This window comes from Ostrea edulis, chromosome 1 (genome assembly GCF_947568905.1).
Source record: "Ostrea edulis chromosome 1, xbOstEdul1.1, whole genome shotgun sequence".
Taxonomy (NCBI): Eukaryota; Metazoa; Mollusca; class Bivalvia; order Ostreida; family Ostreidae; genus Ostrea; species Ostrea edulis.
The window spans coordinates 52,665,897-52,737,985 of record NC_079164.1 but is presented as its reverse complement, the minus strand read 5'-3'; the positions used below and the strand labels follow the sequence as shown (position 1 = coordinate 52,737,985).

General features: G+C 34.9%; 2 protein-coding genes and 1 long non-coding RNA gene across 4 annotated transcripts in view; 1 reads left to right on the top strand and 2 right to left on the bottom strand.

The window, feature by feature from the left end:
* The window catches only part of LOC125650227 (N-acetylated-alpha-linked acidic dipeptidase 2-like), a 64,803-nt gene extending 43,916 nt beyond the window's left edge, over positions 1-20,887 (top strand). Inside the window, exons 15-19 of the mRNA XM_056153827.1 lie at positions 9,337-9,430; positions 10,048-10,291; positions 11,896-11,983; positions 12,696-12,788; positions 15,808-20,887. Coding sequence (XP_056009802.1) covers positions 9,337-9,430; positions 10,048-10,291; positions 11,896-11,983; positions 12,696-12,788; positions 15,808-16,006 — 718 coding nt within the window. The 3' untranslated portion in view covers positions 16,007-20,887. The remainder of the gene's footprint in view (positions 1-9,336; positions 9,431-10,047; positions 10,292-11,895; positions 11,984-12,695; positions 12,789-15,807) is intronic.
* Positions 20,888-31,147: 10,260 nt separating this feature from the next.
* Positions 31,148-39,388, bottom strand: LOC130051635 (uncharacterized). Its single transcript, XR_008799902.1, has 2 exons — positions 39,293-39,388; positions 31,148-31,394 (listed from the first exon to the last, which is right to left on the bottom strand). It is a non-coding gene; the product is annotated as an uncharacterized LOC130051635 (long non-coding RNA).
* A 15,112-nt stretch (positions 39,389-54,500) lies between these two features.
* LOC125650437 (placenta-specific gene 8 protein-like) lies at positions 54,501-68,399 on the bottom strand. Of its 2 annotated transcripts, XM_048878758.2 has the most exons (5): positions 68,095-68,374; positions 62,515-62,730; positions 61,253-61,389; positions 55,807-55,938; positions 54,501-54,742 (listed from the first exon to the last, which is right to left on the bottom strand). In XM_048878758.2, the coding sequence occupies exons 1-4, from the start codon at positions 68,105-68,107 to the stop codon at positions 55,846-55,848; spliced, it is 459 nt and encodes a 152-aa protein (XP_048734715.1). In that variant the 5' UTR covers positions 68,108-68,374; the 3' UTR covers positions 54,501-54,742; positions 55,807-55,845. The 2 variants fall into 2 exon arrangements, with proteins under 2 accessions (XP_048734715.1, XP_048734705.1); XM_048878748.2 differs by having other exon boundaries at positions 54,501-55,938; positions 68,095-68,399.
* Between the last annotated feature and the right edge of the window lie 3,690 nt (positions 68,400-72,089).

Here is a 72,089-nt window from a genome sequence, read left to right as displayed (position 1 = left end):
AAAATTAAATGCATGATTATGGATTTCTAGTCAACTCGTACCCTGACCGACTCCTACCCAGGTCAACTCGTACCAAATAGGTCAACTCGTACCCAAAAGGCAAAAGTCAACTCGTACCCAAGAATCTGCCCAAAATGCAATATACCTATGCGCATATAAGTGACATATCGCTTAGGTACGAGTTGTCATCAATTGAAGAGGAGGAGTCAACTCGTAACCAGATTCTTGGGTACGAGTTGACTTTTGCCTTTTGGGTACGAGTTGACCTATCTGGTACGAGTTGACCTGGGTACGAGTCAGTCAGGGTACGAGTTGACTTGACTCCTGATTATGATGTCCATGAAGCCCTCTATCAAAATTGTGAAATTAATGGCCCCTGGGTCAGGGGTTCAGGCCCTAGGGTGGGACTAATATGGCCATATAGTGAAAATGTATTAAATTTTAGAAAATCTTCTCAATTCCCATATATATTTGAGAAAAACTAAATACATGATTAGGGTGTCCTTGAAGCTTTCTATCTAAATTGTAAAATTCATGGCTCCTGTGTCAGAGGTTCAGGCCCTTGGGCAGGGACAGTAGTATGGCCACGTAATGAAAATGTATTTTAAAAAAACCCAATTAGGAAATGTTAAAATGATTTATATGCTTCAAACTTCCATTTTTCCTTCTTCTGTAATTGATTAGGAATTATTGTATTTATTTTGAAAGATCATAAACATGTGCACAAAAGACTTCATATTGAGGCTTATATGCAGATATGAGATTGCTTGAATGGGCTATGATACACAGGTGACGGTTAAGGCTCGTGGGCCTTTTGTTAGTAAATTCATTCATGTTGAATAATGAACATCACAAAACTGGACTGGCAACTTATGAGTATATAGCCACAAGGCTGGCTCTTAATTTCATTGAGTTTCCAACCCTGCAGTGTAAATCCATCACAGCCTCATTAAAAACATGCACTACCTTTAATTAAATGTAGGGAAACTGTTTCTGTGTGTAGTTTATGTTTGGCAACATACTTAATGTTTGTATGGTTTGTTTATCACAGTACAGTTTGGATGAATGTATCAGGTAGACACTTCATAATTGGTGTATATTAATGCAAAGTAAAGGTTTCATGTTAGGTCTTATTAAAAGAGGATAGAGGTCAAATTGGGAACTATAGGCATTCTGATTTATGTACCTCATTTTGGTGAAAGGTTTTATGACATTGGTGAAAGGTTTAGGGGTCTTTTTCCAATTTCTTCTTCATAAACATTAACAGCATTTCAGTACCAACAACACTAATTTGATTAGAAAAGAGGTGTTTTATCATTTTGCAAGTCATTGCCCTGGTTTAAAAAAAACCAGATGTTATTTCTTTCTAACATGAGAAATTCTAAATGTTCACTTTGCAAGTCACTGTCCTATTAAAGAAATGGAAATGAGTCATATATTTCTAAATGATAGTGCTTGACATTTCAGCAACTCTGTCTTCTGAGTACTATTATGTACCTAAAGGTGACTGTTCTAAATTTAGGTATTACTGAACAGCAGGGCTACAGTTTGTTGAAATAAAATGAAAAAGCAGCCTTCTCTTCCAATATTGTAGAGTCAAGTTCACACCCCAGGGCCTATAACTGAGCCACAATATGGATGGATAATTTTACATATAGAGGAATTATGCAATGAAAATCTTTCAATGAACAACTCATGGGCTACAATTTGCAGAAATGATAGAAATTAAGGCATCAACAATTTGTTAATTTTGTAGCCTTAGGACTTGATTGGTTAAGTTTTTTTTATGAGAAATAAAATCACTTTTTGAAGTAATGTATTGTCAGTTTTTGTCCATGTTGTGTATGGGACTGGTGTTCAGGCTACAGTAGGGTTACATAATAGACAATGACAACAATAAATAGAACAAGATATGCACAGGAATATATAGGATAAGTACAAAAATTCTTCCTATCAACAAGGCTATAGAATTTCAGAAAATTATATTCAAGAGTATGATGATATATTGGTTTAGATTTAAACTTGTTCAAATATTTTTACCCCTTGGAACAAAAGTAAGTCTACAGTAGAATATTTTCAATGCTCACAAATTAATCTTCATTCATCTATTCAAAATATAATTGAAGCATCACAAGATAAATAATGTACTGTCCAAGAAAGAGTTTTGTGAAGTCTTAGGATTTTACTAATACACCCAAAATTTTCATGGGTGTTGTACAGGGATGATTATGTGTTTCCCTCCCTATTTACACAGGAGACTCGTGCAGACAAGCTTAACTTCCTGCTGTTTCCCTCCCTATTTACACAGGAGACTTGTGCAGACAAGCTTAACTTCCTGGTGTTTCCCTCCCTATTTACACAGGAGACTCGTGCAGACAAGCTTAACTTCCTGGTGTTTCCCTCCCTATTTACACAGGAGACTCATGCAGACAAGCTTAACTTCCTGGTGTTTCCCTCCCTATTTACACAGGAGACTCGTTCAGACAAGCTTAACTTCCTACTGTTTCCCTCTCTATTTACACAGGAGACTCATACAGACAAGCTTAACTTCCTGCTGTTTCCCTCCCTATTTTCACAGGAGACAAGCTTATATTCTACTGCAGACAAGCTTAACTCCCTGCTAAGCAGGAAACATAAAGTCACACTAATGCATTTTTCTCCCTTTAAATTTCATTCTTCATCAATTTCTTGAATTTAGCCATCATGTTTGTTTACTAATAGAGAGTGCATTCAAAATTATATAAAGCCACTTTTTCATAAATGTGTATTTAATTTATAAAGTCTCTCGAAAGTTATCATCGAACAAATCATAAGGTGACATTTGTAAGTATTATTTACAGATTGCACTGGATAGCTTATGAGTTCAGTGAGTGATGTCTCTGAAATGCTAATTTTTCTAGTCCAGACATTTTGAGAGAGAGAAAAAATCAACCATGATCAAGGTCAATTGACTGATCTCTTATCCGTGGATTCAACCCATCCATTCGGGAAATGGCCTTTATGTGCTACCAACTTTTGAGTTGGATTTGATGGATTGAATGATGTTAAGATCTTATACACATGCAGAAACATGTTTCTTGTTATTGTGTACCTGTCGGAGAGAGATCATCATATTATGATATGACACAGTTCGTCTGTTGTGTCGTCCATTCCTTAGCACCATTTTGGCCAGATAAAAACAGTACTCATGAGGCTTGAAACACATGTTTCCAATTATTAAAGGAAGCAGCCTATTGTCTCTCATTCATATTTCAAAGGTCAATCAATCATCATAGATAGGTTGTATTATGGTATGGTCTGTTCATCCATCAATACTTTGTAGGAAGGATTAGTACAATAAGGCTAAGATAATCAAACCTGGTAAACATGTTCCCCACTGTGAGAGGAAGGTGCTTGTTATATCTCTAGGTCAGTGGTCAAAGTCATACTTTTATGAAGGAGATCTCCCTCTTTCCACTTTCATTTAGAGAGAAAAGTTTTTGCACAACCTTTTTCGACTTCATTTACCCCCTTACTTTCCATTTTCCAGTAAATAGAACGCAGTCACTATAGACAAGTCCTTTTGCACTTAATGCACTGAAAGAGCATCTGTGGTAACTTAATATTTTCAGCATAAGAATATGCAAGTAATGGTAATACGTCAATACACCTTGCAGTTTAGGAGAAAAAACAGGTTGTTTTGTGCAGATGTTTTGAGATGGATCATAGTTCAGAGATGCAATCTGAAATTTCAAAATCTTTTAGATAAGATTCAGTATTCATTCGCTATTAACCTTTAAATATCAATGAGTTAAATATCAGAAATAGTTGTTTTTTTTAAATGAATAAAAATGATAAGATAGTGGACCTTGAATTTTAAAGGTCAAAGGTCTCATCACAAGTTGCCTCATGTTCTTTGGAGGTTAGTTTAAAAGTCATACACATCAATATTATATACTCAGATTTCAAGGAAAAAGAACTTTCATAAGGAGGGGCATCTTCGCTAGCGAAGATGAAGAAGAGGTAAAAATCTTCTGCAATAAAAAGACATCAAAGCAGAGGTAAAAAGTTTTATTCCTTGCAAGGGGCAATAACTCTTGAAGGGGTCTATAGTTTATTAAATCATTACCAAACATTTTTTGTGGAATTATAGAAAAGGATAATTGGAATGATTTGAATGTTTTTTCCTATCAAGATTACTGTGGATTTACAGTAAGTGTGAACGAAACATATCGGCAAGTACATGATGTGCTCCAGATAGTTCATTGGAAAGTCCCCGAGTGATTTTATAGAGGGCTTTTGATTGGTCGGTTAAATTATAGGTAGGCGTTCCCAAGTATTTGGCATTATATTATCTCGTGCTTAACAAGTGTAAGTTTCACTTCTTGATTTCAATGTAAGTTGCACCGTACGTAGCGTGAGATTCAATATCGGTTTTGATTTGACAACGGAGATTTGAGATTACGTTAATAAAATGTCTTGTAAAGTTTATCTTATATATACTAGATATCTACATGTATAAAAGTAATGGGATATTTTATAAAGAAAAAAATATAAGATGTCTTATAAAAGATCAAGATATCTCGTAAACTTTAGAAGATATAACTTTTATCAGATACCTTATAAATTTTATCTTTTAAACAGGAATAAACGTGCCATACTTATAATCCATCGCAGTATCAATAGGTATGGGAGGGGGGATACAGGGTGAAAAAGGCGGGTTCCGATATGTAAAGAAAAGGCAGGATAACAATATCCCAGAATTCAAATAGTGTTGAATATTGAAAAGAAAAAAAAAAGACAGGATCGAAAATGCTGTGGGAAAAGGCAGGATCCGCTGTTGCCTCTATATCCCAATTAAAATTGAAAGGTTACTCCCTTAAATTCCTGTAGATGCTTGTCAGTTTTAAGTGATCAGAAATTTCAGTACATGTCTCTATAGGCGATTTTGTCCGTTTAAGAACAATGCTTTTGTTTTCTTGTCTCTTTCACATTCGCAGTTTCCATATCGTTATTTTTAAATAAATCTCTCAGAGGATATTTTCAAAATCTTACAAAGCATTTGATAAGGGCGATATCAAATCTCTCAGAGGATATTTTCGAAATCTTACAAAGCATTTGATAAGGGCGATATCAAAAGATTGATGTCGGAAAAATTTCTAAATTCAAATAGTTGGGGGGAAGAGGGGGTAAAAACTCGTAAGTTTCTGTCATCCGACATCGATTACACTTTAGTGGGGAAAAAAGACAACTGACTTTAAAACCACATAATAATATATTTTAATAAACATTTAATAGTTTCAAATGTACACTTTTATTTGTTTTACTTGTTAATCGATTAGTTTCAACATACTTCATATTTAGTTTTGTATTGGGGGGGGGGGGGGGGGGGGGGTCTTGGTGAGAACTATGCGAACTCAGTTTTCTCAAACATTGAACATTTGATCTCGCCCCTTAAATAATTTTTCAGATTAAGTAATAAGATCAATAGATATTCTACTTCAAGAAAACATTTATTTTCAACACATGGCAATTGGATGCTTTGATGTCTTTTACTATTATATATATACCCACATTGTCGTAAAAAATTCGGAAGCAACCATCGCTAGATACTGTTAATTGAATGAACAACTGCAAGGTCTGTGAATTCTAGCAAAAACTAAATTCCCCAAACCAACCCTCTCCTGTAACACATTATTAAAGAAATTCAGCATTTCATTAGCATTAGACGCGCCTTCTATAACGTCATAATAAACCACAGCAAAGGTTGATTTTTAATGTTGCGTTACTGACGTACCTTTGAACCTATATCGCTGGTCCACCCCTAACTGCATGTCCATGATTGTGATTACTCGTTGTACGAACAACACTCGCTTCGTCAAAAAAATATATATATATATACATGTATATATAACTGACTCTGCCTAAATTGCAATAAAATCAGTAGCAAAGAAGTTTTCAACACTTCGTTCGTGTTCAGACCACAGGGGCTCGTCACGAATTGACCCTCTCTATTCTATATTTATATTTTTTTGTAAATATAGAATAGACGATGTCAAATTTTAAAAAGACAAAAATTTCGTGTTCAGACGAAATATCCTTCTATTGGATTTTGTTTGCAGTTTCTTGAAAGTCATTTCCCAAAACATTTCTTGCAGCTCTACAAATTAAAGACACTGATGGTACATTGTCAGGGGTACAAATATTTCTTCTTAATAAATTTTGTCTGATTTCTCTATTATATACACTTGATTTCTTTTTAATTTCATATTTGATAAACAGAAGTACATCCGGTGTGAGCTTCGTTGGCAACATTTTCGGTGCAAGAGTTCCCATGATTGACAATTTTATAACGTGGCCTTTGCGACGCCTAATTTCTTACTGATTTTACCATAAAATAAACCCTCGGCATGTAATTTTAAAATCAACGTCATTGTTTTAGTTGGTATTGGTTTTCCCTTTTCACAGAGTCTCTTCCATCGTGCTAAAAGATGTAATGACACGCTAGTGTAAAGACACGTGTGCCCATCTAAAATTATTTTTATTCCCGCCCCTTTAAATATTGGTCCAATCACAGTGATTGTTCTTTCCTTGATGCGTAATCATTGACAGATTTGTTTTGAAATCAACTATCCGGGACGGCGAATTAACTCGAGAAGCTGAGTCATTCACACTTTCTGTAAATTCACAGTAAAAGACCTAATGAAGTTGAACATTCAACCTTAGTTATATATGATGGATACTGGGGTTCCTCGTTGGCAATATCTGCGTGGTCTCTGGTGATTAGGTCTTGCAGCTGTCTGTTGGAGTTCCCATGGGCACGAATTGTGCCTCTTTATTAGCTGACCTGTTTTTATATTCTTATGAGGCAGAATTTATTCAAAAGCTTCTACATAAGAAAAAAAATCTCTAGCTGTGGCCTTTAACTCAACAATTAGATATATTGACAACATTTTATCTATCAACAATACTCATTTCATTAATAAGTGGATTCAATATATCCAAGTGAACTTGAAATAAGACACCTCAAAGTCTTCCACATCTGCTTCATACTTGGATATTTTATTGTATGTCTTGCAAGAAGCTCTTTCTTTTGGAAGACCATGTTTTGAGATATCTCTGACTGTTAGGGGCGTAACAGTACATCAGTGGATCGTGATGTAGAGGTGGTTACTATCAATCTTGCGCAATAATTTCTGGAAATATAAGAATCCTTTAGTTCTAAAGCAAAATGTTGATATGATGGAACTGAAAAAAAACCCCAGAAATCATGAAAAGCAACTGTTTGTAGGACTGCATTATTTTTGTTGGTCATTAGTAAATTCAGTGTAACATACTCAGAACTGCAATATGTATTTTTCTCACGGATTATAAAAGGAAACCATTTCATAACATCATGCAAGGTAGTATATTAATTATGTCTCCCCTTCCCAGAAGGGGGACATATTGTTTTAGTATGAATTCTTCTTCTTCCTTTTCTTCCACTTCTTCTTCTGCCTATCATACAAAGTTTATGCAAGCCAGAACTTTTTTTGTCTTTTTACATAGGCCTTTGATATTTAGTATGTTGGTTTATCATGATAAAACAGTGTGCCACGTGCCATTTTTGATGATCCTTGACCTTGATCTTTTATGTAAAGGTCAAATAATAGTTTGGGCATTTGTTTTGTCCGGACCATAACTTTTTTGTCTTTTGACATAGTCTTTATGTTGGTATAAGTTTAATTTAAAGATGATCCTTAAAAAATGTTTTATAAAATTATGGAAAATGTGAGGGAAGACATCAGTTTTAGTGTGCTAAAACAATTCCTCCTAGTGACTGTTGATGCTCGTCTGTGTAAACCTCATTTTCTTCAGATGACACTGTGTATGTATATTCTTTGACATTGATAATCACAAGAAATTGTACCTCAAAGTTTTAAAAATCTGAAACGGACTGTACAGCTGTTTATACACCGTCTATTGCAACATGCCAGATAATACGGTAACTAAAGGGCACGTCTGTGTTGATTAGTGATGAAATTTTGAATAGTCTAATCTTAGTAAAAAGAGATATGCATTTTAATGAAGAAAAGTATTTGTTGGTATCCAACTTGTATAACAGGTAGTGATGTAATTTCTCTCTATGTTGAGAATACAAATGGCAATGGTGCCAGCCCTCTGTGGTTTCCTTTGTTGGTGGTGACTTCACAGAACAAGGAAGGGAAGGAGAAAATATGAGAAAAATGCCAGCTGGAGGTCTCTATATGACACTGTTCATTATCAGGAAGTGTTTATATCAAATGTACTTTAAGTAGGTAATGAAATGTGTCTCTGATGAAGCACTTTATGAATCGTAACTTGATTCTACATTTAAAACAATGCATGTGTTAGTATACAGAAATGAAAAGCAAGTTGTTGAAGCCAAACATTTGGCCCTAAAAACTCGTTGTGAAACTCCTATGCAGGATTTGTGTGAAAGCTAGAGAATCCTATCACTGTACATGTTAAAATGTTCAAAGATCATGTTCATTACGGTTTATCTTAAATTGTCTTCATATCATATTTACATCTTCAATGTTTTTACCTTTGATATCTTTACTAATTGAAACGATAGCTATTTCCTTATGATTGTGAACAATGTGTGTAGGATTCTTGATAAATATAGTATGAATGTTTTAACAACTGGGAATTCTCTGACAAAAATGAAAATGGAATGTAAATATGAATAATAAATTTTATTTTGAAAATACATGAGGGTATGAACTGCAAGGCTTAACACTGGTGTACTCTTCACGAAGCACTAACACGTTTCATGAAGTATGCCGGCGTGAAGCCTCACAATTCATACACTCACACATTTTCATAGTTGAAATATTTACATTTCCAATGTTTTTGCCTTTTGATATCTCTACAAATTATAATGATAGCCATTTCCTCATGAAAGCTGCATATGAACACAGATAAATGTAGTACATCTGTTGTAATGGCTAATAATTCCAACAGAAATGAAAGTTAAGTTAAACTTAAGTTAAGTTAAACTTAAGTTAAGTTAAACTTCAATTTTGACAATACATGAGGGTATGAACTGCAACACTTCATGCCAGCAGACTTTTCATGAAACACTAATGCACCTGATGAAGTATGCTGACTGAAGCTTCACAATTCATACCCTCAGGTATTTTAATTCATAAGTAAAGGATTTCAATACAATTTACCAACATTTGGTGCTCAGATTATTATAACAACAATTATTTCTTGTTTGATTTGTAGTAGGTGTTCAAATTCTCACGCCTAATATCAATTCAATTCAATTTATTCTCATATTGCACAAAACTCTAATAGTCCAGTCTCAATGATGCCATCTTTATTTTTTAGGATTGAGGGTTTGCAGGGGGACAGTGACCACTCCCCATTTTACTACTACATGGGTGTGCCCTCCATCTCCCCAGCATACACCTATAACCCTAAGGTTGGTAGTTCCTGTTGTGATGTATAGTTAAAGAAAATGAAAAGTAAAGAAAATAAGATGGATATACATGCAATTCAAACTGTTGTTTATTTTCATTCTCCGTCCCTTTAATTTGACATGTGGGTATAGGTAGGTAAATAGGAAAGATAGTTAATTTTTTTAATGTAGTTACTGCATTGATATTCATTGAACACGTTATTTTTCTCAAGGTTTGTTAATGACTGATGTGAGATAATGATAGAATGCAGCCACATGAAAAAAATCTCCCACAAATAAGAAAAAAATTTTTTTTGACAGTATCTGAAATTATAACACAGCTTTTTGAATTGAGGCATTTTTGCCTAGGTTGGTTGAAAAAGGAAACTAAAGAAATTAAATCGATTCTGGCCTTATCCTAGCAGGAAACTAAAGAAAATCAACCAATTCAGGCCTTATCTTAGCAATTATGAACTAGAGGTACTTGTTAGATTATGTCTTGAATCAAATTAGCTTAAACCCCATATTTTATTTCAAATCAATGAGAGAGAGATGATCAAACATATTATGTAAAGAGAGGACAGTTTTTAACTGTTTGACCTGTATAATGAATAGATGATATGTTCATTCCTCTGTTACAGAAATATCCAAACCTTCCAAGCTACCCTGCCTTCAACACCATGGAGGACACCAAAGACTATCTTACAAATTTTACAGACAGAAACAACTACACCCTACATATCAAAGTGACACAGATTGTGGCTGATGTTATTCTCCGGCTGTGTGATTCTGCAGTGATTCCCTTCAATGTGCAAAATATAGCTGATACTCTTATCACTGGCAAAAATAAATTAAAGAAAATCAATTCTACATATGTGGCTTTAGGTGAGAAAGCTTTATCAATTCAGATTTTTACTCTGCATGGAATTTCAAAGAATTTATTTTGGAATTTTAAAGAACATGGCATCATTTATACATAGTTTGCATTTTGACCAATTATTGTGAATCTTTTGCATGCAGTAAGATGCAAAAGGTATATATAAGTGTACATATGCAATGGGTACAAATATTTACAAAAGTAATTTATTGAATATGGAGAATAAAACATCTTAGCATTTTTACATAATGGATTCAATGTCTTTTTATGCCCCCTTAATTCCAGTCCGATTAGGGGGCATATAGTTTTTGGTCTGTTTGTCTGCAAAAACGTTAACCTTGACCATAACTTTTGAACAGTTAGTGTTAGGCCCTTCATATTTCACATGAGTATTCCTTGTGACAAGACCTTTCTTTTGGTACGAAAATGTTTGACCTTGGTGTTTGACCTACTTTTGAAAAACTTTAACCTAGACTGTAACTTTTGAAAGGTTTATTATATCCATCATTTGTTGTATCTGTGATTAGCAATGATTGTGGTGTGGACATGACAACAGATTTCTTTATATCTGATGACATTTTTATACCCCCCTCAACAAGTTGTGGGGGGGTATACTGGAATCGGGTTGTCCGTCTGTCTGTCCGTCCGTCTGTAGACGTAATGGTTTCCGGGCTCTAAAGCATTATCCTTTCCACCTACCATCACCATATCATATATATGGACTACCCATGGGATGAAGATGTTCCCTATCGATTTTGGGGTCAAAAGGTCAAAGGTCAAGCGCACTGGACATTGAAGTAGCAATATGGTTTCCGGGCTCTAAAGCGTTATCCTTTCCACCTACAGTCACCATATCGTACATATGGACTACCCATGGGATGAAGATGTTCCCTATCGATTTTGGGGTCAAAAGGTCAAAAGTCATGCGCACTGGACATCGAAGTAGCAATATGGTTTCCATTTAAATTCTTTAATGGCTTTTTTCATCGCATGGAGATGCTGTGTTCCTAGATACCTTTTGGATCATAATACTGAAGTTTTACCTATTACCAACACCCTTTGGGAGGGGGGGGGGGTATTCTTAGTGAGCATTGCTCACAGTACCTCTTGTTACAATCAGGACATTGCTTACTTTGTTATAAACAGAATTTCATTATAATCAACTTCATTGTAACCATCATTATAATTTGGAAGAAAACAAAAATTAGTCAGCACTTAAAAAATCATTTTATTGTATTCAGCATTTTGTTGTATCTGATTTTGTTGTAAACAGAGGCCAATGTATAAAGAAAAGCCTTTTATATAACTTACATTTTATATCCATGCAATCTTTCCAGGGAATACTAAACTTTCCTCCCTCACTGAAGAGTTTATATATGTATCTCAGATATTGCATATTCAGATGTTATAATTTTCACTACAAACTAGAGAAAACTACCTCTCAGGGAGCTCTCTGTAAACCCAATCATCCAAATATAAAAACGATTTTAATGTCTAGATCAGGAATCGAACCCTGGCCTGAATTTCTAGAAAAAAAACTTAAGTCAAAGCTTGGACAACAAATAAAGATAAAAAAGCAGCAACATTTCATGAAATTTCTTTTTCTTTGCAGATTTTCTATTCACAGAAATTGACAAGTTTTCAGAGAAAGCCAGCCTATTACATGCAAAGTTTAAAAATCAGGATAAATCAAAATTAAAGTAAGTTATGAGAACAGTACATTTTGAATACATCCTGCAAGTTTGTCATCTTGTCTTTTTGTGTTTCACCATAAAATGGTTGTAGCATATAGTGCTGTCTTTCCATCCATCTTTAATTCTGATATGGGTTTTTTCCCTAGGGTTTTGTTGGTTAAGTCAATTCACATTGGGCTTGAAGTGGGTCAGCTTGTTAACCTTGACCAAATGCAGTGTGAACATGAAATGTACGAACTTGGTCCTTTTACCATATAAAGCATATTGTGCATATACTAAACTACAGAGAGGTAGTACAGTTTAAAATACAATTGAACTTTGGTATCTAAAAAATCGATATCTCGAATACCATGAGTATGCAGAAGTGAGTTGGAAGTGCCAACTACATTGTTACTCAGGTGACCTATTGCTATTAGTCTTTGTCTGTCGTTGTGCATTAACAATTGAACATTTAAACTTCTTGATAACTACCATTCCAATTCTTTTTAAATTTGGTATGAAAATTAACATCTTTTGAGACAAAAGGGACATAAATTTTAAATTTCGGCGCTTTTGAAAAGAGGTAGGGTAAACACTGCGAAAAATTTACCAATTTTCAAAAATCTTCTTCTCAACACCCCACATTATGTGCTTAGTGATGTATTTGTTCTGAGGTTTGTTTTTCACATAACCTAATCATGATTCTATGTGTAATTCTGAAACATGCTCTGTATTTCAGTGAAGAGGTTCTATACGATATAAATGACAAACTAATACAACTACCAAGAATATTTATTGTTAATGGAGGTCTTCCAGAATTTCCTCAGTATAGGTAAGTTGCACAACTCAAATCTAGTACATGAACATCTGCGGTCCATTCTAATAAAGGTCAAAAGTATTTTGCAAATCTAAAGAAATAAAGAATTTATACAGATGTATGTAAAATCATATTTTCTCAAACTTTCCTCTAAGGATAGGCATGAAAAAATTATTTGTCAATGAATTTTCCTCATACTTGGTAAAACTGTAGTATAGGAGACCCTCTTACAAATATGTCAAAATCATGTGAGGGTTCTTGTCATTGAAGGGAGTTATGAATTAGCTTTAAGCTCTTGCACTGCTATTACTGCCTTTTATCATCATACATTCTTATAAGGTACTTCCAATGCATATAAATTTTTATATCCCTCACAAATGAAGTTTAGGGGTTCATTAAATACTGAAAATTCCTGTGATCTGCACTTTCAGGATTGCTATCTATCTTGCAATAGTTTTATTGCAGGAGGTCCCCACTATAAGAAGCCCTTGTCACATTCAACATTTTGAAAATACTGTTGTAAATATTTAATTTCGTGTTGAAGTATCTGATGTCTATTTTCCCTCAATCCTGACAATGTGAAGAATTGATTCTTTAGGAAATTATCCCAGTAATGCTATTAATATTCTAAATGACCATTCTGCACTTTCCCAGTCAGCAGATTTCACATGTTCCAGCCATGGGTACATGGACTGTAATAACTTACACTAGCCAATGAGATATGAACCTGTATTCATTCTCAACAGAAAACCTGCATATCATTTTGTTAAGAAAACATCCTTACTGCAATTACTTATTCAATGATTATTGTATCATTTAATTGTCAATCATTTTAAATTAAATTATCAATCATAAAAATCTTGTCGTAAGAGGCGACTAAATGGGGCGGTCCTTCGGATGAGACCGCAAAAACCGAGGTCCCGTGTCACAGCAGGTGTGGCATGATAAAGATCCCTCCCTGCTCAAAGGCAGTAAGCACCGAGCATAAGCCTAAATTTTGCAGCCCTTCACTGGCCATGGTGACGTCTCCATATGAGTGAAACATTCTCAAGTGGGACGTTAAACAATATAAAATCAATCAATCAATCATTTTAGCTGAGTTGGGACAAATTTGAATTTAGCTTGTACTGGTATTATAATCTTTATAGCTCGCTGGGACGACTGTCCGGAGAGTTATTGTCATGACCGGGGTGTCAGTGTTGGCATTGGCGTCACACTTTAAGGGAAAAACTTTAACCTGGGCAATATCTTTTGAACCAAGGGGTATAAGGTTTTGATATTTCACATATAGATACCTCATGAAGAGACCTTTGTTTTGGTGCCAAGACTTTTGACCTAGTGACCTTTACTGTGGGCTTTGACCTACGTTTTAAAAACTTTAACCTGGGCTATATCTTTTAAACCAAGGGGGATAGGGTTTGGATATTTCACATGTTGATTCCTCATGAAGAGACCTTTGTTGTGGTGCCAAGACTTTTGACCTAGTGACCATGACCTTGGACTTTGACCTACTTTTTAAAGCTTTAACCTGGGCTATATCTTTTGAACCAAGGTGGTAGGGTTTTGATATTTCACATATAGATGTCTCATAAAGAGACCTTTGTTTTGGTACCAAGACTTTTGACCCAGTGACTTTGACCTTGGACTGTCACTCACTATTCAAAAACTTTAACCTGGGCTATATCTTTTGAACCAAGGGATATTTCACATATAGATGCCTCATGAAGAGACCTTTGTTTTGGTAGAAGACATTTGACCTAATGACCTTTGGTCAAAAACTATAACCTTGGTTATATCTTTTGAACCAAGAGTAATAGGGCTTTGATGTTTCAAATATAGATGCCTCATTAGAAGACATTACTTTTGTTACCAGAACTGTTGACCTTGTACTTTGACCTACTTTTCAAAAACATTAACCTTGGCTATATGTTTTAAACCAAGGGAATAGGGATTTGATATTTCGTATTTAGATGCTTTATGACCAGTCCTTTGATATGGTATCAAAACTTTTGACCTAGTAACCTTGGACTTTAACCTATTTTTCAAAAACTTTAACCTTTTGAACGATAGGTTAAGTAGATTCATGCTTCCCAGCGAGTTATGTTGTCTTCTGACAACTCTTGTTAGCTGAGTTGGGACAAAGTTTAGCTTGTACCGGTACCACAATCTTTTTAGCTGAGTTGAAACAAAGTTGAATTTAATTTGTACTGGTACCATAATCTTTTTAGCTGAGTTGAAACGAAGTTGAATTTAGCTTGTACCAGTACCATAATCTTCTTAGCTGAGTTGAAACAAAGTTGAATTTAGTTTGTACTGGTACTATGGTGAATGACAATTTCACTTTTCTTTGAAATATCTCAGGTACTGTTTAAAATCTAACATTAAAATTGATTTTCATGATTGAGCTATACCATTGGAACTTGACGTGATTAAAGAACAATTTCGGAATTGTTTAAAGTTGACAAATGAATGTCAGAGCCACAAATTAGGATTCGTGTTCTGTAGGAAATTATCTATTAGTTTTATCATGAGGATGAAGGTGGAAGAAGTTGTAATTACATGTACTAGTAAGAAGTGCTGCCCTGAAAACAACCCAATGTGACCTTGACCTGTTGATCCTAAAATTATTCATTGTATCACTATTGTCTTGAGAGTAGACATTTCTGTACCTAGTGAACTTGAAACAAAAAGTTAGGTGGAACAGTTGTAAAAAGAAATACAAGGGTAATGAAGGTTATTAATATTAATAGCCTGCTGAAATTATTAGTCTGTATATATATGCATTATTTGCAATAAATGTGTGATAAAAAGGGGGCTCACAAAATGAATTAAAAAGAATGTCATTTACATATGTGTCAGCTTTATGAGTATTTTATCACTGTCATCTGCAGATTACAAAAGGCAGATGATTAAACAACAATGAATGATTTAGTTACTGGTCTGAAAATAAAACCACAGATTGCATAATATAACAGTTTTTAGAATTGTGTCACATTGCATACTGCAATATCATGATCTGTATTTTGGTTTCCAGAAATGTTCTTGTTGCACCACATCCAGAAAATTTGTACAAGACTCAGATATTTCCTGGAATTATATGGGGTTATGAGATTGGGCAGACTACTGGGGATTGGTCCAGGATGCACATTCAGCAGTCGTTACTGGCGGTAGCCGTCCGGCAGGCTAGATATAACATACAGGCGATACTAACAACATTAAAAAGCCTGTCATAGCATTCCATTTGTCACTTTTTGTCAGTGTAATGTGTTGTGACTTTCTCTTCTAGACATGCTCAACTGCTGAATAGAAATTATACAACTAGGAAGAGAAATGAACATTTCAACTGGTGGTTTTTCCAAAACAAAACAAAAATCCAGAAATATCATTTTCTGTCATGTAGTATTTGTCTCTAGTATGAATCTTCATTAAGAAAACGGATACCAAAATACACAATACTCAGAGAATTTTTTATGTTTATAAAATATACTAGAGTTGAATGTATTGACATTAAGGTGGCTCATTATACCTTGAAAGAGTTTTCTCAAATCAGCATGAAATATTTAATCATGAAAGATATGATGATATGTAATAAGTGCAAATGTCAGAAAGGCAGAAAATGTGCAATTTGGATTTTCAAAAACTTGATTTTTAAAAACTTATTTCAATAAACATGAACGATAGACTCTGGCAGATTTGAACTCGGGATCTTTGGGTCACAGCCAGATTCTTTATCCACTGAGCTACAATGATACCGATCGATCCAAATAATTTCACAAAACATCTAAATCGCCACCTTGTGACATAATGTCATTAAAGTATAAGTCTTGATGTAATGAGCTACCTTAGACTTTGACAGGAATTTTTCAACACTTCAATGTACATGTATTTTTGATGGCCTTGCCAGTGTTGATGACATACATGTAATTGAGAAGCACCAGTTGAATAGAAAACACTCCCATATGTTTTGTTATCTGTTTCCAAAACAGATCCAGTTCTTATGTATTCAACTTTTATCAATTTGAATATTTTATCTGCCAGGTGTTGTGAATTTCACTCAGCTGACTACAGCATTTTCTCCTATTTAACTTGACACTGTTGTCAGCATTTAAATCATTCTAATATTTTTTACTGTCTCTAAAATCCAACTCTTCCAGAATTATTATGTACTTATTTATACAAGCATTTCTTGTCCCGTCTTATATTATCATTTTTTTTTATTTTGGAGTTATATTGTTTGAAATTGATGTTTCTGTGGGCATTTTTTGAATTGATCAGGTTCTGTAGTTTTACAGGGACCATTTTACTAATTAAGTGATCTTTTTTGCATTGTACCTAATATTACAACTGATTCATATAATTATGATTCATTGAATTTTTATGTGGTTTGATGATTTTCAAAATTGACTATACTCAGCATTTTTTTTATCTTGTGGATTAGAGCTCAAATGATCAAACTATGTTTCGTTTTTACAAGGAACACTCATTAAAGTGATGGCTAAAGAGATCTGATGTGTTCAATACAAAGGGGCATTGGAGTATTTTTTTTTTTTTTATTTATTACTCACCTGAGCTTCTCTAATCAAGTTTTGTCCACATTTATGTATAAACTTTTGACTTCTCCAGAACCATGCAATGGTCAGTGTCAGCTAAACCTTCCTCAAATCATCCTTTGATTCAAGCTCCCTGTTTCAAAGGGAGATATAATTATGAAATAGTGAAATTAGAGTAGGGTCAATTGAAAAACTTTCCCAAGTTTACTAGAATCATGACCAATGGAGCCACAATAGGGGTCTAAAGTTTTACATTGGAATATACATATTAATTAATAAAAATATTTAAATTCTCAATGACAAGAACAAAAGTCATAATTTACTGTGTACAAAGCCATAAACACATGGTCACCTAGTTTTGTCACAAAGGAGAAGTTGTCTGCATGAAATTTAAAGTAACAAATATTTTGTGAAAATTCATACATAGTGTTCAGAAATATGTATGGTATGCCCAGAGAACAAACATATCAGTTTCTATAAATTCATTATTTTATTCATGTTGAGCTAAACTTTCTGGTGAAGTGAAAGCATTGATTTGTTACATGTGTATCTTGAAACTGTCATTTTATATTTGTTAATGTGTAAATATTATACACCAAACCTATTCTGTTATAGTTCTGTAGATTCAGGAATATTTATTTTCATTTGGGGTGTTGCCTGGTACATTGTATGATAGAGGGAAGATTATCATTTAGCTCATCAGAGCTGAAAGCTCAAATGAGTTTTTTGTATTTAAATTTGTCTGCCATCTGTAAACTTGTCATATTTTTAGCTTCTTCAAGAAACACAGGACCAATTTGATTTCATACCAAACCTGGCACAAGCATCCTTGGGTTAAGGAAAGAAGCCTTTGATGAAGATGAAGGATGATCAAATGAAGGGCCAAGCTCTCTTTTGAGACGATTAGGAAATGTAAAAATGGATGAGGGTGTTTTAAATCTTCTGAATAACCACTGGACCAGAAAAAAATGTAACTTGCATAGAAGCCTATATTGGAAGTTTAAGTTTGTTCACACCATGATTCACAAAGCCAGGATTAGGCCACAATGGGGGTTAACAGAGAAATATATAGAAAAATTCTTTTTAAAGAACCATAAGGTACAGTTCTAAGCACCCTCAAGTGGAGTAGATTCAAGTCTGGTCATAACTGTTAACATGAGTCAGGGCAGGGCTATAGTAGGGGTTGAAAGATTTACACAGGAGCATCTAAAACAAATTGTAAAAATCTTCCCAAGAACCATATAACACAATTTGTCAAATTAATTTTATTCTGTGAATATTGTCTTCTCAAGTTAATATACAAGCATCTTCTTGTAGTATAGATTCCAGTTTACTCCATCATGGCCTGTCATGGTGGGATTTTTAAATTATATGTAGGGGTATATATATGGGACAATTCTTCTCGAGATCCACAAGGGTACTGTTAGTCAAAATAATAAGCAAGCATTCACCTGTAGTGGAGGTTGTTCACACTTTGATGACTGTATTCAGGGCGGGGCCACAGTAAGGGGTTCAGTGTTTTACATAGGAATGTGTAGGGAAGTTCTGTGAAACATTCTGTTTAAGAATATGTAAGATTTGTTTACACTATGCTTTACTTGGTCATATTCTGGATTTAATGCTTTTACATGGGGAAATGCAACTGCCTGGGTGAGTGATGTGGATTATAGGCTTCTTGTTTGAAGCAGAGAGCTCAATTTCCATTTGTCAAACAAGGCTGTCTTTGTTTTGCATAAAAGCATAGTGCTTGCATGATCCATGAACATTTAATAGAATTTTCAAAAAATGCAAAGTTGATGATTTTCCCTTTTCAGTACAAAGATTATTTAAAAAGTGTATGAGGAATTTAAGGTTTAGGACTAAAGTGTAATTTTAAGTATAATTTGTACGTAATGTCATCACAAAGTATGTCATTATATCCATTTTGTCAAATTTTCATTCAAAAGTGCAAGATATTTTTATAGATTTTGTACAGAGCACACCTGCAATCTAATATTCATAAAAGTTGATTGACAGAAGTGTTATTGATACTTGTTACACATCATGTATTTGTTTGGATCAAGGGCTGTGCTCATATTCAAATTATTTATAATATGATATGTCAAAATACAGTATTTCCCCACAGAAATTTCAAGCTATACACATTTTCATGCCCCATTCTTCCATAAAAGAAATGTTTTATAGCCAATAAAAAAGTCATTACTTTATATTCATGCTTAGAATTAGGCATATGTAGTAAGTTTGAACTACAAATTGACAGGACAGTATGCATGAAGTGAGCTTAGTTGTATGTTCCAGTACTATCCTATTAAAGCAGTGAAATTTTGGCATGAAAAATGACTGAATAACCAAAGAGGAAGGTATGCTACCTTTTTCAATTTCCCCTTCTTTTTGTTGGTGTATTTTAATTAGTTGATATGCAGATATTATTGGCTCTGTTTTACAGTAGAGTACTTGTATCATCTTACTGAATATCAAAAGCATATCAATTATGATATCATAGAAATGTGGGTTTTACAACTTTTCTTTTATCACTTTAGCCAAAGACACACATTTTCTAAGGATTTTAGTTTGATAAAATATTCATCACCCACAAGCAAAAGTAACACACAGTGTGTATGATTGAATGTATCATGTTGCATGAAATGTCTTAAAATTAGCATAGGCAACAGCTGTGCACATTTCCCAAGTGAAAAACTGGGGAAAATGAATTTTTGTTTGTTTGAATATTAGTTTTGTCAATTTGATAATTTTGAAAAACTGTTTATTTTTTAAGGCTGATAAATGTACCTTCTTCTTGTGCTCAGAATTTGTCAAAAGATACATGTATGGTGCCAAAAATTAACACTCATATTTTGTTTTAGGAGTTGAGGTGTTCTACTTTTTAACTCAAAGCACAAATGAATTTTTCTGATCAAAGTCTGTAAAATTTTCAATTCATTTTATTAAGAGCAACATTGCCAATTTCAGCCCAACTTAGCACAAAGCAAATGCCCCTACTTAGGTTCATTATATAAAGAAATAGTAGTAGGGTGTTTTTAAAATAAATTTTCTGAAGAAATTGGGCTGTTCCAGAAAAGCCCAAACTTGCATGTGTTCAAATCATGACACTTGGAGCCAAAATACAGGGTATGGAGCCAAAATAGGGGGTACAAGTTTTACATAGGAATATATAGGAAATTCTTTAAGAGTCTTCATCTCAAAAGCCACGATTTGTCAGATTGAAGTTGACACAATGACCCACAACAGTAAGGCCACACCCAGGGTTTTCACAACAGTAAGGCCACACCCAGGGTTTTGACTGCTCAAATGAGTAATGTTGGCTTCATGTATTTAAGAGTGTTGAAAATGATCTGAAGGCATTTTACTGGAATGAACTTTTTTAATATACATATTTTTGATTTTAAGTATTGAATATTTGATATCCTTTTAAAAACATCTGTACATTTTGCATAATAATATATTTTTGTTTGGTTTTTTCAGTTGCATGATATCTTTGGTTGTGATAAATTGTTAAATTACTTGAGAATTACGCTTTTGCATTGATATTAAATATTTCCGATATTTGATTGTCATCTTCGTTATTGAATTATATTGACAGGAAGATCAATAGTAACCTTTGTTTTTCTCCTACAACTTAGCCCATGTTAGATGATGCTTGTTGGTTTCACTTAGACCATCTATTTACCATTGCTTATCTGACTCAAAGCCTCAAGTAAGGTGTACACTGATGCATATTTGTCTATTGTTTGTTAATCAGTAAAATTTTCATGTAATGGATTTCTTTCTGTGTACATTTGTCAGCCAAACATGACACAAAGATTTTCCATGGATATTGGATTTTGAATTGGATTTATTTAGTTACAAGTTTGTACCACAAAATGTGCATATGTGGGCTTATCAATCTTAATTTGAGGAGGAGGGGATCACGTGAATTTAGCAGAACAAAAGAGATGGTGGATTTAGATGGATCTATGGTTTGGTTGGCTGTCCTCTGATGTTATTTTGGGGAAGATTGGGTGGGGTTTAGTAGATATATTTGTTAACAGCAAAGATATTGGTAGAATACAGAGTTGATGGGCTGTTTTGTCCTGATTACTGTCGATTCGTAACCTTTTGAGGTGTGTGATGAATCTGGGTCATACATAATTGTTGCTTTAAAGTGTGGAGCCACCTTTGTGATAAATTTGTGCTGTGGAACATTGATTTGGATTTTGTCTTCACCCTGTTATTTTACCTGATTTAGTATTTGTGTTTTTATGCTCCCAGTATTGAAGATTTGGGGGCTTATAGTTTTTGGCCTATTCTCTGTCCGTCAGTCTGTCTGTGGCAAAACACTGTAACCTTGGTCACATCTTTTACACCCTAAGAGGTAGACCTTTCATATTTAGTATGTGTATTCCATGTGTCAAGAAATTTCCATTGACATCAAAGTCTTTGACTTGGTGACCTTAACATTGACCTTTGATCTATTTTTAGAAAATTCGAATAAAACCCCTATCTTTCATATCGAAAGAGGTACTATTTTTATATCAAGCATGTGCATTTCTTGTGAGAAGACCTTTCCATTGGTACCAGATTTGTTGATCTTGTGACCTTGATATTGACCTAGTTTTTAGAAAATTTCCCCATAAAATTAATCTTGGTCATATCTTTTAGAACATAAGAGATACAGATTTCATATTTATATGTGTATTCCTTGTGGCAAGACCTTTTTATTGGTACCAAATTTATATTGAGTTTTTACCTACTTTTAGAAAATTCTATTAGAAGCCAAGCATTTTAAACTGTAAGGCAATGCTTTCATATTCAGCATGTGCATTTCTTGTGAGAAGACCTTTATAATGGTACCAAATTTGGTGACCTTGAAATTGATCTATTTTGAAAATTATTCACTTGATATGAGGTCCTCTTATCTGGAGGCATCAGTAGTGTTTTACAAACACACCTTGTTTTTACTATATTCTGTAAATATGTTGCCCATATCTGCATATTTCTGCAGTGCTTTTTATTGCCCTCCATTCTGATTCTATGCAGACAGATCCCTAAATGAAGTGGGGAGACCAGTTTGACACCCCCCCCCCCCCCTACACATTACAGATATAGTGTTGTTTTGAATGGTTGCATACATAATGAATCTAATAATGTCTTAGTCTATTTTGGACGAGTTTATCTTCTTCCCCATGACCCAAACCAAGTTATCACATTATACACACACACCCCAAATATTGATTATTCCTGTTAAAAAAAATGTCATTTTCTTTAGCATCATTTTCAATAAACATGATGAACATTATTGTAGATCTAAATCATGTTTCTTCTGCAGTTAAGTTGGCTTATGAGGAAGCAGTATCATACGTGTAAGCTAAAGTTAGGTCGTGTGACAGGGTTTGTAACAGTAACTATGAAAGTCTTATCTGCTGCCCCCCCCCCCCCCCCCCCCCCCCCCCCCCCCCCCCCCCCCCCCCCCCCCAATTTTCAAATTGAAGGTAAATCGTGGTATCTTGTTTTAAAAAATGTACTAAACCATAAAAGAAGCAATAATTTCTTCCACTCCCAGAGAAATATATGACAAAATCTTTGATTTCTTGAATTACTCTATTTTCCAAAAACCCTTAAAATTGTGTCATTTTATTAATTTCATCTTATTAAAAATTATAGATTTTTTTTCAAACGACTAAATGGGACATATTCCAAGCCCTATAAAATCTGTAAGATCCAGGAATTTGGGCGGACTTATACATATGGACCGATGAGAGTTTCTGTTGCATTTCGCAATTGCATTACAAACAGATCAATTGTGTCGTCACACAACGCAATACTATATCGGCCAAAGCGTTCTAATTCAAAGGTGAATTGCGATAAAGTCCAAACTGCGTGTTGTTTATTCATCTCTTGTATTCAGGTAGATAGGTAATTTTATCCCAAACTTTCACCCGTACGTCTGATCAGGTTTTAGATTTGCTCACTAAGCTAGGTCTATTTTTAAATACTAGTATTCGAATTGGTTTCGATTTTGCTTTGGTCAGTTCGGGTGAAGCAGGCGCGAATAACAGACATACGAATGCGAGATTTTGTATTCCATTGAAATAATTATTTTATCAAAAATACCTCCGAAATACCCAAGGAATTGAACATTTAAAAATACAAGAAGGGGGGTACCGGAAGTCCTGTCCATAAGCACCTGTGATAAAAGGGTGAAAAAAACTTCGATTACATGATAATCGTTTTTCCCCCCTTTTTTCTGATCAAAATTGGTCCGTTGTCTGTCGTCGTTGTAAACTTTTCACAATTTTATCTTCTTCTCCAGAACCACTGGGTCAATTTCAACCAAACTTGGCCAAAAGCATTCTTGGGTGAAGGGCTTTCAAGTTTGTTCAAATGAAGGGCCATGTCCCTTTCAAAGGGGAGATAATCACAAAAAGAGGGTGGGGTCATTTAAAAATCTTCTTCTCAAGAACCACTGGACCAGAAGAGCTGAAATTTACCTGAAAGCTTCCTGACATATTGCAGATGTTTGTTCAAATCATGGCCCCCGGGAGTAGGATGGGGCCACAAGGGGGGATCAAAGTTTTACATACAAATATATAGGGAAAAACTTTTAAAATCTTCTTCTCAAGAACCACTAAGCCAGAAAAACTGAGATTTACATGAAAGCTTCCTGACATAATGCAGATTCAAGGTTGTTCAAATCATGGGCCCCGGGGTGTGGATGGGGACACAATAGGGGATCAAAGTTTTGCATACAAATATATAGGAAAAATCTTCTCAATAACCACTGAGTCAGAAAAGCTGATATTTACAAGAAAACTTTCTGACATAGTGCAGATTCAAGTTTGTTCAAAGCATGGCCCCCGGGGGGTAGGATGGGGCCACAAGTGGGTGGGGGTGAGTCAAAGTTTTACATACAAATATAGGGAAAATCTTTAAAAATCTTCTTCTCAAGAACCATTGGGCCAAAGAAGTTGACATTTACATGAAAGCTTTCTGACGTAGTGTAGATTCAAGTTTGCAAAAATCGTGGCCTCCAGGGGTAGTTGGGGCCATAATAGGGAATAAGGTTTTACATGCAAATATATATGGAAAGTCTTCAGATATGGGCCAAGGTGACTCAGGTGAGTGATGTGGCCCATGGGCCTCTTGTTTTACCTTTGGTGTTAAGATGTGAATCTATTAGTTTATAAGCAATACAAAATCCTTTTGCGGTTTCTACATGTTGGGCTGGGCAGATCAACTCTAAACAATTGTACTGTTAAATTTTGTTACATGAAAAGTTTAGAATTAAAGAAATCTAGACTTTCTATAATAATACAGATTGTTATAAAGTTTAAAATTCTTAGATTTAGCAGTATACTACAAAAGAAACCTGCTTTTTAGGAAATTTAATATAGTAACACATAAATACTCGTGCCGAAAAAATGAAATGAATTTTCATTGTTCGAGTTTAATTTTTTTTCAGAACAGAAAGAAAAGATATGAGAGTCTTTAAAGAGAAGCGGAGTCGAGACTTGAGGTTAGCCTTTTCGAAGAGATACTAGAAAAAAATGATTGCCAAGAGTTAGATAGTCTCAGAAATGATTTATGTATATGGCATAAAACTTTTTTTTCTTATTCTCATGCATAACCTAAATTCTCCTTCACAATGTTTGGATCACTTGCATAGGCAACGTCATTTACCTTGTATATTTGCTAAATAATACGCAAATCAAAGTCCAAATTCGCTGCAAAGGTCGCAAATATTGTGAACTAATGGTAAGTATTGACAATTATGTTTAAAATGAAATAAACACAAATTCCTGTCGGTAAATACGATTTGCTGACAGCGTTTTCGCTCCACCGACCCTCGCTTCAGAACAAAAAATCGTTGCTAATCGATGACCCTTGCATTTTATCAGAGTGTAAAACAATAGAAAATAGAAGTACTCATCGAATCACATTCTTGCATTTTAATTAAAATCTCAACAATTGCTTGCATTGAGACAATTTACCATATATGCATGTGAAATTTGGGTATCGATTGCATAACCGGAAATCGATCTCTTTTGATTTTTATACATAACCTCTTGTTATGCAATTGATCGATTAGCAGGCGTGATATCGGGTAAAGCGTTCTAATTCAAAGGTGAATTGCCATAAATGTGATAATACAATATATATTATATATAGTAGGAGATGGTTACTGCTTTGTATACTGTCGTACCCCCTATCATTACTGAATCATGTTTACATCACTCTATGTTACTGAATGTGGTAAAGAATCGAGATATCGTGTGCAGCAGGAATGTAAAGGTTGCTGAACTTATGATCTTTCTAGTCACTGGTGAGAACCTATCAGACGGAAGTCAAAATGGTTAACGATGTCATCTTGCAGGCAATACACTCCTTTCTTTAAGGTAGCTCCATCCTCATGTGACTTATCAATATTAATGGTTAAAAGTGGAAAAACTGTATTAATTTCCACTCAATATAGTTTAATTTAATTAATAACCAAAGAAAATATATATGTTGCCACCTTTTTAAAGATGTCAGACATATAAAAACAGAAGTATACATCAACATCAGAAAATCAGACATTTTCATTAAACAGAATAATAAAAATAGATAAAAACTTGTTGAAATGACAAAATTTAAATATCAGCAGTTTTAAAAAAAACCTGATAATTCATACATATGTATAGATTAATTGTGGATATTAGGTAAACCAATGTATAATAGACATCCAGTAGAGGAAATTCCAGCATAGGAGTTATTGCCCTTGACAAAATTATTTTAATCATAAATAATTGTTATCTATGGAAAATATAAACTTTTTCAGTATTAATAGTTTACCAGAATTTTTATTATATCCAGTGAATAAAATTCCTCAGAAAGATATATTTCTATCATGCGCAAAGTTTAATTTATTAAGATTTTTGCAAAAACCTTTGACATCACATGAGGATCGATCAACCTTAAACCCAATCCGGTTTGTGTTGTAACTTCTAATGTATCAAAGATACAGAAAGATGAAATACTAACAAAACATGTACTCCAACCAGATCAAATGAATTAGAAAATATATTCAAAGGTGGCGGCGATAATACAAGTGACAACGATGACGATCTTAAAATCAATAACAGATTGCGATGGAGTGTGCTGTAGCGGTACTGGGGTACCCCTTATCAATCCCGAGACTATTAAGTTCTTAAACAAACAAAACGAACAAAGAAGACACCGAAGAAGAGTGTTTCAAGATCAGTTCAAAGTACGGTTCACTGACTACCATTGGTTAACCATATGCCTTCAACTGTTTTGTTTTTATTGCAGAAGAGCAGGGGAAAGACAACTTATTAGTCTAAGCAGAAACGCAGAATTAACGTGTACAAAAGATGGTTTCCAAAACTAGAGGAAAGAACACGAAAAATTCAATGTACACAATGAAGCGATATATAATTATTTGAACAAAGACCAAGAAAGTGTTCAACAACAAGATAACAAGCAAATCAAAGCTGAACAGGAACAAAGACGTTCAGCCCTTATGTGTCATATCTCAATTTTGATTTATCTACTTCGACAAGGTCTTCCAAATTCGTGGGCATATTGAAGCTGAAAGCAACATTATACAAGTGTTGCATCTCCGAGCAAACGAGAAATCTGAGATGAGGTCTTGGATAACTGCCAGACGTGTTTTTTTGTTTTTTGTTTTTGTCTCCCGAAATAGTGAATGAACAAATAGCATTAACTGGGAAATATGTTTTGATACACTTGTAAGATAATATTAAACAGGGAAAATGGTAAGCTGTAATGGCAGATGAAACAATGCATCTAACAATGAACAATTAGTAGTAGCAGTAAACGACTATGGGATACAGTTAGGTGTGTTATCTTACATCAGCCATAAAAGATGTTTTACTTAGATGTAGATTGTCTTTAATGGTAAATAGAGGACAAAGATATGACGGTGCACCAAACAATGTCAGGCACTTGACTGGAGTAGTGAAACAATTCAAGACCAGTATCCGTCAGCAGTTGGAGTTCATTGTCTTACACATAACATGAATCTTGTCATCCAAGATGTTACAAATATAAGTCGACCTGTTAAGAGACTCAACAGATATTGTTTTGAAGGTAGAAAAACTCATTTGTCTATCTCCAAAGAGATCGCATTTATTTCTCCAGATGGAGTCTCAACAAGATTTTGTCCCATCTCCTAATTTAAGACCGACATGTCCTACTCGATTAACTGTGCACACGTATGCTATTGATGCTGTGTTTTTGAAAAATTACAGTTCTTCAAGAATCACTGAACGAAATACATTCTACGGGCAATGTTGAATACTCAAGAAAGGCTTGTGAACAGTTAGCTATAATGGATATCTTCAATATATTTTGGACTCAAATTAAGTTTCCTGATCTTTGCTGCCTCGGAACAGTTCAGAATATCAATCCAAGACAAGAACACATCTGTTCAAAATGCCTACGGCGCATCAAACGCAACCTCACAATACTTTGAGCGTCAAAGAAGGAAGCCTCACTTCACATGTTCTATACCACAGTTTGTGAAGAGGCAAAGAATCCAGCAGTAGAACCAAAGATTCCAAGATATCGATAGATACCTAGAACATTGGATGAGGGATCCGCACCTCACAGATTTGAGACTCCAACGGCATGATTATCGACAGCAATACTTTGAAGCATTGGAACTTGCTCAAGGTGGACTAGAAACAAGGTTTTAACAGCGTGACATGGCCAAGGATGAGATTACAAGGAGGTTCCTCTCGGAAGTCGACAAACTTTTGAAAATGTATTACTATTCCGGTGACTACCGTAACAGTTGAAAGGGCCTTCTCATCTCTGCATAGAATTAAGACGTACTTGTGCAGTACCATGACTCAGCAGCACTTAAACAACTGCATGTTACTAGTAACCTATGTCCACAAAAGTCTCACTGATAATAAGATTGCAAAGCAGTACGTTTGCACGAATTCCAGCCGAGAAGCTTTCTTCGGAAAGTATTAGTGTTCAAATATGCTGTGATGTCGTGTTGAAATTATACGACCCTTAAGTTTCTTTCCTTCGGTTGCACTGAACTTGTTTCTAAATCAGTCAATCCAAAACGGCGTCTTTATCATTTGTTTTGTTGCTGTATATTCATCGTCTAATATCAAATTGGTTGTGTGCCCATCCCACCCCGCCCACCTTTCATGATAGAGCTACGCCATTGTTGTTCAGAGAAAGTAGAATTTATATACATACATATAGAGAGAAAGAACGCGAGAGAGAGAAGGTTGGATATAGAAATTGTTTCTTTTAACTGTCCCTGTATTGACGTTCAAAACAATACTGCCCAGATATATATATATATAGTACCTTAAGAAATATGCAAAATATATAAAAACCAATGCTGTAACATTTGAACAATAAGATAATTTTGATTCAATTTTATTTTGGGTATTCGAATAAAAAACAGGAAAAATTAATTATATATATCGTAAAATAAAGGTGATCCAATGTATCGCGGATGAATGTTGCGGTAGTTCCGGTTGTTATTTTCACACTGTGTGAAAATAACAACTCTGAAAGTATAAATTTTTATTCGATGAGTAAATTTCAGTATTTTATTTTGTGAGAGAGAAAGAGAGAGATGTACTGTACTCTCTGTATGCCGTGTGAAACAGATGAATTGAAGTTGAATAACCTACCGCGAGAAAGTAATCAACGAGGTCGACATATTTAAAGGATCAAATTTTCAGATGATATATGGCATATGAACGTGTACTTTTAGTAAAAGAAATTGGAACTTCTTTAATTAATGGTGAATTTATTAATTGCTATCGCCATTCTTACAAAGTACTTTAGACTTCATGAGGGATACATCGATTCATCTGTCAGCATCTGATTTAATGAGACAGAATACAATAAGATTTATTAATTTAATTTGGGCCCCCGGAGGAGCAACAAGAGTTTACAAACAGAAAGATGATCCAAATGAATGAACAAACTTGATCTTGTACGTGAAAATCGAGAGCAAAACAGAATTGTACATTTATAGAAAAATACCCACAGAATATGCATGATATATGTGTTGCAACGAAGGTTCTTTCATCATGAAATGACCCGCTGTAAACTTCCAACACGTCAGAATTTTTATATTTTCCAATCATTCCGTGAGGTTGCGTTTGTGCGTCGTAAGAATTTTGAACGGATGTGTTCTTGCCTTGGATTGATACATTGTTATACTGAACTGTTCCGAGGCAGCAACGATCAGGAAACTTAATTTGAGTCCAAAATTTATCGAAAACATATGCATGATATATGTGTTGCAACGAAAGTTCTTTCATCGTGAAATGGCCCCCTGTAAACTTCCAACACATTAGAATTTTTATATTTTTCAATCATTCAGTTTGATAAGGGGTCGTCCGTATGTTTTGCGGTTTATTTTAGGGTATAATGTCCAGATGTCATTCAAATTCAAAATATTATATGTTGGCGAGTGCAACAAAGACAAACTAGCGGGTCCAGAATTTTTTGAAGGTGGGAGCTCAGGGCCGTAACTGCCGATGAGGCAGACGAGGCAACTGCCTCGTCTGATTTTTTGGCAAAAAAGAAAATAAAATTATATAAATGTTATATTATAGGATATATGTTTAAAATGAAGACAAGCACCTTTGTCTTTGACACCATATTACGATTCTTTACATAGTACAAATGAAACACAAACATGATAAATTGGGATTTAAAAAGTGTCATTTTCAGTCGTAAAGTCAATCGGCGGCCCCCAATCCCCTGCCTCCCCTGATTTAGAACCCTACTTACGGCCCTGGAGCTGCAGTCCAAGACTACGTTTTCCCCCTAAGTGGAGGTTGCCTAAACGGCGGGAAACGACATTTTTGTTCAAGCTTTTAACAGGAAGCAATGCAAACTCCGTAACCTACTCCCTCTAGATCCGCCACTGTATATCGTTGTAATGAAATTGCCATGAAATGGATGTTGCGTGCATTTTATGAAATAAATGTACTGTGAACGTGACATACAGATATCACTTCAAAGTTCTAGAATTCAATAAAGAATCCGGTTCTTTTAAAAAGTTGGAAATTTATCTCCTTCCCGCCTTTCCCCCAATCTCCTCCCTCCCCTCTTTCCCTCTTTTTCTCTCCTTCATTCATTTCTTTCCTCTTTTACTCTTACGAAATTAACATATACACTGTACGGCAAAAAATCATACTGATATGTTTTTATGCTTCCTATAAATCACAGAGAGGGGTGACCCCCGTATCAGGCACGGCAAATCCTCGCGACCCTGCTCTTTGAAGCTGCATGGATTTATTTCGCACATTATTTATTTCTTACCGCTTGGAGTAGTAATTTTTTCCTGTGAAATTGACAAGAAAAATTGAGTTTGAGAAAAAAGGTCAAATTGAAGAAGTAACGTAACCTTGATTTTTTCCCTTTTGTAACTTAATTTAAGTACGTTCGTGAATAGAAAGTATTATTAACATGAAGTTGGTCAATCATGCAAATAAAATAATTTCATTACTAACTGTCAGTTAAAGACGACTTCAATTTAATTTTGACACATGATTGAATATTTGTTAAAAAAGAAAAAAAATCATGTTTCGTGAGACATCCTTTGGCCTTCCCATCACAGATGAAATGAATGTGCAGGAATAATATTAATATATAAACTCAATACATATATTGATACATTAATTATTGGCGTCAGATACGTGAAATATTTCTATTACTCAAATACATAAACTGTTGATCACACTTGTGCCTATTTCTTATTATTTCCACCAGTCTGAAAATAAAATGTACTTTTAAAGTTCATAAAGAAAATGAATATTTTCAGACCAGAAGTAATTTATTCCATAATACTTTACTAAATGAATAAACTTGGTATTTTAGTCGGCCATCACGCTTAAGTACTGATGAATGGATTTATCTATTTTTGTGTGTATATGTATAATCATAGGACTTTTTTCTCTTCACACTGCTTTTTCTTTCTTTGAATTCCATGCATCGTCGATGATTTGGGGCACCAGTTCTGTTTGGAACTGAGGCTATTATAGCTCAATCCCGGTAGCGACATCTGTAAAAGATAAATGAAATAACAAAATTTTTTTAATCTTATTTTTTTCCAGATTCAGATTCTTTATTTCCGTGAGCCCCAGGCTCATTGGATAGCATATGCATAAATACAATTATAAAACAAACAAAAGTGGCATTATGGAGAGTGAGTAGACAACAATGTTACAACGATGTACAATTTAGATTAAACAAATGATATCACACCATATGAGAGTTTCGTAGTTTAGAAGCATACTGTAAAAATTTTCCAACATTAATTACTTCTATAGTATTTTTAACACTGAGTAGTTTAATCAGTTTGTAAACACTGGGTTTGCATAATAGAATTTCTTAACATATTTTTCTCTCAAGTCATCATATGATATAGAGGGCATTTTAAAATAAAGTGGAACTCATCCTCTACATCATTTAGCTCACAAACAGTACATAACCGTCGTTATCTGACTATATTATTATGTCTTCCAACTTCAACATTCAGTTTATGAGATGAAGTTCTAAAGCGAGTAATAAAAGATTCAAATGCGAAACAACAGGTATAATAGGGACCTACATGTAATATCAACGTCAGACCGTATCAAAAATGGCAGACATATTTTACTAGACTAAAACTAACAGCCACTAACCAGCCCTTAGAAGGTAGCAGCCACTGACCAGCCCCTAGAAGCTAGCAGTCACTAACCAGCCCTTAGAAGCTAGCAGCCACTAACCAGCCCTTAGAAGCTAGCCACCACTAACCAGCCCTTAGAAGCTAGCCGCCACTAACCAGCCCTTAGAAGCTAGCCGCCACTGACCAGTCCTTAGAAGCTAGCCGCCACTGACCAGTCCTTAGAAGCTAGCCGCCACTGACCAGCCCTTAGAAGCTAGCCGCCACTGACCAGCCCTTAGAAGCTAGCCGCCACTAACCAGCCCTTAGAAGCTAGCAGCCACTGACCAGCCCTTAGAAGCTAGCCGCCACTGACCAACCCTTAAAAGCTAGCAACCACTAACCAGCCCTTAGAAGCTAGCAGCCACTAACCAGCCCTTAGAAGCTAGCAGCCACTAACCAGCCCTTAGAAGCTAGCAGCCATTGACCAGCCCTTAAAAGCAAGCCGCCACTGACCAGTCCTTAGAAGCTAGCCACTGACCAGCCCTTAAAAGCAAGCAGCCACTAACCAGCCCTTAAAAGCTATAGCAGCCACTGACCAGTCCTTAGTAGCTAGCAGCCACTGACCATCCCTTAGAAGCTAGCCGCCACTGACCAGTCCTTAGAAGCTAGCAGCCACTAACCAGCCCTTAGAAGCTAGCAGCCACTAACCAGCCCTTAGAAGCTAGCAGCCACTGATCAGCCCTTAAAAGCAAGCCGCCACTAACCAGCCCTTAGAAGCTAGCCGCCACTGACCAGCCCTTAAAAGCAAGCAGCCACTAACCAGCCCTTAGAAGCTATCCGCCACTGACCAGCCCTTACAAGCTAGCAGTCACTTACCAGCCCTTAGAAGCTAGCAACCACTAACCAGCCCTTAGGAGCTAGCCGCCACTGAGCAGTCCTTAGAAGCTAGCAGCCACTGACCAGTCCTTAGAAGCTAGCATATCAAGAAAATTACACTTCAATGTATTTTGATGAAATATTTCGGAACATCTCACCAGGAATGGGTGGCATTTGCAAGTCGTGTCAGTGACACAATAGATTTAAATTACGCGCCTTGGTATTTTGAAGATGTCAGATAACTCGATCAGGGTCTGACCAATGACACTAGCCGACACAAATTGGTAGTTCTCGACCTCCTTTTTGCTTGTGATTAGAGAAAAAAGTCACGTGTGTGCGGAAAAATACATGATTGTGACAATTTATCAAAGTCACATTTAAGAAATAAATCTCAGAGGGCATGAATTGCGACGCTTTACGACAGTCGACAAGAACCTGTCACCTTGGGTAAGAAGAGTAATGCAAAAGAGGAACAATGTAAATCAAAATTAATTCAATAGATAATAGTTATCATTAAAAAGCAAATGAAACTGCCTGTCGGGATCGAACTTCAATGTGGGTCGTGAATGTGATAATTAGACGTTGCATGCTATGCACATACCAATGCGTATGGTGTTATATGGAATACTGGTTCGTAGGAAAGATTTCCTTAAAAGTTACAATTGTACTCTGATATTTGTTGCATAAAAATTATAGAATTTTATCATAATTCTATTTCTTGGAGCAATATCAGTCAGATCTATCATTTTAGAACACTTTTCGCCATATGGTCAAATGGACACTACTTAAGGAGGTATGCTACACCAGAGAAATTTGATGTAGATGAAAAGTGGAGGATATGTACAACAATATTTTGAAGTTGAAAATTTTCAAATTTACTTTATTTTGTCAAAAAATACAGTTTCAGTAGAAGGTAATCTGAAAAAAATTTAAAACCCCTGCCGGACTCGAACCTGCTACCTACAGTTCAGCAGTCGGTATTCTAACATACTGAGCTACTCGACTAGGTATTTATGGAAAAGGAAAAGACAAATATTGCTGATATCGATTTTTTTCATCCATGTTTTTAAAGGAAGTCAGCCATTATGACGATGTAGAGTACTACCTTAAGGAAACATTGAAAATGAATGTTAATTCGGAATGATAAACAATTTATTGCGTGATAGCAAGGTGAAGCTGTCCTCTCAGCAGGCGTTGTCCTTCGAGAATACTACATGTATTTACCTAAATAAAACTTATGACCCTCACTATCATGCAATAAATTTATATTGTTGAGCCTTCCCTTTGTGCGTCACTGTAGTAATTTATCTCATAATTGTGCATTTGAAATGAGAAATGATCAAAATACTTTGAAATATAAATAACAAAACGATACCAATAAGAGAGTTGGTCTTGTAAACATTTTGTCCATTCATCTTTACAATGTACATATCTCTAATTTGTCGTGATTCGGGTTATGAACGTGATCATTAATTGAGAGTAACGGCTGTATGTAATTAGTGTCAACATGTATTATCCAAGGAATGCAACATCTGAGATTTTAATCATCTAATTTTGGATTATTCTTGCATTGGACAAAGACAATAAATTTTCTGTACAAGATTCTCTCATATGATAAATTATCAAAACGATTAAATTAATTCAGCCATATTTCCCCTGAGGTGTAAGCAAATTGTTAAACATATTTTTGTAAATAATGAAAATGTGACTTGTCATTGTGTTCAGAATTCTGCTTTTATTTGTCATTATTAAACAAGGTTGCCAAATCATGACGATCAACATCAGCACGCTACGTAACATGTTAGTGAATATTTAATGCATCTTCAAATGAATAGTAGAATTTTACCATTTTTCCCTAGCAGAATTGATCTAGCTAGATTTTCATAACCAGAATTAATCTTAATTATGAAGATGTGCCGTTGATATGTGACATTTATTACTCATAACATTTGGAAAGGTGTTAAATACTACAGAACAACTTAATTGTCGGCATACATAACGTCAAGATTTCGATGAATGACCGTACTGAAGCCTGTTTCACTTGAACATACAAATACATGCATGAATTCTTAGTTACCGAATACTTCAATTTAAAAAAAAAAACATAAATAAAAGATTTGTTGTACAGAATTATGCGTGCGCTATTTCGAAATAGAAGATTACATAATTTATTCCTGCACGGTTCAGAGACATTTGTCGCTGATATTGTAATTAAGCAAACATACGTCAGCTTGTACTATCTTCCTTGTACATTGATAAAACACCCCCTCCCCCGATATCTGGCGCAGCGTGACGAGGGAGAGTGGCGAATATAGGCCTGGGTGTAAGATCGTGAAACATTAATGTAGGGAAGTACAAGTACATACAAACTGAGATGTGTTGGAACTCGTCCGCGCTACGGTCAATAATTCCCATATCTTATTGTTGTGACAAATTGCTGTTACTGTACTTCCTGGTTAGTCGACGAAGAATATTTAATGTAGGGTATATCTTAAACGATTTCCAAAAGTAGATATTGGTGTATTTCACATGAATTAACAATACTTTTTGAAAAAATACTAGATTATTAAAGTAGTTTAGCAAATATACTTTACTATATAAAGATTATTTCATATTTTGTCCAAGTTTTAAAAAAAATATTGATATCAACAAATTGAAGTCAATATTTTTTATTGAGTGTTTTTAAGAATGTGATCGGGTACTATTTTGAACTGGTATTGTTATTTTACAGTTTTTATATCTAGTTATCGTGAAATGTTTGAATGAACAAACTCTAAACCATTGCAGCAGTATTAAAAGTGAAGGGTTGGGAAAAGGTGAAACAGTTACCGCACTTTCTAGTGTGCTGACGACGAAGGTCAATTAAGGGGGTTAGGGCTAGGCGGCGTATGTATTGGCGCTATATTTATGAGAGCCGACGCTGGTGTACTCAAATTCCAGACTTCTGGGCATGCATGGGGATTTAGTCTCTTCAAATTGATGCTAATTAATACAGTCCTGCATCCCAGCTTATTGTAACATAAAAAACACAATAACCGAACACTAATTCTAGTGCATCTTAATTTTCATCGAAAGACAAAAGAATGATATCATCAAAGGGTTGCAGGAATATTTCACTCAGGGTATTTCGTGGTGACTAGATTCTTCCTAACGAAGAAAAAAATAAAGGAAACTTGAATGTATCAAACAATTTATTTTTTCAATTCACTGGTAATAACTGAACAAATGTTTGTTAGTACGACCGTGAGGTCGTAAGATAGTTTTGTGAAACTGGCCCCTGGTGTTCTAGCCACTGAGCCAATATCTACGGTCCAAATAGCCCAAATCACTATACCCCCTTCTTGAATTGTCTTCATCCTCGAAGACACGCAACCCAGATTCTTTTGCTCCTCGCGGAACTTTTACCTGCAAGTCCTGGGGTATGGCGTGTAAAACGTTGCACTATTATATTAATCTTGTTATTCATATTCGAAAACTTGTAATTTATATTCTAAAGCATATCATTCATATTCGAAAAGTTGTTATTCATATTCGATAATTTTATCATTCATATTCAAAAACATGTTATTCTTATTCTAAAACGTGTTATTCATATTCGAAAACATGTCATTCTTATTCAATAAATTGTTATTCATATTCTAAACCTTTCATTCATATTCAAAAACATATGATTCATATTCGATAATCTTATCATTCATATTCAAAAACATGTGATTCATATTCGATAATCTTATCATATTCGATAATCATATCATTTATATTCGATAATTATGTTATTTATATTCGACAATCATGTCATTCATATTCGATAATTTTGCTATTCATATTCAAAAGCATGTAATTCATATTCGATAATCATGTCATTCTTATTCGATAGTTATGTCATTCCTATTCGATAATGTTTTAATTCTTATTCAATATAATTTGCATTGTGGGTAATATTATCTGTTTGTAAAGTCTCTGCTCATTGGATACATGTATGTGAAAATGAAAGTAGATTATGGTGTTACCATATCTGGACCACGTGTACGCAACACATTTATAGGTAATGAATGTCTATTGATTGATAAACTTTTGGTAAATGTTCATCGTATTACACTGACTAACATAAAGAATGTACACTTACCACCAGATATGGTAACACCATAATCTACTTTCGTTTTCACATACATGTACCCAATGAGCAGAGACTTTACAAACAGATAATATTACCCACAATGCAAATTATATTGAATAAGAATTAAAAAATTATCGAATAAGAATGACATGATTATCGAATATGAATTACATGCTTTTGAATATGAATAGCAAAATTATCGAATATGAATGACATGATTGTCGAATATAAATAACATAATTATCGAATATAAATGACATGATTATCGAATATGAATGATAAGATTATCGAATATGAATCACATGTTTTTGAATATGAATGATAAGATTATCGAATATGAATCACATGTTTTTGAATATGAATGATAAGATTATCGAATATGAATCACATGTTTTTGAATATGAATGATAAGATTATCGAATATGAATACATGTTTTTGAATATGAATGAAAAGTTTAAAATATGAATAACAATTTATTGAATAAGAATGACATGTTTTTGAATATGAATAACACGTTTTGAATAAGAATAACATGTTTTTGAATATGAATGATAAAATTATCGAATATGAATAACAACTTTTCGAATATGAATGATATGCTTTAGAATATAAATTACAAGTTTTCGAATATGAATAACAAGATTAGTATAATAGTGCAACGTTTTACACGCCATACTGGGGCGGTCAATGGCACCAAATGTAACAGGAAAGGATACATTTTATGGCTGGACCGGGAATAGAACCCCTCATTACTAGTCAGGTGGTCTAGCCACTGAGCTATCCAGGTCGATATCCAAGGTTCATATAGCCCAAACCACCACACAGGTATCATATAGCCCAAACCACCACACAGGTATCAAAATACAAAAGCACAACGATTCTTCTGATAATCCTTTCTACAGATGTACTATTCACGGACGAACGGTTGATAAACTTTTAGTTTCCCACTTTGTTCATGGGTCACTGCTTCTTGGATTGGTTTTGACATCTTAACACAAGCCGGGTGTATTACTTTTCCGCAAATTTTGAAAAATGTTATTTTTACTTTTCCGCAAAAAAACTGTTACGTTTCCGCAAAACAATATACAGCTATTATTTGTAACCAAGCAGTATGTTTCCGCAATTTACCTATGGCGATAAGTTCAACTCAAATGATTGTAAGATCTTATGTGTCTGCAGAATCTAAAATTAGGTTTCAACCACGGGCAGCAACTCCAGATATTGGAAGAAAGCGCACTACAAATGGGCCAGAATCTTCTCATGCCCATTTTAATTTTCAATTTTATTCACCACACCCAAATATATAATGTTCTATTCACGGACGTGTTGCAAAAACTCCAAACAACTTGCCCGTACATCAAAATCATCATGTCTCTGACAGCACCAGCAGCAGTACGCAAAAGTGACCCAAAAAAAATTGACTTTTTGTTTACAGAATATGCGAAATATATGAAACACGAAGTTTCCTGAATATTGATTTTTAAGGGCTGTCGAATACAAATTGGTGCCCAAACAGACATGCAACATGTTCTGGCAACAAATTTATACATGTACAGTTTAGAACATTTATGTAGTGCTAAGCTTAGAATTAAGAATGAAATACTAATATTTTATGCATTGCTTTGTACCTGTAATCCAGGTAAGATATCTGCGGGATCGTGATGCCATATTTTTTTTTGCGGAATAGTAAAAAAAAAATATTGCAGAATCGTAACGTTTTTTTCTGCAGAAACGGGATATCAATTTGCGGAAACGTAGCACAAGGCATTTGCAGTGCAGAATGACTATAAAGAAAATAAGGATATATTTGTAGCTAATTCAGATTTTCCCTCTTTGGAATGATTGCTCGTAATTATATGATATTAACTGTATTAAGAAAAAATGTTATACCGCGGTATCATCACAGACTAATACGGAAACAGAAATGTTGACAGGCTCCGTGCCGTTATAACAGCCATACGTATATCTAAAACATTCATTGGAAATAAGTCCTGTTCTCTATTTGGTTTATTTGAGAAGAATTCCTGCGATAAATTTGGTTGTAGTCTGACGTCAGAATAAGAAAATAATGACAATGTCAGTATATTTAACGGCCCCAGTGTGTACTACGCATATGAGGAGTCACGTGACTGTATTTCAACAGTCTGACATATACAAATATAATTAAACACACACACATACAGTTAATTCATATCTCTAGAATTTGACAATTCACGCACACAAATTTGTGAAACCGATGCACAATTTTGAATCTTTCTATAAAAACATATGAAATTGTTACACGAAAGTTTTCAATAGTACTTATTCGATTCATCTTACCTCAAACTGTTCCGAGAGATGTGTATTTTTATCTTATCTTTTAGTCGAATATGAAATTTTATCACATTTAACAAATACGATTTTTACATCTCTGTTTTGAAGGGTACCTGTGACCACGTGTTAATCTAAGGGTGACGTCCGGCATTGCCACTTACCATGACAATGGTACGTGTAAACACGTCATGTAAACACTCTAAATTGTTAAAGTATACATACATGCATGCATCTTGTACAAACAGCGCTAGTATAGATTCATTTATATTTCTTTTTGTACTAATGTAAATATGTTGTTTTATTTAACCTCCGAAAGGAGTAAGTAGAGGTTGATAGAATTTAAACTATTTAATTATTTATTTGCTCCAGTCCACCACTCTGTGTATTTGTGTAAACAAAGTGGAAACAATGCTATTTTTTCAGTGCACATAAATACTCAGCAATGACAATTGTGTAGTTTTAAAAGAGTATTTTCTCTTGTCAGTAATTAATTGCGTAATAGAACAACACTTGGTAATGTAAAATCGTTGTATTCCATTTATAGAAACAGTAAAAAATACACGGGAGCGTGTTCTCAGAGGTCATTTCTCCATTGCCTGCGAAAAGAAATGCACATTTTTAGATTTCAATAGAAGCATAATAAAAGTGTTAAATTGTACACATGAAGACATATTATATGCATATTAATTCATCATCATGTGGACTGCCACGGTCACTGTCTGCTTGCAAGAGATTATATAATGTTCTTTTAAAGATTGTTAGATATGAAAACATTAAAACATTTTATATTTTGTAATAAACCTTTTTCATCTATTGAAAAACGCACCTGCAATTCACAAGCGACATTTCAACATGAGAAAAATTTCTTACTATATATTTATATGATTTAGAAAATGCACAATGAGCAAATATGTAAAGCAGACATTTATTTCTAAGATACATTTCTTTCATATTACCTTTCCATCATGAGGGTTATTACCAACATATCCTGGAATGAGATATATTTTAGGCATACAGCATTTTTCTGTGTAGAATTTTATATCCTCGTTTTCTTCATTACAGTAATGTTCATAGTCGCCATATTCCTCCGTCTCTTCGGGACATTTTTCGTATTCTGGTGTGCACTCGCACTTATCGATAGGCGGATCCGGTAGACAATAGACTAAACCTGATAAAATAACTCCCAAGTAAATTATGATGAAGCATAAAATTCCACTGTAATAATTCTAGTAATTTTAACTATATATATATATATATTCTCTTTAGCAATAATCCATGTCCTTTGATTATTTTTGGTTAAAACAAATTCTTATGAAATACCAGAGACATAAAGATTAAAGAACCGTGTGTCTTTAAAAATACTTGTCTTTTAGTAAAAGAAAAAAGTTTATTCACAAAATTTTGAAAAACAATTTTTTTTACCCAATTGCACCAAAAATATACCAACACAAATTTTGGAGAGAAAAAATCTTTTGGGGATGAGGTGGGGTGTTATACCAAAGTAAAAGAAGGGGGACATCACAGGTAAATAGACAGGCTCCGGGTAAATAGACAGGCTCTAAATTTATTACATTCAATTCTCTTCGGGAATTCTGAATAAGTAAATTAATTTATGAAACTTACCTAGAATAGAATAAATCAACACTACAACAAGAATTTTGTTCATGGTTACGCTATAAACAGGTCACAGGTAAGAAATGGACTCGCTGTGATGTCTCTTTACTTATATAGATATAGCCGGCATCCAAGGGAATGCACTTCCACTATGTAAATATTCCCGACAGCATTACCATGTGTATTTGACACATCCGTATTTGACCCGTGTAATAAATGCGTGTTGATCGTGACCGTAAATTAATTAGGAGAAAAACCTTAAACGCTATCGGCTATAAAAATTACTTGTGAAGAGAATATTAAGATTGACCTTCGTAGGGTTTTCCGGGATCAGAAATGATATATACCTTTCAACAGAGTGCCGGTTATGTGGAAACAAGATTATAAAATATCCAATCACCTGATTAACCTAATTGTGGTAGAAATAGTAAGGATATCAATTGAACGGCACTGTGTGTAATATACCGGCATATTAATTCATTTCATAGCTTGAGTTTCATATTTCCTATATGAGAGAAATAAGTAGATATGTAGATACAACATATGTCAGTTTATTGTTCCAAGATGTAATCTAGAATAATTTATGTACCTGATGCTGTAAAACAATGGAATCTGTTAAATGTTGAAGAGCAACCGCCTCAATCAACTCATTTCGCAAATACTTAACTTCTAATGGTTCCAATCCGCCACTATACTAAAGTTATACCAATATCATACACACTAAACTAAGATATAACTGTTTACTAAACTATGATTTAACTATGATTTACATTATTTATTAATAGTCCTCTTTGTTCTTGTAGTATCATTTCTGTTTTCCTTGTGAAAATTATACTAATGCCAGAGATATTCCCTTTAATCGACTATTCGGAATAGATTTGGTCAACACAGATACAAACCTATTGTTATGGAATAATGCGTTATTACAGACCAGTACCAGTATTTTTGCTCTAAATCTATAGGTGAATCCTGTGAATTTAACCCTTTAACTACCAGAAATTTTCGAGCTTTCCTTCAAAGCTGATTAAATTTTTTTCGAATCAATGCATTTTCTAGACAAATTTTTATAATGTACCCTATAAATATATAATGAAAGGAAAAATGTGATGTATTTAATTATGCACCTAAATGTGGAAAACGCACCAATTGAATGTTTATCAGCCATCATCTAAATAAATATGATTATTTGTATTCATATACATGCATAACATACCGATTTATTTCCCGATGTCTGACCAGTATCTATCAGAGAAATAATCTGTACATATGGATATCGGGTAATTGGTTAATTTTCATTTGTCGGGGGTCCAGTTGCGGTCAGGCTGTCCCGTACTCTCTGCTTTCTGTTTCGCACATCTCTGTTTGTGTTCTCTGCCATTTCCCCAAAACTGATGAGAGGTAATATCAGCAGAAAGTAACGATAGACGTGATATAAGGAGTCAAGTTCATGAGAGGGACCAACCTTTTCTTGTAACTCCACAATTTTTATGCTATATGGAGTTGATGCGACTAGAAATATAAATCCTCGCCCTTAATGTCACTCCAATGAATGTCCAATGGACACAGTGGTGACTGCGTTCTTATATATTCTGATTCAATGTCCGTATCAGAAGAAAATTCTTCATAACTGTAGCCATCTACACCAATGTCTGACCCATCAGATTACGAAATTTTAGAATCTGTATCGCTTTAACCGCTATCCTCCATAGTTAATTTACACGCTGTTTACATTATGTATATTTCAACTATTAACAAAACGCCACTAATTTAACCCCTTCGGCACTTATAAAGCGTCACTGGGCGTTAAAGGGTGAGTACTACGTACTATGTTATTCAATATGGCAAGCCCTTTTACTATTTATTTGAAAAATAAGATATCTCTTTAGATTAAAGAGATATCTCTTATTTTAAAGAGATATCTCTTTAAAATGAGAGATACCTCTTAATCTTAAGAGAAAGCTCTCTAAATAAGAGATATCTCTTTCACTTAGAGAGATATCTCTTTTACTTTTAGAGATATCTCTGACACTTAAAGAGATATCTCTTTCACTTTGAGAAATATCTCTTATACTTTAAGAGATATCTCTTTCACTTAGAGAAATATCTCTTTCACTTAAAGAGATATCTCTTTTACTCTTAGAGATATCTCTTTTACTTTGGAAGATATCTCCCTCACTTAAAGAGATATCTCTCTAAGAATTCCTAGAGAGATATCTCTCAAAGTATAAGAGATATCTCTCTAATCGTTGAAAAAAGATATCTCTCAAAGAGAAAGAGATATCTCTTTCCAATATTTTTATTAGTTTGAATACTTAAGAGGCTGTCTACGATAGAACCATGCAAATGGCTATTGATGGACATGTGTCAGAATTTCATGAAACTTGGTATATATCCTTTAGATAACATAACTTGAACGTAAAAATAATTATTTTCATTCCACTCGATCGGTAACCATGGAAACGAGAGACACTTGGTTTTCCCCCATTTCTATATTTAGATCTATTAAAAAAAAATCAGACAATGTACTTTCTTTTTGGTTTATTGCAAAACCCATGTCTTGCAATTTAATGATACCTATTTCATGATATTGCAGAGACAAATAGGAATTAATAACACATAAGCAATCAAAATTTAATACACAGTGCAATAAAATATCAAAATTTCAAAATGAAGGAAATGCTGAAATTTTACCTAATTTCACCTATTTGCACTGAAACAGGTATAGTTGCCCAAGAAACGCTTCAATAGACATCATATTTGATACATGTGTAGAACCTATCAATTTCTAATACATGTTAAAGGGAATTTGGTTGCAAATGAAATTTAGTGGTATATTGGGGGGGGGGGGGGGGGGATTTATGCAAGAAAAAAAAAAGGGGGGGGGGGTGATAATGTCGGTTTTGTAGAGTTAAAATCTTCAGATAACGTAATAATATCATTGCACATGTCATGCATAAGCATTAATGAAGGGTAAAAATTATTGTTTGTTGTACTTTGACCCAATATTGGAGGGAGAGGGGTTATTTTGAAAACATCTTCCACCATTACCTTCCACCAATAAATAGTACATTTATTGTAGCCATGTACAAGAATCGTGTATTCAAAGCGTTTTTGCTTTCTATCAAATTCAGCAGGCAATTACAACATATGATATATCTCTCATGTTTTAAATTCACTCTGCATATGTAGTTTTATTGTAAGTAAAGCCATAAAGGATGGGGGGGGGGGGGGGGGGGGGGGGTGATATTACACTGTAAGTCAGGTAATGTAAAAAAAAAATTAATGAACATCACATACAAGATCATGAAAGACACATTCATTATAAACATAGAGATTTAATCATTGCAATTCTTTTTTTTTTTCTTCTTCTTTTTTGTTGTAACTTTCAACTGAAACTATTGGCAAAACTATCCCATAGAAGAACATTCAATTTTTCTGTACATTTATACCAAAAAAAAATAAAAAATTAAAGCACAAGTGTGAGTTTTAGGAAATCTGACATCTAGAAAATCCTGAGAGATGTAAAATAACCTCCAAGCAGTGACTAAAAAATTAAAACAGTTTTCCTTAACCACTTATGAGTTCAGTCATAGATAATATATATTGGATAATAATTGGTTACATTCAATTGCAACAATATCACTGATGACATTCTGGAGGTCTTTGTCATTTTCTGGACCCTCCCCATTTTTCACCATGTCATTACAAGGAAAGTAATTGTTTGGTTCCTTGGAAAACAGGGGTATGACTGTCTTACTTCAGAAACATCTGCAAAATAACAAAAACAATTCTTATTATTGCACGAGTTTGCCTATTGTCAGGACCCCGGGACCCCCCCCCCCCCCCCCCTTGGTCATACAGAAAACCCAGACATATTAGCATCACATGTGTTTTGAACGTTAAATAACCAGAAAATAACCAGAAAAGTTATTATAATATTTAGAGGTTTTATGGCTACGTTTAACCATAAATTACAATTTCAGCAGCTCACCCTTTGGTATTAAAATCCTCCTTGCAATTTGTTCACTGTTTTTATTGCACAATAATATGCATCTCTTTTAATCATTAAATTTGAATTTAGAGACCGAGATAAAGATTTTCATTTTATTGTAAGAATTTTCTTTTTCAAATGAGTATGCACTGATATACTCTTTGTGATCTAATAAAATTTTAAATTTGATAATTAATTGATTTATAGATGGTGTTTCTTTTTCTAGTGTTCTCATAAAAAACAATATTTCATGGGTCAAGTTGTCTAAACAAGGGGTGAGTTGTCTAACCAAGGTGTTAAGTTGCCTAAACATGGCTTGCCTGAAACATAAAACTGAAAGTAACACAAGATGTGAAACACTAATGGCAACAAAAAACTATAAACAAGATCCAAAATTTTGATTTGAAAAGAGGTCTTGTCACAAGGATTGTTAATATGAAATATGACAGCCTATCATTCACCCAGTTTTAAAATTTGGGTCAAATTCCAAATTTAAGGTCACAAGGTCAAAAACTTTAGCACAAAAAGTAACTTGACTTGTAACCCATTGATATAAATGCAGGTGTATAAATTTTCAAATCAATAGTTGCAGACACATTGCCAAAAAAGTCATGAAAACTGTTAATGCACAGATGTATAGACAGGCTGAGGCCTGAGGCCAGATAAAATAATGTGTGGTTCTGGTTACACTCCCTTGAAAAATATGGTAGGTAGGTAGGTATTTTATTTCATTTTTTTTAAATTTACTTTTTTAATGATAGATTTAAAAGTAATTCTCCCTAAAATGGAAGCCCGCCAATGATGGCTGAGGTGTTGCTAAAACGCGGAACGGAAAATGGAACGGAAGACGGAACGGAAAATATATTATGCAATAATGTTATGAGGAGGTCAACATTTTGCAAAATCAAAAGGCTTATTATGAACAAGGGATGCAGAAATTACAGAGAGAACAGGAAGTCATCCTCAGAATCCACCATTTCATATTGATACCTCATACTAATGCATTATTATGTATTTTTACACGGTGTGTTTTGTGGATGAATGTACCAACAGGCGCTTGCTTAATATTTTGCATAGTAAGTTTTAATAAAAATATTAAGCAAGCGCCTGTTGGCACCATCTTTTTCCCCGGCTTTGTCATCCCCCCCCCCCCCCCCCCCCCCCAGATCTTGACAGTATGTTGTTTCACAAATGAAGAAAAAATAAATAAGGTAACATACTGAAAAAGACTTGAATTATAATTCAACCTCTTTCAAATTCTATTACTTTATTCTGGCTGATATGGTAAGAAAAGATTTTATGAGCCCATCCAATGAATAAAAAAATCCAAATGTTAAGTTATACAAGTATTTAGTTTAAAAATTAACTACCAGAAGTCCTCCCTATTTAGGATTGGAGTGCTGCGGTTACTAAGTCTCCTGTTAGTTAAAAAATGATAAATCAAACAAAAGTTGTTTCACTTTTTGACTAAATAAGATCATGAATTATTATTGTTTTATAGATATCACACTCCTTGTTGTAAATACACACATATACGGTATTATGTGTAAATACGTGTACATGTGCGTTAATGACGTTTTACCACCGGGGTGGGGGTGGTGGGGGGTGGGGGGGTGGGGTTATAAACAACGTGTGTTCTTTTCATTCTCTACCCATAGGTCTCACTGCTCGCTAACACCTATGTCATTGCCGAAATTTCGAAATTCTTGTAAAATGCCTTGTAAATTCTTATATTAACGTTTAACTAAATTCGATTAATCAATTTATGATGCAAAATTTTAAGATAAAGTTGTTCTTCGCTTGTAAACAATTCCCAGATTGTTGATTTTAATCAAAATGACCCCCCCCCCCCCACCAAATTTTTACCGTTATCTTATCTACATTAATCTTTCTAATTCTTAAATTCCGTTCCGTTTCGTTTTCCGTTCCGCGTTTTAGCAACACCCTGATGGCTGCAATCCCGTGGGAAGATTTTGCCTTTTACCGCATGTGAAATGTATACATGTACAGGTAACAAAAAACAAAGACAATACATTGATGAAATATGCGAGCTAGACTAGATTTCGCCTCTCGGCAACTTGACAATGTTACCCCAACCACCTCTTCAACCTTTCCCGCCATTTGTACTCTTGCTTGGTTAAAAAATAAAGTTACAACATTTCAATGACAATGCAACAGGGAGAAGTCATTATGATCACCGGGGGGGGGGGGGGGGGGGGGAATCTAAAGAGTTATCTCATTAGATATATTAAAGAGATATCTCTTTTTGAAAATTTAAAGAGATATCTCTCTAACTTAAAGAGATATATCTTTTTACATCGATAGAGAGATATATCTTTACGCTAGAGATATATCTCTTTCCCACTGAGAAATATCTCTCTAGCTTTGAGAGATATCTCTCAAAGAGAAAGAGATACCTCCCAAGTGTTAAGAGATATCTCATTTGTGTAAAGAGATATCTCTTTTGTTTAAAGAGATATTTCTTTTGTTTAAAGAGATATCTCTTTTGTTTAAAGAGATATCTCCCTAGCTTAAAAAGATATCTCTCTAACTTACAGAGATATCTCTTTAACCAATAAAGATATCTCTCTTATTTAAAGAGATATCTTATTTTACGAATAAATAGTAAAAGGGCTTGCCATATATTCAACCTTGCTATTTATCAGTTGTATCCAATGTGCATAACATATTATATATTGTAATATTTAAGGAGAGGAGTAAGTTGAAAGAACTTGTCTCCAATCCGATTGATAATTCAATAAAAAATGTTCAAAACAGATATAAAAGACACCACAGAGTCGTCGACTTCTGCATCATACTTGGATATTTTATTGAAAGTAGACATTACCGGCAAACTGACAACTCAACTGTATGCCAAACGGGATGATTTCAGCTTCTCCATCGTCAACTTCCCATATTTATGTAGCAATATTCCATTATCACCTGCATATGGTGTTTATATCTCTCAACTGATTCGATACGCAAGAGCTTGTTCTGCGTATAGTCAGTTTTTAAATCGAGGCAAGCTACTGACAAACAAGTTGATGGTACAGGGGTTTCAACAATCTCGATTGAAGTAAGCATTTCGCAAATTCTATGATCGTTATAACGATCTAGTTCGTCAATACAACCTATCATTGGGTCAAATGCTGTCTGGCGTGTTTCATACCGATTGTTAGGCCGTTCTTGGCACAATGATTTTGACTTCGGATAACTCCGTTTACCTGATCAGGATATAGGGCTCACGGCTTGTGTGACCGGTCGAGAGGGAATGCTTACTCCTCCTAGGCACCTGATCCCACCTCTAGTGTGTCCAGGGGTCCGTGTTTGCCAAACTATCTATTTTGTATTGCTTATAGGAGTTATGAGATTGATCACTGTTCGTTATCTTTACCTTTCATTGATGTAAACACTACCTTATATGGGTAGTTTCAATACATCAAGCATGAATATGAATCGAGGAATTGGGATGTAACACAATTGTTTAAAACGGTAAAGTAGAGTCTCACAAATCGCGATTTACCGGTTGTATATTTATCTATAGACTAAGAAACATATATTATTTTTGTTTTTGTAAAGAAAACCAGCAAATGTTTAAAATGGTTGTAAATGTTGCTGGAGTGAATCACTTCCGCATTTGCACCATTACGGAGATTCTAAGGAGTTGTAACCCTCCCCAAAAACATCGGAGAGGGCTACATTATTGCGGTAGTCATACCCGCTGAAAGTCCTATTTCTTTTATCTGGTAAACGGAGTAATCTGTAGTCAAATCAGCATGTAAAAAATGACCTAACAATTGGTATGAAATTCGTCAGACAGCATTTAATCTAATGCAGGTTATTATAAAAACCATATAATTTGCTTGCGAAATGCCGACTTTAAACGAATCTGTTAAACCCCTGTAACATCAAGTTATTTATCAATAGTCTCTCTAAAAATTGATCATACGCAGAATATGCTTTCGCATATTGAATAAGCTGAGAAACGTAAGCACCATATGCAGACGATAGTGGAATATTGTTACATAAAAATGGGAAGTTAACAATAGAGGAACTGAGGTTGTCCCGTTTGGCATAAAGTTGAGGTTAACGTCTCTATTCAATAAAATATCCAAATATGGAAGACTGTTGTCTTCTATTTTGAGTTTACTGGGATGTATGGAATCGACATATGAATCGATATATGGTGCAGGGGTTTCAACAGCCTCATTTAGAATCAGCATTTCGCAAATTCTATGGTCGTTATAACTATCTAGTTTGCCAATGCAACCTATCATTGGGTCAAATGCTGTCTGACGTGTTCCATACCAATTATTAGGCCGTTCTTGGCACACTGATTTTGACTACGGATGACTCCGTTTGCCTGATATAGTGCTCACGGTGGATGTGATCAGTCGACAGCGGATGATTACTCCTCCTATGCACCTGATCCCACCTCTGGTATATCCAGGGGTCCGTGTTTGCCCAACTCTCTATTTCGTATTGCTTATAGGAGTTATGAGAGTGAACACAGGAAGATATTTTTCTTCTCATATAGAAGCTTTTGAATAAATTCATCGTGATGGATGGTGGTGTGAAGTGTTGAAAGGTCTTGCATTTGGTGCTGTTGATTGGGGGATTGTGATTTTAAATTCGCTGAAATATCTTTGGAAGTTTTGGTCATTACAGTGCTTCTCACATATGTTGCGTCACAGTAAGTCTGAAGTTTCTCCTTCACAGCACTTAATATTTTCATGAGGAGTAAGGCTAGGAGCAACATTTATTGGACCAAGCAATGTATCCCTATAAGGGTTTTTGTGAAGTTTTGAAATCCAGTAGAGATACTCTTTTGTGGGAACCAATCGGAACGAGCCCAACTTTTTGATACTCACTGATGTCAAGGGTTAGTGCGAGGTAACAAATCAATAACCCTTGACTTGTGAAGATAGTTGTCCTGTAGAAGTGTAAAAAGATTTCAGATATTTCATTTTCATCCCGAGGGCCAATTGGGTGTTGAAAACGGCGTTTTTCTATAGAAAAACCCGGTTTCCAGAACCCCTCTTATGTTTAGCAGTAACCAAATCTTCTTTTGGAAGATTATTGATGGTGTCCTGTACATGTGCAATAATTTTTTTTATTATCACCCTGAGGGCCAATTGGGGGTTGAAAAGGACGTTTGGGGTTTTTTTAAATAGAAAAACCTGGTTTCCAGAATTCCTCTTACATTTTATGCAGTAGTCAAATCATCTTTGGGAGATGAATGGTGGTGTCCTTTAGATGTGCAAGAAGTTTTCCGAAGTTTTTTTCATCACGAGGGGCAAATGGAATGGAAAAACGATGAACAAAAAAAACCCTTGTGCTCAGTGCACAGTGTCATGTGCAACAAGGATATATTTGCTTTAAAGATTGGATTTTCAATCATTTTAAGGATATTTGAACAATGAAAAATTGATGGAGGTTGAGATGACCCCGGTGCACTTGTCCATCAGAATGCTCAGTACATCTTGACATATGCAGCAAGAATATGTATAGTATAGAGCATATTCAAAGACAAACGCTTGCTGGTATTACTGTCTTATGACAGCTTCTAGTCTGAGTTGTAGTCACGATCAGATTGAATTTCATTGAGATTTCCAAGAAAACATTAATTTCTTTGGGTATAATCCGTTATGATAACACTTGCAAAAGATAATATTTGGGTTTGAGCACTCTTTTCAAGAATTTTCATAAATCTTTTTATGAAAAAAAGGATAATGGAGTAGTAAATATATATGATAAAAAGAAAAAGACAACTGCCATTTATGTGTTTTAATGGCTGACATAGAAAAGGGGGGAGAGGAAGGAGGATCGAAAAGGAAGAAAAGTGGAAGAATAAAGAAGGAAAAAGGGATGAGGGAGGGGAGACACAGGAATGGGAAATATATGGAGAAAGGTGAGGAAAGAGAGACATAAAAAGGACAGGGATGTGCAAGAAGAGAGAGAGAGAGAGAGAGGTGAGGAAAGAGAAGCAGAAAAGGACAGCATTTGTGCAGGAGAAAAGAGAGACAGAAAAAGACAGGAAGTGTGAAGGAGGAAGAGAGAGGTGAGGATAGAGAGACAGAAAAGGACAGGATTTGTGCAGGAGGAAAGAGACAGAAAAATAAAGGAAGTGTGAAGAAGGAAGAAGACAGGTGAGGATAGAGAGACAGAAAAAGGACAGGGAGTGTGAAGGAGGAGGAGAGGTGAGGAAAGAGAGACGGAAAAAGGACAGGGAGTGAGGAGGAGAGGTGAGGAAAGAGAGACAGAAAAAGGACAGAGTGTGCAGGAGGAGAGACAGAAAAAGGACAGGGATGTGCAAGAAGAGAGAGAGAGAGAGGTGAGGAAAGAGAGACAGAAAAAGGACAGAGTGTGTAGGAGAAGGAGAGGTGAAAAAGAGACAGAAAAAGACAGGGGTGTAAAGGAGGAAGAGAGAGAGGCGAGGAAAGAGAGACAGAGAAAGACAGGGAATGTAAAGGAGGGAGAGAGAGAGGTGAGGAAAGAGAAACAGAAAAGGACAGCATTTGTGCAAAAGAAAAGAGAGACAGAAAAAGACAGGAAGTGTGAAGGAGGGAGGGAGAGAGTGAGGAAAGAAAAACAGAAAAGGACAGCATTTGTGCAAAAGAAAAGAGAGACAGAAAAAGACAGGAAGTGTGAAGGAGGAAGAGAGAGGTGAGGAAAGAGAGACAGAAAAAGGAGATAGTGTGCTGGAGGAAGAGAAGGGTGAGGAAAGAGAGACAGAAAAGGACAGGGAGTGTGCAGGAGGAAGTGGAATCTCCATTTCCACCCCATTTTAAATATATGAATAATTAAAATCAGTTCGGTGAAATACACATTTATAAGCACAGACACAATTCAAAATTCAAAATATACATCCAGTAAGTATATGTAATTACGAAAATAGGGTTAGTAATGTAAATGTCCAAAATAAACAGCTAAACATATCAGATGACGTAACACAGCGGATAATACGAACTATTTATGATATGATAATATCACTGGGTATTTCCCTTGAATTTCCTCATCAACGCTATGCTTTATTTTAGACTTGTGTACACCTGGGTGTCAACGCCGTCACAATGATGGGGATGATGACTTGTCACCACGCCGTCACAATGATGGGGATGATGACTTGTCACCACGCCGTCACAATGATGGGGATGATGACTTGTCACCACGCCGTGATGGGGATGATGACTTGTCACCACACCGTCACAATGATGGGTATGATGACTTGACAGCCGTGGTAATCTGTTTTGTCCAGTGTTCAGGAGGGGGTCAATGACAAAGCTATAAAACAGGTCACTTTAGCATTGAGAGGACAATTATTAGTACGCAGGAGGAGACACCGGAAGAAATAGATACCACTTCCTGCATACACTAAGCATGATCTCTCCAAGACACGGAGGAGTACTGAATTTGATTTAGTAAATATCGATTTCGTTTTCCAACTTCCAAGTAATGATTTTTATGTTAAAATATGGAAGGCATCAGTTACATTAGTATTGATGATACCAGTTTTCTCTATAGAAAACCGTGCTTCAGTCTTTGCATTCGTTGTACCGTTAGAGTATTATGAAGATCAAAACTAAGAAAAGATGATTGTGCATTGTACACAGATATGTTATCAATAGTGAGTGATAGTGACATCTTTAACATATGACACAGATTTGCTATTAATAGTGAGTAATAGTGACATCTTTAACATGATAGGTGAAGATAACGAACAGTGATCAATCTCATAGTTGTGCAAACACGGACCCCTGGACACACCAGAGGTGGGATCAGGTGCCTAGGAGGAGTAAGCATCCCCTGTCGACCGGTCACACCAACCGTGAGCCGTATATCCTGATCAGGTAAACAGAGTTATCCGTGGTCAAAATCAGTGTGCCAAGAACGGCCTAGCAATCGGTATGAAAAACATCACACAGCATTTGACCCAATGATAGGTTGTATTGACGAACTAGATCCTTATAACGACCATAGAATTTGCGAAATGCTTACTTCAATCGAGACTGTTGAAACCCCTGTACCATCAACTTGTTTGTCAGTAGCTTGTCTCGATTTAAAAACTGACCATTCGCAGAACAAGCTCTTGCGTATCGAATCAGATGAGAGATATAAACACCATTTGCAGGTGATAATGGAATATTGCTACATAAATATGGGAAGTTGACGATGGAGAAGCTGAAATTGTCATACAGTTGAGTTGTAAGTTTGCCGTTAATGTCTACTTTCAATAAAATATCTAAGTATAAAGCAGAAGTGGACGACTCTGTGATATCTTTTATTTCGAGCTCACAGGAATATATCGAATCGACATATGAATTAAAAGTTATTATTGATAATAGACAAAACGTCGTCGATATATCTAATTGTCGAATTGAAGGCCACAGGAAGAGATTTTTTCTTCTCATGTAGAAGTTTTTGAATAAATTCTGCTTCAGATGAATATAGAAACAGGTCAGCTAACAAAGGAGCACAATTCGTGCCCATGGGAATTCCAACAGACTGTTGGAAGATCTGATCACCAAAGATCACGAAGATATTGTCAATAAGGAACTCTAGCATATCTTTTATTTCAACTTCAGAGTACTTGTGCGTGAAATCAGAGTGGTGTTTAACAAGGTATTTTTTTGGATGACTGATCACTGGATATGAATATTTCCTTTTTCCATTTTTGTTGAAGAAGCAACTGTCTATGATGTCAAAAAGTCTAGTCTTTAATTTATCGTGAGGAATGGTCATGCAAAATGTTGAAAAGTCATAGGTTTTGATGTTATTGATTTAGAAAAAGTTTTGCGATTTAAAGTTTACTAAAAGTTCTTTAGAATTTTTTAGAATCCACATTTGATTAACACCACTTCTGGCATATGTAATCGCACAGTAAGTTTGAAGTTTCTCCTTCACTAGCTGTTAATATTTTCGTGAGGAGCAAAGATAGGGGGTTGGTAGAGCACTTACTGGATCCAGCAATTTATCTTATACAGATTTGTTATTAATAGTGAGTGACAGTGACATCTTTAACATCTGACACAGATTTGTTATTAATAGTGACAGTGACATCTTTAACTTCTGACACAGATTTGTTATCAATAGTGACATCTTTAACATCTGACACAGATTTGTTATTAATAGTGACAGTGACATCTTTAACATCTGACACAGATTTGCTATTAATACTGAGTGATAGTGACACCTTTAACATCTGACATAGATTTGTTATTAATAGTGATAGTGACAGCTTTAACATCTGAGGACCGTCCGCAATGACTTGGCTCGTACAGTACTTTTTTCATAAACAGATGTGAACTTCAGTGAACTGTGAACTAATCACGAACATAAGCTTCTTAATGATTTAGATTACTCATGTGTGACTCTATGAAATCATACTAGATGATGTGAATATTTAAAGAATATCTTATTTTTGTATTTGTTTTAAGAAAAAAATTAACCATGGACATATTGCATGCGATTTTGCGATGAAGAAGAGTTTCAGAAATTTGTCCTTGTCAACACCCCTCCCCCCAAAGAATTCAAGCACTGGGTAGGAATAAGGCGGACAAGTATTAAAATCGTTCCATCGGCGAGGACAAGCTACAACAAATGCGATAATTGAGTCGTGTTATTTTATTGAAAAGTATATTTACCACTGGTGTCACATATGCAGTAAAACAGCCATTTAATAACTCTTATAAGTCAAACATAACTGTCTAAGTCTTCCTTATATATGTAAATGTTCTATCCAGGTGGTGCTTGTCAAAAGTCAATCCTAGGTAAGAATTAAAAATATCACTGCACTTTATAGTGTAGATTTCTGTTGACTTGTGAATAGACATCATGTCATATCTTACAATCTGTAGAAACAATTCATTGAATATGAAAATAGCATTAAAAATTTGAAAAATACTTCTAGTTTACACGATGGCACGAAAGCCTATTAGTATCATATAAACTATAAATTCACATTCCACTATTTCATAATTACAAGAAAAGATCTCGTAATTACGAAAAAAGATCTTGAAATTACGAGAAAAGATCCTATAATTACGATAAAAGATCTCGTTTACTAAAAGAAAATATTCTAGAAATTAGAAGGAAAAATATGTACATGTATATAAAGCTGAGTTGCACAACTTATGAATAGTCTTGGAAGCGTTCGATGTGGAAAACGGAAAAAGATGTCCTACGTGAATAATTTTATTGAAACGTTATTTTGGAATGTTTTAATAAGATGAAAAGATACTCAACAAGTTTTTATTTCCTTCCATGTTGCTTGATCAACACATTGAAATTATCAGTGTGCACACCGGAACTACAAGAGTCTTGAACTTTTGTACACGCCACATTAAGCATTATGATGGTTTAACTTTTTCATAAGTTTATATTATCGTGAAACTTGTAACAGTTAATTAATCTATGGTGAATCTTACAATAATGAAATAATAAATCATCGTTTTCTTTCCTTTGCACTTTAAATACATAAATAAACATTCACTCAGTACGTTCTAGTTGGCATGTTTCGATCGAAAAATGATTTCTTATATTCAAAACAGCATTTAAAAAACTACGAAGGACGAAGGAAAGAGAAAAGAACTTTTATATAAAAAGGTATGAGTAACCAATATCTATATATTTTCTCGTAATTACGAGATAATTTTCCTCGCGAATTCGAGATAATTATCTCGTATTTACGATATTTTTCTTGTAATTTTGAGATAATTATTTCGCAATTACGAGATCTTTATTCGTAACTACAAGATCTTTTCTGGTAATTAAGAGTTAATTATCTCGTAATTACCAGATAATAGAATGTGATTTTTTTTTTTTTACATGATACTAATAGACTTTCGTACGATGGACAGTAATACATGAGACTGAAATATTCTGTAGCCATCTGTTGAAACAAAATCATGAATACTTGTAGATCTAGATGATATATAGGTGAAATGTTTCGGTGTCATAGGCCTATACTATCGAGTTCTTTGCTCATTTGGCAAACTGCACATGGCTCACAACACAGGGTGGTGCAGAAGTCTTTTACCAATGATCCCTGAAAAAGAAACATATGCAGCTGGTGTGTTTCTTCTATACAAGTATAACACGATAATTCAATGCATAGCTCATTGTAAAATTATATTCGCGGGTCAAAGTTTCGTTTCTATATGCAAGTTCACGTTTTCTACTCGAGGGGATTTCGCGATGGCTTCATTTTTGCAGCGTACTAGAGTGATAACAGGTCATTGCAACAAAATAATTTCATAGAAAAAACTGTTACTGACGAAAATGAAGTAGTTCATTTTGATAAAGACATTGATATGAAAAATACGTCTATATTGCTTTGAATATTTCTGCAGGTCGCATTTAACTTGCAATATTTTCAATATATCATTAAGGTATCACACCGGTAATTGTCCAATCAAAATGAATTTAGTCAATTGTATTTCCATATATTTAAAGAAATATTTTTTCCTTGCGCGATTTTTCTCATTTCCTCTTCTTCTTTTCTCTTAATTTTTGCACCCCTGATTAGGAAATCTTGTGTAATTTGTAGAAATAACCAAGTGTATACAAAGGAACTATTTGCTGTTGGTAGCTGAGGTTACTTCCTGAGGTGTACTCCGGCTGTTTACACACATGTGAAAAACACGTGGATTTGAGGGAAGTCTTGTTTGCGGGTAATTTATTTTCGAAAATGCCGCGTAGGGTGGTGTTTTTCTGGTGTCGGCAGACGAGATAGGTAACATAGAACGTTTCTGACTGCGTTATTCGGCATCAATTCTGTAAACTGATTTTTAATGAATTTTTTTCCTCTATAGTAATATATAGTGAAAATAATTACCGGTGTGATACCTTAAATACGCTGGTTTCGAGATACGTCCGAGTTATTTCCCTTTGGAGAACTCTCGTACATAGTAAGGTGCGAAACAATTTGTTTACATGCAAATGTGACATTGTTGTTTATGATTCCACTTTAGTAAAACATTTCTTTCGATAGTATTTTGTATTTTCTACATTAACATATTTAAAGAGAAGCCACTTTTATTACATTTTATCATCTTCCTCACTGACGGTAGGTCCACACTGTCCCACTTGGGCATTCAAAGTTCCACTAAATGCATCTCCGATACAGAAGAGTTCTCATCTTGAAAATGGCTCATTTACTATCAACTATTATCACCGACTTGTTGCTATGACCAGTCGCGGTAGCCTAGTGATTAGGGCGTTCACGTCACAACCAAAAGCTCCCAGGTTCGATTCTCGACATCAGCGTCGCATCATTCTCAATGTGTGCGAATGCCCTAGTTGGAGCCCGGTACATTATTGGACGAAATAATAAATCAGTGGTAAATCAGGACCGATAACAAATAAAAATATATGATATAAATGTCTAGTATAAACTATGTAGACCCATGGTAAATCAGGGCCGATAACAAATAGAAACATATGAAATAAATGTCAAAATAGCTGTGATATAGTGAAAGTACAGACGGTTTTACAATTTTCAGTAAATTGCAGCTATTACGGAATTCATTTTATGAATTGGGGTAAGAAATCTAATGCTGCACATTCTATGAAATAGCTTGTTGCAATACTCAAACATTCTGTTTAGTCGTATAGTGCCAGGGCCCAGATAAAAGTCGACCAAAAAATAATGGCCATTTTCCCGAATTTATTTCTGCATATCTTTGGAAGTATACGGAATTTCGGGATGAACTTTGGTAGTAATGTAAATTGATTATGTATGAATTTATCAGAATACACAGTAGAATTTTATATCATTTGGTTTATTTTTCTTACATCGCCTAACTTGCGTACCTTATATTTAGAGTTCTATACCTTTACTCTTAAATAGTAAATTTGACTCCAAGCGATGCAATTCCCTGTGGAAAGAATGCGAAAATTGGGTTATACAAGAGACCTTTCAGTCACAATGCTTGCTCGAGTAACGGCCTTTTGGGTGACGTAAATAGAACCATTATATCACTGAAAAATGCTTCTACAAGAAGGAACATTCTTATCAAGTGAATGGAATTGCATACAAACATGTGGAAAAAGTGTCGTGCAATCAACTATCATGGCAACCATGTTGAAATCACGACAGCTCAATTACACGACAAGGAGTCCAACTTTTAATTTTTTTCCTGTAGTATGTACATATGTATTTAATCCCGAACACTAATTTATTTTTTTCAAATCCAAATGGAAGCATTTTCATGTACAGCAGATTCCAGTTCATCCAGAGTCAGAGTGGGACCATGACTGAGATTGTACATGAATTGCATGGGAAATACAATTGCTTAGGTGAGCGATGTGGCCCTCAAGTTTCTACATTTGATTTCCTAGGCATATCCAATTTCGGTCGCTAAATACGAGTCAAGAGAGTAGTATTAATTAATTGGGTTTTCAATTTACTTAGAATTTGCGATATTATGACCACATTTCAGAGGTAAAGATGAGAGTTGGGTGGAGCGGTCTTGAAGTCTCTAATGCCGAACCACATCGATGTTTCCTGTCACGAGTTTGCACTCATTAACATATGACAATTATAAGCGTCCCCATCCGACAGACTACAAATAACAAGAGGCCCATGGGCCACATCGCTCACCTGAGTCACCTTGGCCCATATCTGAAGACTTTCCATATATATTTGCATGTAAAACCTTGGTCCCTATCATGGCCCAAACTACCCTTTGTAAACTTGAATCTACACTATGTCAGAAAGCTTTCATGTAAATGTCAACTTCTTTGGCCCAATGGTTCTTTTAAAGCTTTTTTCTATATTTGTATGTAAAACTTTGACCCCCCCCACTTGTGGCCCCATCCTACCCCCCGGGGACCATGATTTGAACAAACTTGAATCTGCACTATGTCAGAAAGTTTTCTTGTAAATATCAGCTTTTCTGACTCAGTGGTTATTGAGAAAAAGATTTTAACTATATATTTGTATGTAAAACTTTGATACCCCTTGTGGCCCCATCCTACCCCCGGAGCCCATGATTTGAAGAAACTTGAATCTGCACTATGTCAGAAAGTTTTCATGTAAAAATCAGCTTTTCTGGCTCAGTGGTTCTTGAGAAGAAGATTTTTCCTACATATTTGTATGTAAAACTTTGATCCCCTATTGTGGCCCCATCCAACCCCCGGAGCCCATGATTTGAACAAACTTGAATCTGCATTATGTCAGGAATATTTCATGTAAATCTCAGCTTTTCTGGCTTAGTGGTTCTTGAGAAGAAGATTTTTAAAGTTTTTCCCTATATATTTGTGTGTAAAACTTTGATCCACCCCTTGGGGCCCCATCTTATCCCCGGGGGCCATGATTTGAACAAACTTGAATCTGCACTATGTCAGAAAGTTTTCATGTAAAAATCAGCTTTTCTGGCTTAGTGGTTCTTGAGAAGAAGATTTTTAAAGATGTTCCCTATATATTTGTATGTAAAACTTTGATCCCCCCCTTGGGGCCCCATCTTATCCCCGGGGGCCATGATTTGAACAAACTTGAATCTGCACTATGTCAGGAAGCTTTCATGTAAATCTCAGCTTTTCTGGCTTAGTGGTTCTTGAGAAGAAGATTTTTAAAGTTTTTCCCTATATATTTGTGTGTAAAACTTTGATCCACCCCTTGGGGCCCCATCTCATCCCCGGGGGCCATGATTTGAACAAACTTGAATCTGCACTATGTCAGAAAGTTTTCATGTAAAAATCAGCTTTTCTGGCTTAGTGGTTCTTGAGAAGAAGATTTTTAAAGATTTTCCCTATATATTTGTATGTAAAACTTTGATCCCCTATTGTGGCCCCATCCAACCCCAGGGGCCCATGATTTGAACAAACTTGAATCTGCATTATGTCAGGAAGCTTTCGTGTAAATCTCAGTTTTTCTGGCTTAGTGGTTCTTGAGAAGAAGATTTTTAAAGTTTTTCCCTATAGATTTGTATGTAAAACTTTGATCCCCCCTTGTGGCCCCATCCTACCACCGGGGGCCATGATTTGAACAAACTTGAATCTGCAATATGTCAGGAAGCTTTCAGGTAAATTTCAGCTCTTCTGGCCCAGTGGTTCTTGAGAAGAAGATTTTGAAATGACCCCACCCTATTTTTGCATTTTTGTGATTATCTCCCCTTTGAAAGGGACATGACCCTTCATTTGAACAAACTTGAAAGCCCTTCACCCAAGGATGCTTTTGGCCAAGTTAGGTTGAAATTGGCCCAGTGGTTCTGGAGAAGAAGTCGAAAATGTGAAAAGTTTACAGACAGACGGACAGACAGACAGACGGACGCCGGACAAAATGTGATCAGAATAGCTCACTTGAACCTTCGGTTCAGGTGAGCTAAAAACGAGAGATCCATGGGCCACATCACTCGTCTGAGCAGTCGTATTTTCTCATATAAAACATCAAATCTAAATTATGCCCCCATCGGATGAAAATGAAGACTCGGCAAGGATGCATGCACAATGATTTGACATACTGTACCGTTATGGTTCTTGAGAAGACGATTTTCAGATAATTTTTCAGATGAGTTCCATTGTAAAACACCTTACAGTGACCCCGCCTAAACAAACTGGCGTATTCAGTAAAATTGTACAATTGTGAATTTTGAGAAGATTAAGAGTTTCAAAGTGAAGATAACGAACAGTGATAAATCTCATAAATCCCATTAAGAAGTGGGACAAACACGGACAAAGATGGGATCAAGTGTCTAGGAGGACTAACCATCCCATGCATTCCTATGTTGGGCCCGGTGGTCATGATGTGAAGAAATTTTGAATCATACTACAAAAGTAAAGCTTGCAAATCTAATTTGAAAACAATTGTTTCTACATATTCGTGAGAACAACTTTGAAATTTCAATGATTGTCCCTACACATTCCTATTGCAGACATGCCCTGGTAATAAAACACTTGAATGAACAATACATTGTACATGGGGATGCTTCAATATGAATTCGAGAAAATGGACTGGAAGGGATAAGTTTGTTCAAAGTATCAGCTTACACGCAAACCCCGATGATAGGTAAATGTCAAAATATTCAGTCAACCTTTTCAATACTTTTTTTTTTAAACCAAAGACATTGTTTTCATCCATTCTCATTGAGTAAATAGATGTGATATCACAATTCCTACTTTATTCCTTTATAAAAATTGACATTACAGTTTAGTGAAAGTAACCATTGGACTTTAACAGTGCGGACATATTAAAGCCCGGAAACTATCGGGAAATTATCGAAGTATACCATTGTCTCTAGTCGTTCAAGCTTGTTTGATACCTGTATTTCATTAATCATCAAAAAGCAAGGGAAATGTTGAGCGGAAACTTGGAAATTTTGACTGTGCTATAGCAAATCTACTCAGCGACTGAATCAAACCTTAATGCCGAACAATGTCCTGACTTTGATACGTAGAGCGAATACGGCACAGGGAATCAAGGCCATAAAGGGCGTTTCTCCGAGACGTGTCGCTATAATGTACTTCAAATAAGGCCAACAACAAAAGTAACAGCAACCTAAAGTAGAGAGAGAGAAAAATACAGAGCGATGATTGAATGTGACTGAATTAAAGAACAGATATACATGTACACTCAAGGATGGAAAGTTTTCGTTAATGGCGATCGTTATATTAGTGTCAGTCAGACGGGTTCTATGGTGCCGTAGATCAGCTCCTAGAACTGACCGGTGAAAATACCTTTCAGGGAATAAAGATCCTGGATTGACGTCCTCAAGGTGTGAAGACATTTAAGGAGGGAGTGGCGGACGGGGCAGATCGACAGACCAGTGAGCCCAGTTGGTAGAGCACCTGACTAGAGATTAAGGGGGCCCCAGGTTCTAATCTCAATCTGGTCCGCTGCATTTCTTTATGAGTCGGTGATGTAACATTTTTAAAATACATATCTTCTTCTAATCTTATCAATTCGGTAAAAATATTTTAGGTATTTAGAAATTTCCGGAAGTTATACTGAAGTTGGTGTTATCGCTCTTATATTTTTACTCAATGTCTGCTGCTTTCAAAATGTTTAGAAGAGGTATAGAGTTGTCTGGTGACACGAAAAATTTATATCGTTAAATCATATCTACAATGTTAGGAATTAATCTCGCAACAGTTCAAAAGTTTTTAAAACGATTTCGACTCGGGGAATTCTGTGGAAAATAAGCAGTGAAGTGGACGACCTACAAAGAGTAGTGACAGTGGAGACAGACAACTGATGCAGCTAGTGAAGACAGAACGTAGAAAGAATTTGAAAGACACAACAAACCTTTAAAATAAGAAATAAAACTATGAAAATTAGTGAATTGACTGACGTGAAGACTGAAGGTCGATTACAGAAGGTGGATCAAATCTAAGGATGACCTAATTAGCGAATCGACGCTCAAATGGGTGTCTGTTGAACCTACCGGTACATAAAATCTTTGTATTCAAGATTTCAGTGTGATTTGAGAGGAAATGGTTCTATCAAAAATACTAAGGTAAGATTTGTTAACTTTCTTACAAATACAATTGTTTTATTATGTTTCTTTTTCAGAAACACACCTGTTTTGGATATGACGTTGACCATTTCCGCGGAAAAAACTTTTGCCCCTCGAGTGTACATATCATTAATAACAAATAATTCAGAGACATAAATGTAACTCACAATGTCGTCTTTCGTCACTTTTACATTGACATAGTCCATCTGCCCAGTCCCTTTCACAATGCGCGTCATCAAATGTCGATTTCCCCGCCGTTATCGCTTTTGCTCGGCTTCCGGTTTCCATGCGTGAAGTCTTGCGCGGTTGTGTTGTTATAACGGAGTCTGTATCGTCGCTTGCAGTGAATGAGCCACCTGTCATTATCACGTTCTCTTTTTGAGCTGAAAAAAGGGACTATCAATGACATATGTTATCCTTATGTTCTATGTCCATTACTGCTATGAATCTATAGCCTGACTCATCTTATTGCCGGAAACCTGCTGTCAAAACTGTTATAGAAATCTAACGGCATTAAATCGGTGTTGTAACATGCCCCTTGAACTAACAGGAGAAAATGTTTGTCGGAGAGAGTCTGCTTGGAATATATATATATATATATATATATATATATATATATATATATATCAGATAGTAGTGCTACATGTATGTCATTAAGCAGGTAGTGACTGTTCCACTGCCAGACAGTCGACATTAAATGTGAAAGTCACAGGTCTTCAATTAATTCACATGAGAGATACAGCATTTCACCCTTGGTGGTACTAGTACACCTTGCATTATGAAAATGTCTAAACGTGCTGAATGGGGAATAATGCATACAAACTTTGATGCTTTGTGACAAATACTGCATTTTGTCTTAGTTTTCTGAATAGAAATAACTGGGGGAGTGAAGTTGGATTTCTGCAAGAAACTGCGGTTACTTCATCAGACACCCACCTCCTCTGTATTCAAGAGACTACGGTTACTTCACCAGACACCCCCTCTGTATCCACGGATACATCCTGTTTAGGGATCCTTACCTAATGTCTGGACAGTATCAACATGGGATGAAACGTACGTGTACTTTTATCGTGTGATGCAGAATTTCACTTCTACATATAATACACAATTTGCACTCTCTTTTAATGCCTTTTATTTAAAGAATAGATATGCAATTAAACTAGATTATTGAAGGAAAACTTACACATCATTATATAAGATATGAAAAAAGTGTTGAAAATGCGAAATAAAAAATATAAATAAAAGTGGCGTGAGGCGGATTCGAACCATGGAAATAAGCACAGCGTATACTGCCAGCGGTGCAGCTTATTGAGTGGTACTCAAGCACAAGTAATACCCGTGCAAATATGAACCAGGTTTTCAAAAAACCGTTCCCCTAACTTTTTGTCGGTTTTCCTTGAAAGTCGACCCAAATGCAGGGATGCTCCTAAAAATACTAATGTAAATTGTTCTTAAGATTGTAACTTATCAAAATATTAACAACAACAAGGGCCCTTTGGGTAGTTGTCACGGAATACTTTCATATCGTCTAGAAAAGATGTATTTATATTTGTATAACTTTGTTCTCATATATTTATATAACCTTGTATTTCTCTTCGTTTTTTTCTTCTTCTACATCCTGCGAGATGTATATACACTTTTTTCTATCGTTTGGTCTATTTGTTATATGTTATAGTGATAGGTCTGGGAAATAAAAATGTGATTAAAAAATTTAAAAAAATATATTAACAACAGAAAATCTTAGGGGCAGGACCCCCTTGAAGGACTTCAAAGACAAAATACATGTCGAAATCGTTGCTTAAATGGGGAAAGTGCTTTTTAGGCCAACTTTCAAGGTTAATTTCAACATTGTAGATAATGAATTATAGGTTTGACATGAAAATTTGAAAAATTCTTATATATGTACTACAGAAAATAACTTTTAAAAAGCTTAAAATAAGAATGTGACTTTTTCCCGAAAAAAATTCTCCCTATAGATCTTTTCATTTGATACTCTGAATTGATCCTTTGATCTGCACTACCTAAGGATGGTTGCATATTTTACAATATGACTAATACTGGCTCTGCTGCTCTTGAAAGCAGGAATTTTAAACAGTTTATCCTCTATATTCTTATGTAAAACTTTGATCCCCTATTGAGGCCCCATCCTAACTTCCTCTTGGGACCATAATTTGGACAGACTTAATTTCACACTACCTGGGGATGCTTGGATATTAATAAGATTTATGAAGGCTCTGCTGTTCTTGAGAAAAATATTTTTCTGTATATCCCCATGTAAACGTTATCATGGCCCACGCTAACTTAGGATTTAAATCCCCATGTAAACGTTACCATGGCCCACGCTAACTTAGGATTTAAACAATTTCGAATCTACACATCCATAAAGCTTTCACATGAGTTTTGTCTTGTCTGGTCTAGTGGTTCTCGAGAAGTGGAGTTTTCAAAAGTTAACATCTAATTTTCAATTTTTCTCAATTATCTCCCCTTTGAAAAGTGTTTTGAATATAACTGCTTATTTGCTTCGATTTATTATCATTATTATTATTATAAGAATGCTTGTTTGTTTTCACTATAACATGTATAAGTTTTGTTTGATTTGGCTATGATAATACTTATTTGTTTTGAGAATGATTGTTAGTTTTGACCTGAAGAATGAGAATGGTTGTTTATTTTGACCATAAGAATGCGTGTTGGATTTGACTATAAGAATGCTTGTTACTTTTGAGAATGCTTGTAAATTTTTGAGATTATTTGTTTGTTTCGAGATTGCTTGTTTGTTTTAACTGTAAGACTGCTTATTTGTTTTTAACTATAAGATGATTGTTTATTTTACCGTAACTATAAGACTGTTTGTTTATTTTACCGTAACTATAAGACTGCTTGTTTATTTTACCGTAACTATAAGACTGCTTGATTATTTTGACTATAAGACTGCTTGTTTGTTTTAACTATAAGACTGCTTGTTTGTTTTAACTATAAGACTGCTTGTTTATTTTAACTATAATATTGCTTGTTTGTTTGATCTATAATACTGCTTTTTCTGTTTTAACTTTGAGACTGCTTGTTTGTTTTAACTATAAGACTGCTTGTTTATTTTAACTATAATATTGCTTGTTTGTTTTATCTATAATACTGCTTTTTCTGTTTTAACTATGAGACTGCTTGTTTATTTGAATTAAAGATTGCTTGTTTGTTTTACCGTAACTATAGGACTGCTTGTTTATTTTGACTATAAGATTGCTTGTTTGTTTTAACTATAAGACTGCTTGTTCATTTTGACTATAAGACTGCTTGTTTGTTTTAACTATGAGACTGCTTGTTTATTTTGACTATGAGATTGCTTATTTGTTTTAACTATAAGACTGTTTGTTTATTTGTTTGTTTTAACAATAAGACTGCTTGTTTTGCCGTAACTATAGGACTGCTTGTTTATTTTGACTATAAGATTGTTTGTTTGTTTTATCTATAAGACTGCTTGTTTATTTTGACTATGACACAGCTTGTCTGTTTGAACTATAAGACTGCTTGTTTCTTTTAACTATAAGACTGCTTGTTTGTTTTAACTATAAGACTGCTTGTTTATTTTAACTATAATATTGCTTGTTTGTTTTATCTATAATACTGCTTTTTCTGTTTTAACTATGAGACTGCTTGTTTATTTTGACTATGAGACATCTTGTCTGTTTGAACTATAAGATTGCTTGTCTGTTTGAACTATAAGATTGCTTGTTTGTTTTAACTATGAGACTACTTGTTTGTTTTAACTATGAGACTACTTGTTTGTTTTAACTATGAGACTACTTGTTTGTTTTAACTATAAGACTGCTTGTTTGTTTTAACTATAATATTGCTTGTTTGTTTTATCTATAATACTGCTTTTTCTGTTTTAACTATGAGACTGCTTGTTTATTTTGACTATGAGACATCTTGTCTGTTTGAACTATAAGATTGCTTGTTTGTTTTAACTTTGAGAGTGCTTGTTTGTTTTAACTATGAGACTGCTTGTTTATTTTGACTATGAGACATCTTGTCTGTTTGAACTATAAGATTGCTTGTTTGTTTTAACTTTGAGACTGCTTGTTTGTTTTAACTATGAGACTGCTTGTTTATTTTGACTATGAGACATCTTGTCTGTTTGAACTATAAGATTGCTTGTTTGTTTTAACTTTGAGACTGCTTGTTTGTTTTAACTATGAGACTGCTTGTTTATTTTGACTATGAGACATCTTGTCTGTTTGAACTATAATATTGCTTGTTTGTTTTATCTATAAGATTGCTTGTTTGTTTAAACTATGAGACTGCTTGTTTATTTTGACTATGAGACATCTTGTTTGTTTTAACTATAAGACTGCTTATTTGTTTTAACTATAAGACTGCTTGTTTGTTTTAACTATGAGACTACTTGTTTGTTTTAACTATAAGACTGCTTGTTTGTTTTAACTATAATACTGCTTTTTCTGTTTTAACTATGAGACTACTTGTTTATTTTGACTATGAGACATCTTGTCTGTTTGAACTATAAGATTGCTTGTTTGTTTTAACTTTGAGACTGCTTGTTTGTTTTAACTATGAGACTACTTGTTTGTTTTAACTATGAGACTACTTGTTTGTTTTAACTTTGAGACTGCTTGTTTGTTTTACCGTAACTATAGGACTGCTTGTTTATTTTGACTATGAGAATGTTTGCTTGCATTCACTTTTTGAATGTTTGATCACTCTATATTACAATACTACACATGAATCTTAAACAATGCATATATGTTAGGGGAGTTGTTTGTTCAGCATTGTCTGTAAATATGTACGAGCTGTTGGTAATTGGTTTTGGTATTCATTATACGATCATGTATTACATCACCCTACTAAGCCTTTGTTAGAATGCCTTGACTTATGTCAATTCATCTGTCAATATTACTCACTGTGCAACAGCATATAGCACCACCAGAATTCTATGTATTCATATCACTGTGTAACAGGATAGAGCACCACCACAATTCTATGTATTTATATCAATGTGTTAAAGGATATAGCACCACCAGAATTCTATGTATTCATATCACTGTGTTAAAGGATATAGCACCACCACAATTCTATGTATTTATATCACGTGTTAAAGGATAGAGCACCACCAGAATTCTATGTATTTACATGTATATCTATCATTGACGTTCAACGTTTGCCTACTGTATAAAACATCAGAAAGTAGTTGTCACTTGACAACAAAAACTCGCTTCAATGTTTCAGTATTTTAGATTCTAATACTGGTAGAAAGCACACTGAGATTATACATAACTCAAGTAATATTCGGACTACTGTCAAAATTGTGAAAATAGTTATTGGTCAATATACCTTTATTTTCTTGCATATTAGCGCCTTAATATCCCAATTTCTCCCAGCCAGACCAGGCTGAGGGGTTATAAAACTTGGACGATATAACTTTTCATCTCAGTCTCACATTTATAAAAGGAACAAAAATTGAAAAGGTGAGACTTAGATCAAAAGGAAGCTCATTTGAGTTTTATCGACTTCCATTAGAATATAAAGGTTACGTTATCTTCTTCCAGAGAATGCATTGGTAGATACACAAGGATGTATAGTTCTTGACACAGGTTCATGATCAGAACTGGTCATGTGTTAGTAATTGTCCACGGCGCAGCATACCGTTAGAAAACAAGAATCCTAATATAATATACGAGGTTTCCTAACTAGCATATAAATAGAAACTCGTATCTACAAGGAACAAAACTTACGATCTGTTTCCATTGTTTTTCCTGTCAATTAAAGCTGGGCCAACGTTGAAATCCTTCGAAATTTGGTTGGTAGCAGACGATCGGTGAATCACGTAACTAAACTGCCGCTGAACCTAGAAGATAATCTATCGTTTCTGACGCGTGTGTTAGTCTAACAATGATGCATCTAAATATTCTGGAATTCGCTTACACAAAGCTGACTTTTTGGACAAATATTTCTGCACAAAGTTGTTGAAGAACACCAACCGTTGGGTCAACAAAATGATCAGTTTGAAGAACATCTGTTTAGAACACTATGTACAAACTTCGGGGAGGAATGCCACGCATATTTGTAGCACTCGGGGGAATTTCTCTCATTACTTGCTAAAATTGTTACTTCACAGCTGACCTAAAAATAATAAATGTAAATTTCGTATTTTATCAGACCATACTCTCTCTCTCTCTCTCTCTCTCTCTCTCTCTCTCTCTCTTGTAGGAAAAAATTCATAAAGTAGATAATTTACGAGCAACATCTTCTTTCATTAAATTGATAATGAATAAATATAAAAGTCCCATTATGTTTAAAACTTAACTTTCAGTACTTCAGTAACAATGCAGTTTAGGATCCTCCTATATACAGCTAGGACTCAATTTACAAATACTGCAGTCAGAGCGAAATCAAAGGCAGTCACACAACATACATGTACACCTTTCTGAAGTGCAGCGGTGTACCTGTGCTTAACAATGAAGAATAAGAAGGAAAATGCTAGAGTGGTTCTGCAAAGCCTGGATCCAGGGAGATACGATTTTCATGTCCTCACCAGTCACATGACCAGTAATCTGTGAGATTAATACAACTACCCGACGATGGCAATATTCATCGAGCCAGAACAGGGTGAGATAAATGGGAACTTAATCATTGTATTCACCTGATGGAAAGACTGTTATTCTAATGATTAAACTATTAATAGAATTTGAAATCCCAACCGTTTCTGATATATTAAAAGTGAAAACATTATATTTGTATTGTCAATCTCAACACACAATGTAGTCCTACTTTGCGCAGCTGATAAATGTAATTCTTTGGATGTCAAATGTCAGGAACACAAATACAGCGCCCCCACCCCCACCCGTAGCTTTTCTACCAGAAAGTGGCTATATAGTAAATTTACCCAATGGGAAAAAGCTACTACATGTATATAGTAGAATTGTCTCCATAGTAAGGGTTCCCAGTCCCGTTAGTGTCTGAAATTTAAAACTAGATGTGTCGACACGACACGAATACCCCCGCCTGCAGTAAAGTAAAATGTAGGAAATCCATGAAGTATAGCATTGAATGTGGTATTCAGATTGTATGCTACACGCATTTAGCAACAACAATCCTTTATATGTTTTAACATCCCTAGAATAAATACAATAATCTTTCTTCGTTAAAAGGGTACAATTCCATAAAAAAAAAACAACGAACTGGAACAAATCTGTAACTCATCAATGTAGGCCTACATCTGCTTACAAAAAATCAATTCCATATCCCAAGGCGTATAGAAAAAAGTCCGGAAAACTGGGTGTTGCAGAAGGACAGAAGGACTGACAAGGGTAAACTATATGCCCCGACCACTTTGTGACGAGGGCATAATGAAAATTATGGAGCCAATCGGGCTTTGAGACAACTAATACCGTAAATTTTACCAATTTACGTTATTCACAACAATTGATGTTATTGTTACATAGATACAACGGAAAAGGGTTGAACGTAAAGGTCACCAAATTATGCACAGTGTATTACATATGTATATGAACTATTTTATAGTCTTTTTGAGTTTATGCAATGGAACTTAAAAGTAACGTCTCTTTTTAACGAAAAGTTTTGAGATTTGAAAATAAAAAGTCATGTCACAAATAAGTCTTTCCCTTCTTTTTCTGTCCTTCAGCGAGGGGGGGGGGTATTATCTGAATTATCTTGTTTCATTTGTTACATTGGATTACTGAGAAAACATTTTCACTTTTTTATTTATGTCATGAATCGTATGATAAAATTATACAAATGAATTCATGCCCTATTTTTTTAAAGTATGATCGCATGACTTATCTTATTGTATTACAAGCTAGGCCTGTCTTATTTCTAACTGAATAATTTCAAACTTAGGCGTAATCATTTAGTTTTAGAGGTAATAATAAAAGTAAAAAAACAGATCTTACGTTGATTTTCATGAATATTTAAATATAATACAGTAACAACATCGGAATCGTTTACGGAAAATAACACACTTCTCAATATACATCTAACTGAACAGGATAACCAGCAATGGGTTGATTTCACATTCATAAGAATTGATAACATCTCTTTTTATATATTGATAGTTTTTTGTCCTCTTTGGGTGTGTGTGTCTTTTTGTCCTTTAAGGGGATCCTGCTATCTGTTAGAGTAATTTGGTTATAATAGGGGAGGAGTCTCACTATATAGCCATTTTCCATGGGGCAATCCTGTTATATAACCAGGTTTCAGAAGGGGGGAGGATGCTATTCAGTCAGTTCTTTAGGGAGAAAAGCTATTATAAATACCATAAACACTATTATCAGTTTTATGCTACCAAAACTGAGCATGTCTTGAAATGAAGTAAGCAAATGGTTGTATGTTTTAGACATCGGCATTTGAAGCTAAACAGTTGAAAACTCATAACTACATAATATGTTTAACAGCATCGGTTTTCCCCGTCAGAAATACACCATTTGATATCCTACAAGGTTGTCCTTTATAAACCACTTCATATGTTAAGTATACACCCTGTCAAACTCTCCTTAGGTTATGGTGCATGCAGTTTTTATAAACAGTATTGATAAACAGACATTGGGTGAATTTAGATATGGGAGATTTGTATTTCAATATATAAAAGTTAAAATAACATGAGTGATTTTTCCAGTATATATTGTCTTTACCCTTCTCTTTCTCGGTTGCTGAATTGTTTAATACACGTTGTCATTTGTATGCATGCAACTGCCAAATCACTTATTCTACATTTTTAAATTAGTAATCTACACACAAGAAGAGTGAGATTTTCTGAAAAATTTGGTGATGTGGTTAACCACATTTTATTACTGTGCGACTTATGTGGTTTGTCTTAAAATCAGGTTCACCCAATTAGCTCATTCTGATGTTTGATATATGCTTAACATGATTTTACACGACAGAAAGTTTTCATCGTCTCAATTTCAAAAATTGCTTATATAAGAAATAGGGCTGCTTAATCAAAGTATTAAAATATTCAAATAGAAGTACAGGTTTGCTTCTTTTTGGGTTTTTTTTTTTTTACATTACTAACCATGCACTGAGAGAGAGAGAGAGAGAGAGAGAGAGAGAGAGAGAGAGAGAAAGAGAGAGAGAGAGAAGAATATAGTCCAATATTCGCTATTGCATCGCTTGAACTTTTTTTGGTCATCCTTTAAAGTCAAACATTATTGTGGCGGATTTGTGTCATTTTATATTTTGTCGTCCTTCGTTATTTCGGGGCGAAAAGAGGACAAAACATGAAGATGATAAAACGAAGATTGGTGACCGTGACTTGACTTAATTCCTTCTCTCCTCGTGGAAAATAGGGCCATAAACAAGTCCTTTCCATTTACTTCTATCCTGGGCTGATCTTGCTGCCTCTGTCCATGACCCAAAACCTAGTTCTTTCCTCTCTCTTTCTCCTCTCTCTTTCTATTGGTGACGATTGGTGACCGTACTGCTTGAGTTAAATGTCTTTTCATTGTTAAATTTAGCGACATTATACAATTATTGCTGGTTTTGAGGTCAATACGATGATTTAGACACCTGAGGAGTACAATATTCACCGAGCCCTTGACCTCAAAAACAGCAATAATTGTTTTATTGTATGATTAAATGATTAAAAAAAACCTTCAAGATTGTTAATGTGACGACTGGAAAACAAACCTGCTGAAATCTTAGCCGAACCCAGTGAGAAACGCGGAATTTCATTGGACAGCAAAAATAAGTAAAATTGGAAGTTCCCGAC

Excerpts from the sequence above, each read along its gene's own strand:
- LOC125650437 (XM_048878748.2), bottom strand. Across the intron at positions 61,390-62,514 it reads AAGTGACGAAAGACGACATT|GTTGCTGTTACTTTTGTTGT; the intron begins GTGAGTTACATT and ends TCTCTACTTTAG. Across the intron at positions 55,939-61,252 it reads GGACATTGTTCGGCATTAAG|GGATCATTGGTAAAAGACTT; the intron begins GTTTGATTCAGT and ends TTTCTTTTTCAG.